This window comes from Balaenoptera ricei, chromosome X, assembly GCF_028023285.1.
Source record: "Balaenoptera ricei isolate mBalRic1 chromosome X, mBalRic1.hap2, whole genome shotgun sequence".
Classification (NCBI taxonomy): Eukaryota; Metazoa; Chordata; class Mammalia; order Artiodactyla; family Balaenopteridae; genus Balaenoptera; species Balaenoptera ricei.
This window is the reverse complement of record NC_082660.1, coordinates 70,816,639-70,888,727: the sequence shown is the minus strand read 5'-3', so window position 1 is coordinate 70,888,727 and position 72,089 is coordinate 70,816,639. Positions and strand designations below refer to the sequence as shown.

The window sequence follows — 72,089 nt, the reverse complement described above, 5'->3', positions numbered from 1 at the left end:
CTATCATAGTTTTTTTATTCTTAAATGCTTTTCCTATATCTTTTGTAATTTTTTTGGTACTGTTAATATAGCATAAAATCCTTCAGTTTTATGTAGAAGCACTCTCATTGATATGGGGATATATGTATATGTATAACTGATTCACTTTGTTATAAAGCAGAAACTAACACACCATTGTAAAGCAATGATACTCCAATAAAGCTGTTAAAAAAAATTAAAAAGACGCACTCTCATTAACTGAAAACTAAACAGTATATTTAGGGCAGAAAGATCAATCATTTTTAACCAATACATTATGCAGATAGATGACTGAATTTTCTCTTTAATATAGCATTTTTAGATTCTTTATTTGTCCCAAGCAAGGAAGTGAATCCATACAATGTTTTAAAGCTTCACGGTTGTGATATATATATATATATATATATATATATATATATATATATATATATTCATTCATATACTGATGGCCAGTGGTACTGTGGTATAAAACATTTCATAAATATTGGTTATTTGAAAATGCCATCTTTAGTGTACTTCTTTTGTCCAATACTGTAATATAGAGAAGACAGATTAAGCACAGTCTGTAAGTGACAAATTCTCAGGATATGCCTGTTGGATCATGTTGTGATGGAAAACCTTGCAAAGGTCAATGAAAACTGAGATGGAAACTCATAAAAAATCAGAAGCAAGTAAAAATAGTGAAGTTATCTGATGGTCTTATCTATATTCATTCAGGACAGCTCCTCCCCTTCTGTCATCCCAGGTAATATTGGTCATGGATTATTTTCTTCATTACAGGAAGAAAATACAGTTTTAATCCCACTGGAAGACGTGCTAGCTGCATATTTGATGTAGTGAGTAGATATGCAGATACCTGATGAACATATACAATTGTTGAATAAATTATAGCATTATGCAAAATCTCACATGAGGAGGCACTTAAGTGTCGTGTTAGAAACTGATCTTTGGTAAAGGCAAGATGGAAAAAAAGCCTCATTTAGTAATAATGAAAATATTTTCACTTACTAACACTGAACGTCTCCACATATTAAGATGTTGGTCAAGTCGGTCATAAAACTGGTAAATGCAATAGCTAAAAACCTCTGCCTGCTTTTTTTTTTTTCTGCCTGCTTTTTGCTGTTTGACATGTAGAGTCTCTTTTTAACAGATGATGATAGAAAACTTTCACATTCAGAGTTGGTCATTTTCATTCTTTTCAACTTGTTTGGGGGGAAATGAAGAAATCTGTATAAGTGGTCACAGCATTGGCTGTCCAGCTGGATGGTACTATTCTTCAGATCCACAAGTCAACTTATTTGATAGTTGATAAATTACTAATGGCCAGTGTTTTCCAGAATCATTTTTTCAGTGTTCCTTCAAACTATAGTAGGATTTTGTATCTAACCCAATTCAATTGGGAAACAAAATATATGCTTGCAAAGTCCAGGGTTTTAATATCGTCTGAATCTGTTGTCTTTGAAATTAGGCATTTTTGTTAGGTATTGAAAATTCATTGATGGTAATATTCACTAGCAAAAAATGAAGTGAAGGTAACAAAGAAATTGACTGAATACAAAAATGTTTGCACTGGTCTTTACTGTACGTCTGGATTTTAAAATATGAGTCTGTTCTTTTATATTTTAATCAAAGATGCAGGCATCTCTAATGTATTTGTCATAGAAAATTTGAAAGTCATAAGTAGTCAGTCAGACTTGAAAATCATTTTAAGTGGTCCACAACGTTAAAAGTTGTTATAGCTAATTGATAACATTTGAAAATCATTTAAAGAGGTCATTTCACAGATGATATTGTATTTACTGTGACGGTTTAAGCTATAATTGATGAAAAATAGTTGGTAACTACATAAAAATAAAAATAGAGCTTAAATTTTATGGAATTTGGAAACTTGCTTTTAAGAGGTGTTTAATTAAAGCAAAGCTTCTACTGTTTTTTTTTTTTTAAAGCCATACCATTTGGCACATGAAAGTGTAGTGGGTGGTATGGCTGAAACAATGTAGGTGGTAGTCCAGATGTTACATAATACGTAGGGGACCCTCCCCCAGCAGCAAAGTATGGAGCAGGCAGATAAACGCAAGTTACCTTGCTTGTATTAGGTAGGATATTCTGTTCTCCAAGTACTTTTAAAGCCATAAGGGTGATCATATTGAGGGTCTGTCTTCTTTCATGACCCAGGAAGCAAACAGTGCTTTCATTCACAACTCCATGCAAGGTCATGAGGTAGTCATACTTTCTCTTTTCTTCACCTATGAAATGGTTGTAGAGGTATGATTCAATCTTCTTTTGCTGTTCTGCTACATCAGGAAAATCAATGAAGAATCTAGAACACATATAACGTTCTTGGGTCTTGATTTCTGCTTCACAAACTGGCTTAAAGTTATGAACCAGCAAGTTACTGTATTTCAGAAGGCCACCACCTCTAATTTCCTCAGGTTTTCGGGTAGATATAAGCTTGTGCTGCAAGTGTGTCATTGCTTCTTGGAAGTCTCCATACATGCTTTCAGCTACCACAACAGGATATAATTCTTTGGTTAGCTTACGACTTTTGTCACTGTAGAAATCTAACATGGGATCCAAGACAATTTGAAAGGAATCTACACTAAATTCAAATTGTCGTCTCAGTGAATTCACAAATTTTAGCTCTACATTCTTGCCAGCGTTATTTGAAAGAGAGATGAGACTCCAACGATCATGCTTATTGCAAACTTTGACCATCTTCTGCACGTAAGCCTCTTTCATAGTCTTTAGGGTGCTCTTTTCCTTTTTTACATATTTTGGTAAAAAGTCGAGCAGGCAACCTAGAACTACATCCTTAACAAGCTGAAATTCTTGATCACTTGGTAGTTCAATACCAAAAATAACATCCAGATCCTTATAGCTCATGCCATTGTGGCTTGCAAGTACGTAACTTGCTGTGGAACCACTCAGTCGGGTATCTTTAACAATAATTCCTTGCTCTATCAGTTGATCTTTCACAACATGAATGATATCTTTTGGTTTTACCTCCAATGTGGGGAAATTCCCCCTTCCATGAATTGGAATTACTTCATCTAACACTTGATGCAGTGTTATAACTTGATCCCAAGTGAGATTGCTGAATCTGATTTCAGACATTATGAAGTCAGTAGGTCAACTAGAAAGTAAGCAAAATATTGAGAAGAAATTTAGCATCTTGAAATCAGTGTTATAGCTAAAGCATATGAAAAGTAAAAAATGGACTTACCTGCAACATAAATCAGACTAATACTAGGCAGTAAATTATCAATGTATCTAATTGTGTTCAAATCTATAAGTGAAATAAAAGCCACTATGATTATGTCAAAATTGTTAGATTGATTGGTGCATGTAAACAGACATTCTCAGGAATTTGTTAGAGTTGTAATTATTTTTGATGTGAAACCGTGGCCTTTCTCAATCTTTCCTCATGTAAATACTATAACAAGTATATTTGTTTGGTGGTATACATTTTGTTCATGAGATAATCAAAGCACATAATTGAGGTTAACTGTCATAAATTTAAAGTGAGATCAGATAGCATGTCTGTGTGTGGTAGACCCAATTGACTGAACAGCATAATGTTTAAAAGCAATATATAGCATCTTTAATACAATAGCATCAGAACATTCTATTATTAAATTTCATATATATTACTGCTCTCATTTTAAAAAATGTTATTGAAGTCCATTATTAGATTATTAATTCCTTGAATTGCTTGAGGATAAAGAGAGTACCTAATGCAACACCTTCTCTATGTTCCTGGTAGCCCTTAAAGAAATGTTGGTTAAAGGAAATAATGAATGTCATTTTAAAATAAAAAACAAATAATATTACTAAATTTGTCTCCAAAATGAGAGCAAGATTATACAAAAGCATAAGATTTCTGATTTTAAAAAAAATGTTTTCTGCAGATGTGTAATATGACATGCTCAGAAAATTTTACAGTTGGGGGAATATTAGGAAACTAAAATGATAGACACTATAAATATGATTAAATATAATTATACTATTATATAATTAGGTACAATTACAGTTATTACATGGATCTTCAAATACTCTTAAGCTATTTAAGCAATAAATCTAGTAAATAAAGTTCATTATGGATGTAGCTTTGGGATTAGGCACTCTTTCCTGAATTCCAGAAATAAAAATTATACAAAGCTTAAGACAGATTTGTATAGATAGTATTCATATTTTGCTTATCTAGAGAGCCATTAGAACAGAATCTAAATATTTAGAATTTGGTGTTGTATATTTCTATATTTCCCCAGTAGAACTAGAGCAAAGAGAATCATCTTATTTCACATCTGTAGAACCAACTTTGACAGCCCAAGCATTTTGCAAAAGGCTAATTAAGCAATGGCAGATCTGTGTCAGTGAGAAGGCTAAACCTATTTTGTTTCTCTATATGAAATCCCCATGTATATGAATTAGAGTATTTATTTTTATTATGTGATGAAATGGCCCACATAATGTGTTGTGTGTTTCATTTTAAGCCACATTAATTGCCAATGTTCATACAGTTTTATTAGCTATGTCAATATCCAAATCAATCCTTAAAGATGAATGAACTGAACTGACTACACATCAGGTTGTTGGATTTTGGTCATTCATCCGTCAAGTGAAATGATCTTTATAGTGTCTTTAGGACAATGGAAAGAACAAAATGCTACATGAAGGATAGAATATGCAATAAGAACTGGCATGCTTATTTTCTAATTAATTTTCCTGGAATTATCACTGAATTATTTGAAGCTAACAAAGTTTGTTATCCTCAAATTCTCCATCTGGAAAAGTAATAGTTAATAACATGGGCTGGCTTCATGTAAGACTTTAGGGAGTTCAATCATTTACCTAATAAATATTTTAGAAATATCACATATAAACTATGCAATTTTAATTGATATAGAAAAAAGTTCCCAAATTCCTTTTTAATATGCAAATTTCTTTTGCAAATGGCAATTTTCTTTTCCTTAATGGCAAATTTCCTGTGTCAATATTAGCTAAAAGTTAAAAATTCAATGACCTAGGGAATTCCCTGGCAGTCCAGTGGTTAGGACTCTATGCTCTCACTGCCAAGGGCACGGGTTCAACCCCTGGTTGGGGAACTAAGATCCCACAAGCCACGTGGTGTGGCCAAAAAACAAAAAAATTCAATGGCCTAATCCCAGGCCTACAATCCCCATTTAATCTATACTTCTAATCACCAATGATCTGAAAATAAAGGAGATCATTTACATTGGCATACTGACATTACTGAAGTTACCAAATTCTTTTCCATACAGAAGTTTCCAGGACCTTTATGTGCAAATAAAACCATCTAAAGAAATGAATAATTTAACTATCTAATTACCAGAATGCAGGAGTTCTTTATCAAAAAGGTACCTTTCAGATCAAGAAATCAGAAGCCTTGCTTTATATGTTGAATCTTCTCATAGATATTAGAGGAAAGGAAGGGACATAATTTTGTTTCCTGAATAGAATCACAGTAAGATCTTGCAAAGATGAGAAAGAGGTCCAGTTTCTCCAAAGAAGACGTACAAATGGCCAAAAGGCACATGAAAAGATGCTCAGCATCACTAATTATTAGAGAAATACAAATCAAAACTACAATGAGGTATCACCTCATACTGGTCAGAATAGCCATGATCAAAAAAGTCTACAAACAATAAATGCTGGAGAAGGTGTGGAGAAAAGGGAACCATCCTACTCTGTGGCGGGAATGTAAACTAGTACAACCGCTATGAAGAACAGTATGGATGTTCCTTAAAAAACTAAAAATAGAACTACCATACGATTCAGCAATCCCACTCCTTGGCATATATCTGGAGAAAACCATAATTTGAAAAGATACATGCACCCCAATGTCCACTGCAGCACTATTTACAATAGCAAAGACATGGAAGCCACCTAAACGTCCATCAACAGAGGAATGGATAAAGATGTTGTACATACATACAACGGAATTTTACTCAGCCATAAAAAAGAATGAAATAATGCCATTTGCAGCAACATGGATGGACCTAGAGATTATCATACTAAGTGAAGTAAGTCAGAGAAAGACAAATGTCATATGATATCATTCATATGTGGAATCTAATTTAAAAAGCGATACAAATGAACTTATTTACAAAAGAGAAACAGACTTACAGATATCGAAAACAAACTTATAGTTACTAAAGGTGAAATGTGGTGGAGAGGGATAAATCAGGAGCTTGGGATGAACATGCACATACTACTATATATAAGATAGATAACCAACAAGGACCTACTGTATAGCACAGGGAACTCTACTCAATACTGTGTGGTAACCTATATGAGAAAAGAATCTGAAAATGAATAAATGTATGTATATGTGTAACTGAATCACTTTGCTGTACACTTGAAACTAATACAACATTGTAAATCAACTATACTCCAGTAAAATTAAAATAAAAAAAGAAAGAGGTCCAAAGTTTAACTTCACTTTATAATAGGAGAGTGGTGTAGGAAAACTGATGATAATTGTGCAACTATCTAGTTGATGCTTAATTACCTATGTTAATGATACCCAAACTTTATGGTCTTCAGAATTATCTAGAGAGCTTTAAAAAATACACATATAGAATATTTCAGATCTAGTATTTCTTGTTAAAAAAGGTAACAGTGAAGACAACTTGCTAGGATGTGGGAAACCTGTGTCCTAGATTGAGCAATATATTACTTAATTGTTCAAAATCAGGGCTTTAAAAACCAGTTAGTATTTTTACCATTCTTTATCTACAACTACATACAATTTTTTAAATCAAGCTTATTTTTCTATTGAATTAATACCTCATTAGCAACCAAAGATTTCTGAGCCACCATCTCACTGAACACCTCTCCAGCTTCATGCACAGGGAATGCAAATTAGAATTTTTAAAAATAGCCTTAGGAAAATAATTATAAAAATACATCTATGATACACACATTATTATCTATGATAACAAATCTGTGATACACACACATACACACAAACACAGACACACATATAGACATATACGAGCACACAAAATATAATGAAATATATGTCAGAATGGAATAAATATGTCACTTATATTGATCTGAAATCTATACACACTTCCACTAATGCTCACTTCTATTAACATGGATAATCAAGATTTGAGAGTAATGTTATGCTTCTTTGGCACGTCTACTATTCATTTTCACATAATGTACAATATCAATTAATGCTATAAGTACAAATTTCAAATATAACATTAAAATAATGATTTATCTTTCATGTGTAGATCATGGCTCAGCATTTAACTGTCACACCTCATATAGCAGAATCAAATACTTAATATCAAAGACAAAAAAGTAACAAAACTTGTCGGGAAATTTGATTTGATTTGATGAACCAGAAAGCATGGCTAAATATAGACTTAGGATGACTATCATATTAGAAGTTTGAAAACTCCAACAAAGCCATCAATATTGCTTATGTTTCTGTCTTGGGTACAGTACAATTCTTAGTTACTGAAACTATATTTATGGAGCATGAGGTATAGTTTCATGGACTAATAACTCAAATTCAAGGCAGAAATTTTTCAATAATTTGCCACATAAGCCCAAACAGAAGCACAAAATCTGAAATTCCTCATTATTCTCCAAATATGAAGATCAGCAGTAGTTCACTATTTTAACAGAGCATATAAATCTTATTCTGACTTTCTGCTTTCTCGCAATTTACTGGTAATGCAAGGCAAAATGAGTGAGTTACCAAGATTTCACAAAGGACTGTGAATAGATACTCGTATAATAAAATATAATTGTTCCCCCTACCACTACTGTATGGGAAATGAAGAACTTAGCCATTGTTTTCATATTTGTATTAATATTAGAATGTTATTTTCAAAGAGAAAAAGACTTAAGATTTACTTTGGAAGGAACACTTTCAAGGATGCACTACAGTTGAATTGATATGATGATTCAGTGGATCCTTCAGTGAAGATAAGAATTTTCATCTTATCACTAAATAAAGTAATGAATCAACCAGGACTGCAGGGAGAAAAAAGCAAGTAATAATAGAGTCATTTAATAATGTTATATCCAAGTAATCTGATGACTCCTGGTCAGTAGTCCTACAAATTACGTATATATATATATATATATATATATATATATATATATATATATATACACATATATCACACGCACACACACACTTAGGACACATCAGGATTACATGGAGGGTCTGTAAACATAGAATTCTGGGTCCCGACTCCAGTGTTTCTTCTTTGGGTCGGAGGTAGGGCCTGAATATTTGCATTTCTACCAACTTCCCAGGTGATGTTGATGCTGCTGGTAAGAGAACCACACTTAATAATCATTAATCTAAAAGAAACTCAGAAAGAAGAGTAAAGGAACAGTAGTCCCAATAGCAATAACTAGTCCCTCATAGAATTTGGCTATTTCTATTTAATTTAAATCATTACATTGAATAATGTAGATAATTCTGATCAAAGTGAATGTTCCTTTAAACATCTAGACTTCCTATTTTTACTTTGTAATAGTCCAATATTATTTTTTCAAATAAACATTAAAGGTAATAGAAAATCTTTATAAAGTTTGTATTACAATTCTAAAATATAAGTCTAACTTGTACCACTATCTATCGTAAATGATGATATATAGAAACGGACTCCTGTGCTTTAGGAACGGTTAAGACATATATACATAGGCCTACATATAGATAAACAGACAAAGAGTTTTTGATCATATATATTTTACCAGTCCAAAGAAGTATTATTTGCTGACTGGAAAAAGGTGTTGGATATTTTACCTAGTATACTGCATTTGTTTCCAAGAAAGAATGTTAATGTCTGTGAGAAATGGTAAGAAATGACAATGCAGTATTTAATTAAGCAATGGTTTACTCACAAACAACCATTATCCCTTTAAATATACAGATACCTATTTCAGAAAAAAGTAGTATTTTTGTATATCAAGAAGAAAACATTATGATTACAAATGATATTACTTTGATGTTTCCATGTGGTATTCAATAAGATGGTAGAATACCCTATCCAACATTCATAGTATAATGCACTAAATTAAAAGAAAATCTATGAAACAAGCATTAATCATCTCACAGAAATGTCTCACATTATTTTCACCCTGTCAAAAGAAAAGAGTGAAGTATTACATTAACCTAAGAGAAAACTCTTATTGATATCCGACTCATTCAAATCTGAGAGAAAATTTAATAAAATACTGACTGGGATAACAATGAACCTATAAGCCATCATGGTCAATACTTTGTGTCTGGCTCTGTGATTTAAAAAATGTAAGATGTCTACTGTTTTGTACTTTTGGCTTTCACAAATATAGTGACGTCAATCGAGTTGTTGGCTACTCAAACCATATTCTTTTGATTTAATAATTGCTGGGGAGTACAGAAGTAATTGTAGAAGGAGTAAAGTACTGCAATAGCTATGTAGAAACAAATAAAATAAACATTTTAACCAAAGTATCTTAAGTAAGGTTTGATGTTTTTAAAAAAATTCCCAAGACTTAAAAAAAAAAAAAAAGAATTCCCAGCAGAAAACATTTTTTCTTGCTTGTTTACGATGCTAACCCAAAGCACATGATACCAGTCAGAGATAATAAAAGCAGTGAAAGGCAAAGTAAGTGAGTTGCTTCAAATGGGATAAAAGTGATCTCTGTAACAATAGAGAGTTCCAGTGATTTCGTTGCCTGATTACAGAGAATGCAAATTAAAAGTGGAAGTCTATTTCTAATAGTCATAATATCTATAGGACTGAGATTTACAATTAATGTACTTTTAACTCACTTTTCCTTGAAAAATGAGTATTTTGCAGTTATCACTACATACCAACAATTTATCTATATATCTCAACTACCTTGAGTCCACAGTAATTATGCATATTTCCTTTTCTGAATGCCTACTACATCCACCTATATAATCTTAAGGCAATGCTTAGAATGACCACCAAATCCAAACAGATATCCCTTCACAGAGACAGAGATAACTCCATAGAATATTTCAGATTACAGGCACTCTTCAGAGACATTGAGGGTTTGGTTCCAGACCACCACAATAGAGCGAATATCGGGAATTCCCTGGTGGTCCAGTAGTTAGGACTCCGTGCTCTCACTGCCAAGGGTCTGGGTTCAATCCCTGGTCGGGGAACTAAGATCCCAAAAGCTGAGTGGTGTGGCCAAAAAAAAGGGCATGGGGGGCGTGAAGAAGCCACTCCTCCTTCACACTGAGGTCTTAGAGGTAGAACAGAGACAACCATGCTGGGAGAAATAAATAAAGACTTCAAGTCAAATGAGAAGCTAGGTCTTATTAAAATAAATAGATAAATAAATAAATAAATAAGTAAATAAATAAAAAGTGAATATTGCAATAAAGTGAGTCACATAATTTTTTGGTTTCCCAGTGCATGTAAAATTTGTGTTTACACTAGTCTGTAGTCTATTAAAGTGTACAATAGCATTGCCTAAAAAAACAATGTACATACATTAATTTAAAACACTTTATTGCTAAAAAAATGCTAACCATCACCTGAACCTACAGTGAATCATAATCTTTTTGCTGGTGGAGGATTTTGCCTCATTGTTGATGGCTGCTGACTGATAAGGGTGGTGACTGCTGAAAGTTGGAGTGCTTGTGGCAATTTCTTAAGACAGTGAAGTTTGCCACATCAATTGATTCTTCCTTTCATGAACGATTTCTCTGTAGCATGCAATGTTGATAGCATTTTACCCACTGCAGAACTTCATTCAAAATTGGAGTCAATCCTCTGAAACCCTGCTACTGCTTTATCAACCAAGTTTATGTAATATTCTAAATTCTTTGTTGTCATTTCAACAACCTTCACAGTATCTTCCTCAGGAGTAGATTCCATCTCAAGAAATCACGTTCTTTGTTCATCCATAAGAAGCACCTCTTTATCCACTGAAGTTTTATCATGAGATTGCAGCAATTCAGTCACATCTCTAGGATCCACTTCTAATTCAAATTCTCTTGCTATTTCCACCACATCTGCAGTTACTTCCTTCACTGAAATCTTGAATCACTCAAAGTCATCCATGAGGGTGGGTTATTCCAAACTCCTTTTAAATATTAATATTGTGACCTTTTCCCATGAATCACTAATGTCTTTAATAGCATCTAGAATGGTGAGTCCTTTGCACAAGGTTTTCTATTTACTTTGACCAGATCCATCAGAGGAACCACTGTCTATGGCAGCTACATCCTTACAAAATGTATTTCTTAAATAACAAGACATGAAAGTCAAAATAAGTTCATGGGCTGCAGAAAGGATGTTGTGTTAACAGGCATGAAAAGACCATTAATCTTGTTGTACATCCCCATCAGAGCTCTTTGGTGACCAGGTGCATTGTAAATGAGTAGTAATATTTTGAAAAGAAACTTTTTTTCTGAATGGTAGGTCTCAACAGTGGGCTTAAGATATTCAGTAAACCATGTTGTAAGCAGATGAGCTGTCATCCTGGCTTTGTTGTTCCATTTATAGAGTGCAAGCAGAATAGATTTAGCATAATTCTTAAGGGTCCAAGGATTTTCAGAATGGTAAATGAGCATTGGCTTCAACTTAAAGTCACCACCTGCATTAGCCCCTAACAAGAGAGTCACCTTGTCCTTTGAACCTTTGAAGCCAGGCACTGACTTCTCTCTAGCTACGGAAGTCCTAGATGGCATCTTCTTCCATTAGAAAGCCTGCTTCATCTACATTGAAAATCTGTTGTTTAATGTATTCAGACCACTAAAACTTTCTCCATATCAGCAATAAGGCTGTTTTGCTTTCTTATCGTTCACTTCTTCACTGGGGCAGCATTTTACATTTCAATAACTTTCCCTTTGCATTCACAAATTGGCTGTTTGGTGTAAGAAGCCAGGCTTTCAACCTATCTGGGCTTTCTACCTGCCTTCCTCACTAAGCTTACTCATTTCTAGCTTTTGATTTAAAGTCAGAGATGTGCGACTCTTTCATTTGAACACTTAGAGGCTATTGTAGGGTTATTAATTGGCCTAATTTCAATATTGTTGTGTCTCAGGGAATAGGAAGGTCCGAGGACAGGGAGAGATATGGGGGAAAGGCAGGTCTGTGGAGCAGTCAGAACACACACAACATTTATCAATTAAGTTCACAACCTTATATGGGCATGGTTCTTGATGCCACAAGACAATTACAATAGTAACATCAAAGATCACCGATCACGGCTCACCAAAACAAATATAATAATGAAAAAGTTTGAAATATTGTGAGAATTACCAAAATGTGACAGGGACCCAAAGTGAGAAACTGCTGTTCGAAAAATGATGCCAACAGACATGCTTGAAGCACGGTTGCCACAAACCTTCAATTTGTAATAAAACAAACACAGTATCTTTGAAGTGCAATAAAGCAAAGTACAGTAAAATGAGATATGCCTGTATATGACAGGTGAAATTAGTATCGGGATGTGAGAAAATATACGTAGATATACTTAGAGTTGACCTCATGTAGTCTAATCTATCTTTAAATAAAAATTCTTAGTTGCAACACCTTGAGGTGGACACTTTCTCTATGACTGTCATACTAATTTTTATGCCTGTGATAACTGAAGTTTTTAAAATGTGATGGCCGAAGTTTTAAAAATGTGTATAAAGTAAAACTGAAGTTAAACAATTCTAAAGAACCCGTTTTTCCTTTCAATGAGATTCATTAGCTATTTGTTCCACTAAAATTGGAGTAGGTTTTGCTTATAAGGAAACATAGAAATAAGCTTGTGGTTTGAGTCTAACTATGGATGAATAACATTTTAAAGGAAATTCATTCTCTATAAAAACTAGTATGACATTAAGCTCTGTGGACAACATATGAAATTCTTTTTATAAGCACCATAATCACAATGTGTTTATCAGTTGTTCTAAATAGGCAGTCATTTTATAATCTGTTCAAAATAAATATCTTAACTAAAAGTTGTTGATTATAAAAGTATTTTTCCTCCTTGTGGACTTTTCTGTTAGCCAATTACATTAAAAAGATTAATTACAATGCAATCTTAAAACATATTTCAGGTTAAAATGTGGCAATGGATGTATGTTTTAAGTGAAAAAGTATAAACATTTAAAAGGGAAGCTGCACATTTCCAAGTTTTTAATATAGATAAAATTCCCATATTTATGATTGTTGAATTTAGAATTTTAATATTGATCTGTGCTATTGTAACAGATTTGAGAAAGCATGAGGAAGTCATAGTAAGATTAAGCTATGTAAATGCCTATATGCTTTTATTATTGTGTCCATATAATTTTTATGTGATTGACCTCAGTGCTTGAGTCCTACAACACTGTATCACTTATGCCATGATACATTATTGATGTTACAAGTTTATAGCATTTAAAGATTCAGGAGGGAGTTCTCAATACCAGTTCACTTTTAGCATTAGTAATTTTCAAATTTGGTTCTGAAGAATGAGTCACATTACTCCTGATGCTAAAACAGTTACATTTCAGGTCAATTCACAGAACTATTACATCTGCAAAGGTTCACTTTCATTTTCCAAATTTATAACCTCTTACAAATGCACCTCAGATGATTATGAAGCTTGAGAAAAACGTTTTTATTTTTTAATTTTCTTAATTTAAAAAATAACATTTTAAATCATTTTAAAAATGTGTGTAATAACTTAATTTTCAACTACTAGAAGTGACAAAGTGCTCAGAGATGTTGTTGCATTTATAATTAGGCTTGGCCCATGGAGGGAGAGAAAAGAGAACCTCAATTTCTCCTTTACCAAAAGATGGTGGAAGTGTTCAAGGTTTCTAGCTTCCATTCAGACCCACAACAAGGTATGCATATAGTTTCCATTTTAGTATTATTCATATCCTGATCTGTAATTCTCTCCCTTTTATGACCATCTCTTTTCAAATATTATGCTTAGCTCCATTTCCCATTCTAAAAGTCAGTGCTCTTACTGACTGAGAATTTACATGAATTCTCAGTTTCCTGCCATTGATGAATAGAGAAATAACTTGTTCATGAAATTCTTATATATGGGTAGCACCATGCTAAAAGAATGTCTTTTGAGTGGAAAAGCTCAGGTGAAAAGTGCATTGGGACAATAAAGATAAACATGACAGGCACCTACAGAAAAGAACACAAAGGTCCCAAAGAGGAGCAGCTCTGAATTTAAAGGCATGATGCTCAGAAGCTTAAAAGGAACTGCCTTCCCACCAACAGTGCAAGAGTGTTGCAAGCCCAGGACAGTGCAAGCCTGGGACACCATAGAAACAAGGTGTCATTGTTGAGTGGCGTGCAAGGGATGGGGTCACCACTGCAACCCTCTTCACCACCCGCTGGCTTCAGCCTCCGTGGGTACTGGGAGGGGCACCCATCTGAGCAGGCTCACCCACCCCTCAAGCCAAGGCCTCCTCTGCCCGTGTAGGCTCCAAGGTCCTGAGTGCTGCCCATCACAAAGCCTCCTCCAGAATCAGCCCTGGGCGCCCCTGCTTGAGATGGGAATCTGCCAATGTTGGCAGGGGCTGAGTGCTAAAGTATGGGGTTAAGAGAGTGGAAGCAACCAAAATGTCCATTGACAGATGAATGGATAAAGAAGATGTGGCACATATATATAATGGAATATTACTCAGCCACGAAAAGAAAAGAAATTGAGTTATTTATAGTGAGGTGGATGGACCTAGAGTCTGTCAAACAGAGTGAAGTACATCAGAAAGAGAAAAACAAATACTGTATGCTAACACATATATATGGAATCTAATAACAAATGGTTCTGATGAACCTAGTGGCAGGACAGGAATAAAGATGCAGACGTAGAGAATGGACTTGAGGACATGGGGGTGGTGGGGAAGGGGAAGCTGGGATGAAATGAGAGAGTAGCATTGACATATATACACCATCAAATGTAAAATAGATAGCTAGTGGGAAGCAGCTGCATAGCACAGGGAGATCAGCTCAGTGGTTTGTGTCCACCGAGATGGGTGGGATAGGGAGGGTGGGAGGGAGGCTCAAGAGGGAGGGGATATGGGGATATATGTATACATATAGCTGATTCACTTTGTTATACAGCAGAAACTAACACAACATTGTAAGGCAATTATACTCCAATAAAGATGTAAAAAAAAAAAAGAGAGAGAGAGCGGATCTGGGGAGAGGACCACTGTTGCCTGCACAGATACAACAGAGGGAACAGGAGTGAGGGGCTCCATGGCCGGGAATGCCTTAGATGAAACATGGTCTGCCTAGGAAACGAGGTGTCATTGTTGAGTGGTGCGTAAGAGGTGGGGCCGCTACCACCCCCCCACATTAGTCCATGCCTCTGCGAGCACTGGGAGGGACTCCCACCAGAGTGAGCATGCCCCAGTCTGTTGCAACTGTCTGCTGGTCACTGCTGCCACAGGCACTTTGTGCACACCCCAGTTGTGGCCAACGTAGCCCTCCGTGGCCTGAGTAAGCGTGCCCCAATCAGCTACTGCTTTCACTCACTCTCTCCTGGGCAGGGAACAGATGCCTAAGGGTGGCAAACATGCAGACTTGGGGCCAAAATCAAAGCTGAGCCCCAGGGGTGGTGCGACTAAGGAAGAGGAACCGAAATATCTCTGTGCAGCTGCATAGCCACAGATTAAATCAACATGATTGGCTTGATAAATCCTACATCTCTGAAATACCTGAACAGACAACAAGTGTTCCTAAAACTGAGACCGGTCTAGCAATAAAAGCAGTGGACTTTGGGGGCAAGTACATGCGAGAGTTGGGCCAGGTCAGATTATGAACTGGCCCCACAGTGCCCACAGCAGGTACAAAGACCTACCTAGAGGTATCGTAGGGCCCCCTGGGGAGGTGGAGGATGGCTGTGGCTCACTGTGGGAGCAAGGACACTGACAGAGGAGGCCCCAGGAAAACATTCTTATTACTATTATTCCTTTGTTGCTTGTTTCATTTTGTTCAGTTGATGTTTTTATTATTTTTTTTATTTTTTAAAATATATTTTTTTCTATTTTTATTTACTTTTTTGTTGTTTTGTGTTTTTTCTTGTCTTTGTTCTTTTTTAGATTGTTTCTATGTGTTTTATTTATTTATTATTTTTAAAAATAAATTTATTTATTTATTTTTAAAATTTTTGGCTGCCTTGAGTCTTTGATGCTGCATGCGGGCTTTTTTCTCTAGTTGTGGCGAGTGAGGGCTACTCTTCATTGCAGTGCATGGGTTTCTCATTGGGTAACTTCTCTTGTTGCAGAGCACGGGCTCTAGGTGTTCAGGCTTCAGTAGTTGTGGCACTCAGGCTCAGTAGTTGTGGCTCACGGGCTCTAGAGCGCAGGCTCAGTAGTTGTGGCGCACGGGCTTAGTTGCTCCGCGGCATGTGGGATCTTCCAGGTGCAGGGCTTGAACCCGTGTCCCCTGTGTTGGCAGGCAGATTCTTAACCACTGCACCACTAGGGAAGCCCTGTTTTATGGGTTTTTATGCCTTTTTAGTCCATTTCTTTGTTTCTGTTTGTTTGGTTTTCTTTTTATCACTTATCTTGGGTTTGGTTTGTCTGTTTTCTTTCTTCCTTTTTATTGTGTTGTTGCTGCTGTTTGGTTTTGATTTTGCTATTTGTCTTGGGTTTTTGTTTCATTTTTTTTTCCTTTGTTCTTCTTTCTTCTATGGCTGCACTGTGTAGCTTGCAGGTTCTTGGTTCCCCAGCCAGGGGTCAACCCTGGGCCTCCAGGGTGGAAGTGCTGAATCCAGGATGCTGTACCACCAGAGAATTCCCAGACCCAGGGAATATTAATTGGCATGTGCTTTCCTCGAGTATCCATCTCAACACCAAGACCCGGCTCCACCCAACTGCCTGCAGGCACCAGTGCTGGACACCTAATGCCAAACTACCAGCAAGACAGGAATACAGCCCCAGCCATAAGCAGACAGGCTGCCTAAAGTCGTACTAAGCTCACAGACAGCCCAAAACACACCACATGACGAGATCCTGCCCATCAGAGGGAAAAGACTAAGCTCCACCCACAGGAGTGCAGGAACCAGTCCCTCCTCCCAGGAAGCCTACAAAAGACCCTGGACCAACCTCATCCACCAGGGACCAGAAAACAGAAGCAAGAGGAACTACGACCCTGCAGCCTGCAGAAAGGAGATCACAAATGCAGAAAGTTAGAAAAAATGAGACAACAGAGAAGTACATTGTAGATGAAGGGGCAAGGTAAAAACCCACAAGACCAAATAAATGAAGAGTAAATAGGTAATCTACCTGAAAAAGAATTCACAGTAATGATAGTAAAGATGATTCAAGATCTCAGGAACAGAATAGAGGCATGGATCGAGAAGATATAAGAAATGTTTAAAAAGGACCTAGAAGAATTAAGAACAAGCAATCAGTGATGAACAGCACATTAAATGAAATGAAAAATACACTAGAAAGAATCCATAGCAGAATAACTGAGGCAGAAAAACAGATAAGTGAGCTGGATGATAGAAGGGTGGAAATAACTGCTATGGAGGAGAATAAGGAAAATAATGAGACGAAATGAGGACAGTCTCAGAGATCTCTGGGACAACATTAAATGCACCAACACTCGAATAACAGGGATCGCAGAAGAAGAAGAGAAAGGGTCTGAGAAAATATCTGAAGAGATTATAGTTGAAAACTTCCCTAACAGGGGAAAGGAAATAGTCACCCAAGTCCAGGAAGCACAGAGAGTCCCATACAGATTAAACCCAAGGAGAAACATGCTGAGACATATATTAATCAAACTAACAAAAGTTAAATTCAAAGAAAAAATATTAAAAGCAGCAAGTGAAAAGCCAAAAATAATATACAAAGGAATCCCCATAAGGATATCAGCTGATTTTTCAACAGAAACTCTGCAGGTCAGAAGGGAATGGCAGGATATATTTAAAGTGATGAAAGGGAAAAACCTACAGCCAAAATTACTCTACCCAGAAAGGCACTCATTCAGATTCGATGGAGAAATCAAAAGCTATACAGACAAGCCAAAGCTTAGAGAATTCGGCACCACCAACCCAGCTTTACAACAAATGCTCAAGGAACTTCTCTAGGCGGGAAACACAAGAAAAGAAAAAGACCTACAAAAACAAACCCAAAACAATTAAGAAAATGGCAAAAGTAACATATGTATCAATAATTTCCTTAAATGTAAATGAATTAAATGCTCCAACCAAAAGACACAGACTGGCTGAATGGACACAAAAACAAGAACCAAATACATGCTGTCTACAAGAGATGTGCTTCAGACCTAGGGACATATACAGACTGAAAGTAGAGAGGCTGGAAAAAGATATACCATGCAAATGGAAATCAAAAGAAATCTGGAGTAGCAATACTCATATCAGACAAAATAGACTTTAAAATAAAGACTGTTACAAGAGACAAGGAAGGACAATACACAATGATCAAGGGATCATTCCAAGAAGAAGATATAAAAATTGTAAATATTTATGCACCCAACATAGAAGCACCTCAATTCACAAGGCAAATGCTAACAGCCATAAAAGGGAAATTGACAGTAACACAGTTAGAGTAGGAGAATTTAACACTCTGCTTACACCAATGGATAGATCATCAAGACAGAAAATTAATAAGGAAACACAAGCCTTAAATGACACATTAGACCAGATAGACTTAATTGATATTTATTGGGCATTCCGTCCAAAAACAGCAGAATACACTTTCTTTTGAGGTGTGTATGGAACGTTCTCCAGGATAGATCACATTTTGGGTTACAAATCAATCCTCTGTAAATTAAAGAAAATTGAAATCGTATCAAGCATTTTTTCCAACCACAACGTTATGAGATTAGAAATCAATTACAGGGAAAACAAACTGTAAAAAACACAAACACAAGGAGGCTAAACAATATGCTACTAAATAACCAAAAGATCACTGAAGAAATCAAAGAGGAAATCAAAAAATATCTATAAACAAATGACAACGAAAAAACAATGACCCAAAACCTATAGGATGCAGCAAAAGCAATTCTAAGAGGGGAGTTTATAGCAATACAATCTTACCTCAAAACAACAGAAAATCTCAAATAAACAACCTAACTTTACATGTAAAGCAACTAGAGAAAGAAGAACAAACAAAATCCAAAGTTAGTAGAAGGAAAGAAACATAAAGATCAGAGCAGAAATAAATGAAATAGAAGTGAAGAAAACAATAGCAAAGATCAATGAAACTAAAAGCTGGTTCTTTGAGAAGATAAACAAAATTCATAAACCTTTAGCCAGACACATCAAGAAAAAAAGGAAGATAACTCAAATCAGTAAAATTAGAAATAAAAAAGAAGTAACTGACACCACAGAAATACAAAGGATCATAAGAGACTACTACAAGCAACTATATACTAATAAAATGGACAACCTGGAAGAAATGGAAAAATTTTAAGAACAGGACAACCTTCCAAGATTGAACAAGGAAGAAATAGAAAATATGAACAGACCAATCACAAGCAATGAAATTGAAAATGTGATTAAAAATCTTCCAACAAACAAAAGTCCAGGACCAGATGGCTTCACAGGTTAATTCTATCAAACATTTAGAGAAGAGCTAACACCTATCCTTCTCAAACTCTTCCAAAAAATTTCAGAGGGAGGAACACTCCCATGCTCATTCTACGAGGCCACCATCACCCTGATATCAAAACCAGACAAAGTTATCACAAAAACAAAAAATTACTGGCTAACATTACTGATGAGCATAAACACAAAAATCCTCAACAAAATGCTAGCAAACAGAATCCAACAGCACATTTAAAGGATCATACACTATGATAAAGTGGGATTTATCCCAGGGATGCAAGGATTCTTCAACATATGCAAATCAAACAAAGTGATACACAATAGTAACGAACTGAAGAATCAAAATCATATGATCATCTCAATATATGCAGAAAATGCTTTAGACAAAATTCAACTGCCATTGACGATAAAAACTCTCCAGAAAGTGGGCATAGAGGGAACCTACCTCAAAATAATAAAGGCCATATATGATAAACCCACAGCAAACATTATTCTTAATGGTGAAAAACTGAAAGCATCTCCTCTAAGATCAGGGACAAGACAAGGGTGTCCACTCTCACCACTATTCACTATTATTCAACATAGTTTAGGAAGTCCTAGCACGGTTATCAAAGAAGAAAAAAGAAATATAAGGAATCCAAATTGGAAAAGATGAAGTAAAACTGTCACTTTTGCAGATGACATGATACTATACATAGAAAATCCTAACGATGCCACCAGAAAACTACTAGAGCTAATCAATGAATTTGGTAAAGTTGCAGGATATAAAATTAATACACCAAAATGTCTTGCATTCCTATACACTAACAATAAAAGATAAGAAAGAGAATTTGAGGAAACAATCCCATTTACTATTGCATCAAAAAGAATAAAATACCTAGGAATAAACCTACCTAAGGAGGCAAAAGACTTGTACACAGAAAACTATAAGATACTGATGAAAGAAATCAAAGATGACACAGACAGAGGGACAGATATACCATGTTTTTGGACTGGAAGAATCAACACTGTGAAAATGACTATACTACCCAAAGCAATCTACAGATTCAATACAATCCCTATTAAATAACCAATGACATTTTTCACGGAATTAGAACAAAGGTTTTACAATTTGTACAGAAACACAAAAGACCCTGAATAGCCAAAGCAAGCTTAAGAAAGAAAAATGGAGCTAGAGCTAGAGGTATCAGGCTCCCTGACTTGTATAGTCAAGTCTACTTGACTATATAGTCTACTATATAGTAGTATAGTCTACTATAGTGTATATAGTCTATATATAGTCTACTATAGTATATAGTCTACTATAGTCTACTATAGTGTAGTATAGTCTACTTCTTTGTAGACTATACTACAAAGCTACAGTCATCAAGACACTATGGTACCAGCACAAAAACAGAAATATAGGTCAATGGAACAGGATCGAAAGCCCAAAGATAAACCTATGGTCAACTAATCTATGACAAAGGAGGCCAGAATATACAATGGAGGAAAGACAGTCTCTTCAATAAGTGGTGCTAGGAAAAATGGACAGCTGCATGCAAAGGAATGAAATTAGAACACTCCCTAATACCATATACAAAAATAAACTCAAGATGATTTAAAGATATAAATGTAAGTCCAGATACTATAACACATAGACAGATAACTCTTTGACATAAACCGCAGCAAGATCTTTTTTGACTCACCTCCAAAAGTAATGAAAATAAAAACAAAAATAAACAAATGGGACCTAATTAAACTCAAAACTGTTTGCACAGCAAAGGAAACCTAAACAAGACAAAAAGACACCCCTCAGAATTGGCGAAAATATTTGCAAATGAAGCAACTGACAAAGGATTAATCTCCAAAATATACAAACAGCTCTTGCAGCTCAATATCAACAAAACAAACAATCCAATCAAAAAATGGGTGGAAGATCTAAATAGACATTTCTCCAAAGAAGACATACACATGGCCAACAAATACATGGAAAGATGTTCAACATCACTAATTATTAGAGAAATGTAAATCAAAACTACAATAAGGTATCACCTCACACCAATCAGAATGGACATCAACAAAAATATCTACAAACAGTAAATGCTAGAGAGGGTGTGGAGAAAGGGAACCCTCTTACACTGTCAGTGGGAATGTAAATTGATACAGCCACTATGGAGAACAGTAGGGAGGTTCCTTAAAAAACTAAAAATAGTAATACCATATGACCCAGCAATCCCACTACTGGGCATATACCCTGAGAGGACCATAATTCAAAGAGTCATGTACCACAATGTTCATTGCAGCACTATTTACAATAGCCAGGACATGGAAGCAACCTAAGTGTCCATCAACAGACGAATGGATAAAGAAGATGTGGCACATATATACAATGGAATATTACTCAGCCATAAAAAGGAATGAAATTGAGTCATTTCTTGAGACGTGGATGGATCTAGAGACTGTCATACAGAGTGAGGTAAGTCAGAAAGAGAAAAACAAATATCGTATATTAACGCATGTATGTGGAACCTAGAAAAATGGTACAGACAATCCGGTTTGCAGGGCAGAAGTTGAGACACAGATGTAGAGAACAAACATATGGACACCAAGCGGGGAAAACCGCGCGTGGGGGGTGGGGATGGTGGTGTGCTGAATTGGGCGATTGGTACTGACATGTATACACTGATGTGCATCAAACTGATGACTAATAAGAACCTGCTGTATAAAGAATAATAATAAATAAAAAAAGAAAGAAATGTAACTGGATATGAAGTCAGCTCTCTGAATGAATGAATAATTCTATTTTAAAAAGTAATAATAAAACCTCATCAACATTAAAAGTGTACTAAGTTTCAACTATATGCAAGTAAATCAGTTGGTTCCAGGGGTCAAAATCATATAAGGAATAAAATAACCTGGCCCTAAAGAAGATTATAAATTAATAGAAGAGGTAAGGCATACATAAAAAAAGATAATAACAATTTATGTAAGTAACCAAAGTTGTTTACCAGTGTGATTACCACAGTGATTGTATCACTCTGAATATTTGATACCACATTTTTAAGGGGCATCTTTTTAGAAGTTGATAGGCTTCTAGGACACTTATACACTCATGCACCTGGCATAAGACTATTAACTAAATCTTCATCTTAACTGCAATGCATCCTATGAATTCCAGTAGACCTCTTTGGATATAAAGTATAGAAATCTAGGATGAGCTTGAGATTCCTTGGTCAAGCATAATTTTTAAATTATCCAAAAGAGTTGTACTGAGGATGAATGTGAGAATTAGTAAAAAAAAAAAAATTAGAGAAAGTTTAATAACAAAGTAGAGAGGAACACTAATAGAGTAATACAACTTTAAACAAACAAAAGAAATGTAAAAGAATAATATATTGGAGCATAGGCTTGTCAAATGTATATCTATAATCTTTTTTCTTTTATCCAAAGCTGAACAACTGTTTATGAAAATCATACTTTATTTATTAATATAATTATTAAAGGGAATTTTCAAGACGATCCTTTCTACCCTGTTCATAAGTACACCTTAAATGATGGGTTATCTGAAGGCTGAAATAAAGAATGAAAGGCTTAATTCACACCAAACTGATAAATGGTCTTTATCAAGTTATATAACCCCTCTTTTTTCCTCTAATTTATACATTTGTATCTCTTTAAACTTTATATCTTACCTCCAAATAGTGAACTTCAGTTAGATAGATGTGAAATATTGGATGATTTCTTTTTGACAAAGAATTAAATCTGAAAAACAGAAATAGAAGGTTATTACTTTTTCTGTCTGGATAATTGCCTAGTTCTGATTAAGCTTCAGCTTCGGACCTGACTTAAAAATAAATTCTTATTTTTCTTTACATTCTTATCAGAATTTGTCTTTTAACTGGTTGCCTCTTTTATTCTAGTTTTATCATGGATCAAGTGATACATAAGTATATTTCCCTCTATATCTTCACATGCCTTACCCAATACCCATTTTAGGAAAGTACTATATACATGGAAATGTAAAGTTTTAGTATATCTCAGCAACAACTGACTAACAATTGTCTTTAAAACCGTGAGGTTCAGAGAGGATGGAAGTATACGACAAACCTTCTAGACCAGAGCTATGCAAATCAAATAGGCACTTAACCTGATATACTTATCCTTTGTAGACTTTTGCCTGATACATTCATCTTGTCCTGTAGATAGTCTTTCCTTCTGACTGAATAAGAGCATAATAAAAGCCATTCTGGATCAGACTCAGAGTCCATCCAGCTCAGTATTCTGCTACTGATAATGTCAGTTGTGCAGTGCTGAGCACACAGTAGGCAATCTATTTCATTGAATTGTTCTTGAAATAAGCAGGTATGTCTGGCTTCTAAGGCACCAGTTCCCAAATAAAAGCCAGCTCTTCCACAAAATGCATGCAAATTTAACTCCTTTTTGAATCTTCATTTCTCAGTACATAAAACCTTTTAACATATAAAATAGTACTTCTTTTATTTATTTTAAAATAGCTATTTCTATCCTATGTCCCAGTAATTCCACTTCCAGTATATACCTTAGAGAACTCTTGCAAATGTGTACAGTGAGACACAGTGAGTCACAGCAGCATTGCCTATAATTGAAAAAAAAATGAAAGCAGTCTATTAATGTCCATCACGAGGGGAAAAGATAAATAAAATGTGGCATATTAATATGATGGGTTATTATATATACAAATGTAGATACATCAACACAGATAGATCTCAAAAACAATGCTGAGTAAAAAGTATGGAAGCTGGACATATACTATATGTAATATTTATGTAAATTTAAAAAAATATACAAAATATTGTATATTATCCATGAATGTATATTTATGCATGTAAAAGGATACACCATACCTCATAAAACAGTTGTCTTCAGGAGGGAGTATAAAGAATAAGATTAGTAAGTGTGGTCAAGGGAGACTTCAACTTCATCTATATTGTTTATTTTATTTTAAAAAGGACTTGAAAGAATTGTGACAAAATCTTGACTGCTGTACAATCTTGGAGGAGGTGGAAACATAGGTGTTTACTATATTATTCTTTATATTTTTTAATTTTAAAAATTTCTAATAAAAATAAAATTTCTAAAACTATAAAAAGAATCATATAATATTAGAAGCATGTTTACTGTTATTTAACTTATTAAAAATAGAAAACAATGACTACTTCCTTCTAACACTGAGTTGGATGAGTCATAGAAAGATCACCTCTTCTTATTTGCTGAAGATTCTAGAAGCAAATTCATATTTATCCATACACTCTATGATTGTATACACTGACTCAATCAACATTTACCCATTGTTTCTATACAGAAGAATATTAAAAAGTATATTCTGATCAAAGCCCCTCTGGCACTTGTAACTGTCTTTCTCTAGCCCTTCTCTTGACATTAATTCTTTCTCAAGGAATGGTTAACATAAATGCCTAAATTTTTCCAAGCACCAAAGGCATGCTTTTAAATCAATCAGTATGGTTTTCTCTTTTGTTTCAGATACTTTTCTTGATGATGTTTACCTCTTTGTTGAAGGGGGGGGTTGTTTAGTTTTGTTTTCTGGTTTTTGTTTGTTTGTTTTTTGGCTAGAGAGGACATTACTTAGCTACCATGTCTAACTGTCTGAGAGCCTCTATTCTAACTATTCTAACATTCAAGATAATCTCACAATAAACCTAGGAAATAAATACTATTATCCCTGTTTTTGCAACTGAGGAAATTGACACATAAAGAGGTTAAATAACTTGTCCAAGATAAGCAGCTATTCAGTATAAGATCCAGAAAGTCAAACCCAGCTCTGAATGATTCCAAATGCCTTGCTCTTTCCGCTGCCTCCAAAGTGAAAAATTTTGCAATGATATAAAAATCCTTTCCTGGGTATAAATTTTACTAATTATAGTAAAATGGTTTGAAACTTAGAGATGTTATATTGCTTTGATCTTGCTATGGTTATTCCTGAAAAAGAGTTAGCTTAAAGATGTTTTTGTTGCTGTCATTGTGTGTCTATCAGTTTAATATAAAGGCAGTTCTAGATCATTCTAGAGCTAGAGCGGTGGTTCTTTTTTTTTAACATCTTTATTGGAGTATAATTGCTTTACAATGGTGTGTTAGTTTCTGCTTTATAACAAAGTGAATCAGTTATACATATACATATGTTCCCATATCTCTTCCCTCTTGTGTCTCCCTCCCTCTCACCCTCCCTACCCACCCCTCTAGGTGGTCACAAGGCACGGAGCTGATCTTCCTGTGCTATGTGGCTGCTTCCCACTAGCTATCTATTTTACATTTGGTAGTGTATATATGTCCATGCCACTCTCTCACTTTGTCCCAGCTTACCCTTCCCCCTCCCCATATCCTCAAGTCCATTCTCTAGTAGGTCTGTGTCTTTATTCCCATCTTGCCCCTAGGTTCTTCATGACCATTTTTTTTTTTTTTTTTAGATTCCATATATATGTGTTAGTATTCGGTATTTGTTTTTCTCTTTCTGGCTTACTTCACTCTGTATGACAGTCTCTAGGTCCATCCACCTCACTACAAATAACTCAGTTTTGTTCCTTTTTATGGTTGAGTAATATTCCATTGTATATATGTACCAAATCTTCTTTATCCATTTATCTCTTGATGGACACTTAGGTTGCTTCCGTGTCCTGGCTATTGTAAATAGAGCTGCAATGAACATTGTGGTACATGACTCTTTTTGAATTATGGTTTTCTCAGGGTATATGCCCAGTAGTAGGATTGCTGGGTCATATGGTAGTTCTTAACTGGAAGTGATTTTTATCCTCTAGAGGATATTTGGCAATCTCTGGAGACATTTTTGTTGTCACAAGTTGAGGGGCAGGGGCTTACTGGTATCTAAGGAGTAGAGGCCAGGGATACTACTAAACATCCTACAACATGTAGGACAGCCTCTAAAACCAAATAATTGACCAGATCAAAATGTTTATAGTGCTGGTTGAGAATCCTTGATCTAGAGGTAAGAACAGTGGACCACACTATAGCTGATTTTGAAGAAAATAAAATTCAAAAATCAAAGAATATAAGTACTAAAATATAGAGGACTTGAAAAATGTACAAAGCATGCTAACTCTGTTTTAAACAATCACTAGATAAAGTTCTAAAACCAGGGGAAGGACTTTGACAGAATTTTAACTTGAGATTCCAAAATTGATCTGGGATGAAAAGTAGTAAGAAAGTAATACTAAATAAAAGTAGTATCTGGAGCTAAGTATATAGGTTCTGTGGCCAGTAAAATGGGGTACAGGAGTAGAGGATAGTCTTTTAAGAGAGCTAGTATTTTGTTTGTTTGCTTTTTACCTTGCATTCACCTGCTCTTCTGATAAAAGTCTCTTATTTTTGCTTTTTCTTCTTTTAAGAGTTTTCTTCAAACAGCTCCTGGATGGTAAAATAATAGAGATAAGGAAAAGCTTTATTAAAAATGAGTTTCTCATCTTTTCTTCTAAAATCAGGAACAAGACAAGGATGCCCACTCTTGCCACTTCTAGTTAACATAGTACTGGAAGTCCTAGTCATAGAAATCAGAAAAGAAAAAGAAAAGAAAGGCATCCAAAATGGAAGGGAATAAGTAAAACTGTCACTATTTGCAGATGACATAATACTATATATAGAAAACCCTAAAATCTCCACCAAGAAACTACCAGAACTAATAAGTGAATTCAGTAAAGTTGCAGGATACAAGATTATTATACAGAAATCCGTTGCTTTTTTATACACTAATAATGAACTATCAGAAAGAGGAAGCAAGAAAACAATCCCACTTAAAATTGCATCAAAAAGAAAAAAAAATACCTAGGAATAAACTTAACCAAGGAGGTGAAAGACTTACACTCTAAAAACTATAAGACATTGAAGGAACTTGAAGATGATACAAAGAAATGGAAAGATATCCTGTATTCATGGATTGGAAGAATTATTGTTATTAAAATGTCCATACTACCCAAAGCAATTTACAGATTTAAGGCAAGTCCTTTCAAAATACCCATGACATTGTATCACAGAATTAGAACAGATAATCCTAAAATTCATATAGAACCACAAAGGACCCTGAATAGCCAAAGCAATCTTGAGAAAAAAGCACAAAACTGGAAGTATCATGCTCCCTGAATTCATTCTATACAACAAAGCTACAGCAGTCAAAACAGCATGGTACTGGCACAAAAGCAAACACATAGATCAATGGAACAAAATAGCCCAGAAATAAACCCAGGCACTTTTGGTCAATTATTTACAACAAAGGAGGCAAGAATATACAATGGAGAAAAGACAATCTCTTCAATAAGTGGTGCTGGGAGAAGTGGACAGCTATATGTAAAACACTGAAATTAGAAAATTTTCTCAAACCATATAAAAATAAACTCAAAATGAATTTAAGACCTAAATATAAGACCAGAAACCATAAAATTCCTAGAAGAAAACATAGGCAGTACACTCTTTGACATAATTCTTAGGAATATTTTTTTGGATCTGTCACCTAAGGAAAGGGACACAAAAGCAAAAATAAACAAATAGGACCTAATTAAACTTAAAAGCTATTGCACAGCAAAGGAAACCATCAAGAAAATGAAACAACAGCTTACTGAATGGGAGAAAATATTTGCAATTGATATGTCTGATAAAGGATTTATTTCCAAAATATATAAAAAGCTCATACAACTCAACATCAAAAAAAAATTAAAGGGGCTTACCTGGTGGTGCAGTGGTTGAGAATCTGCCTGCCAATGCAGGGGACACAGGCTCGAGCCCTGGTCTGGGAAGATCCCAAATGCCGCGGAGCAACTAGGCCCGTGAGCCACAACTACTGAGCCTGCGCATCTGGAGCCTGTGCTCCGCAACAAGAGAGGCCGCGATAGTGAGATGCCTGTGCACCATGATGAAGAGTGGCCCCCGCTTGCCACAACTAGAGAAAGCCCTCACACAGAAACGAAGACCCAACACAGCCAAAAATTAATTAATTAATTAATTTTAAAAAACTAAAAATAGGCAGAAGAATTAAATAGACATTTTTCCCAAAAAACTCATACAGATGTCCAACAGGCACAAGAAAAGATATTCAACAACTCTAATCATCAGGGAAATGAAAGTCAAAAAAACCAATGAAATAGAATGTAAATTGCTTATAGCCACTATGGAAAACAGTATGGAGGCTCCTCAAACAACTAAAAATAGAACTACCATATGATCCAGCAATTCCACTCCAGAGTAAATATTTGAAGAAAAGGAAAACACTAATTCAAAAAGATATATGTACACCAATGTTCACAGCAGCATTATTTACAATAGCCATGATATGGAAGCAACATAAGTGTCCATCAACAAATGGATAAAGAAGATATATATATATATATGTATATATGGAGTGGAATCTTCAAAACATAAAAAGACTCACAGATACGCAGAACAAAGTAGTGGTTAACACTGGGTAGAGGGATGGGGGAAGGGGATTAAGAGGTACAAACTACTGTGTATGAAATAAATAAGCTACAAGGCTGTAATGTATAGAACAGGGAATATAGCCAATATTTTATAGTAACATTAATGGAGTATAATATATAAAATGTTGAATCACTTATGTTGTATTTCTGAAACTAATATAAATCAACTATACTTCAATTAAAAAATAAAAAGTTAATTTCTCTGTGAACACTTACACCTATATTAAAGAATTTCTGAATCATTCAACTCTCAAAACTATTTTGGAATCATCTGAAATGGAAAGATCTCTAATAACAGCAAATGCTTTGTTCTTTCTCACAATATCACCCTTTAAGAATCAACTCACTGATTATTCAAGTTTAAAAAGATTTCCTGGCAAAGAGAAATTTTAGTGTTGAGTGCTCTGTTACAATAAAAGTTTCTATAGAATGTTCTTTCTGATAACTATACATTGCAGTCACCAAATATTACCATTTCTTATTAAAATAACAATGAAATATTAGAAATTATCACATACAGAAATGGTAAATATGTGGAGGGATTTTTCCTAATTACCCAAGACTATTTTTTCATTATTTTTCTGTTCACTTAAACCTTACATTCAGATTCTCATCTTGTCTCCTTTTGCTCATCTCTCACTTCCTAATTATAAAATGGATGACTTTTCAGGTCACCTATGGCAGCCACTCAAACCAATTCCTCTTGTCTTTAAACTTCTATTCCCACCTCATCTTCTATTTGCCTCAGCTAAAAGAGCTTTACCTCGTCTATAGCTCTAATCTCTTTCACCTGCCACTTGAAGAGTGCTAGACCATGAAATTTTGAAAATCAAATAAAAAAGAGGAGAACAATGAAACCAGCAAGGTGTTCTTTGTCTGCCTAGGAAAATAGTTTTTCCATTATGAACAGGAAAGACCCTCCTTTACACCTTGCTAGGATTTCCAAGAAACTGAATACTCTGCTTATAGAAATTAGAAAGACTGCCAGCCAGCTGGAATAATTCTTCATTTTACTCTTATGCTAAATGGGTACTTGAGCTATAGAAAGCAAGGAGAAGTGGTCTTATTTATGATTCCTCCTTGCCAATCTGCTACGTGCATTCAGAAGTACTGGATTAGGAATCAAAGGGTCCTGAATTGAATACAGACTCCATTTGCTCAAAACTTGCTTAGGTAAATCATATAATCTCTCTGAGCTTTGTTTTTCTCTCTTTTTTTTTAATTGGTAAAAAGGATAATAATGCCTGCCAGTTTGCCTCAGGTTACTTTAAGTATCAAACGAAATGATGTATAAGAAGCACTTTGTAAACCATGAAGTTCCATCCAAATTGAGTTATTTTAGGCAGTATAATAAGATTTATATTTCTCTATATTAGAATTTTCATTTCCAGTACACAAACAGACACAAAATATAGACTTCTGAGCCCTGCTCCAAACTTATTCTATCAGAATCTATAGAGGTGAAGCCCAACCATCTGTATTTTTAACAAGAACACTAAAGTTTGAGAGGTACTATATAATGCACCATTCTCTTTTCTGATGTATTCCTTTCTTTCTACTTCAAGGAAAGTTTAACTGTCATGTACCATTTAATTTTCTAATCATCTTGAAATTGTTTGCTAAAATATAACAAAAACGTTGTTGTGTTGTCACAAAACAACCTAAATTAAATTTTAAAAATTAAGTAATTTAAATTTCAACTGCAATTGTTTTATAAATGTTTTTAACTTTAAAAAGGAGAGCATGTTCTTTGTAATACAATGGATTGCAAAATATTTAGAGAACTAAGAATGAAGAATCATGAAAATAACTCAATTTCCTGGGGGAATTATAATTACCACATTAGCTTTATTCATGCTAAAGTTTAACACATTCAATAGCTGCTGAGTTAAGACACTATATTGGTTCTTTACATCTCAATTATCTCAGTAAAAATTCAAGATCTCTTAAAACACACCTAAGTTTCAATAGGTGAATTTTACCATATCTGAGTTTATCAATATGTGACTTATGTTGTTTCAGTTAAACCTTCTTATGTAGAGTTAACTAAGTCCCAAAAGAACAGTTTGGGAGGTCCTATACCTATCATTTTTATCACTATAGCCCTGTTCTAAGAGTGAAAGAAGAAAAAGGTAGTTGCCTATCTAGGTTAGACAGGGTAGGTGGTATTACTAAATCTGGTAGAGTGGAAGAAACAAAGCCAATATCTAAGATAACCTAAAACAACAGGAAATATGACTAAATACAATGAACAATGAATGAATAATTGTGCCTAGGGTGAGAGAGTAAAATTATAGTTTTAAAGACCACATCTGGCTTTAAAAACACTAACCTTAATCATCACTATGATAAACTAAACATTTCCATATTTCATACTAACATGTTTAGGAGACTAAAATAAGTTATTGATCTTAGTGTTTAATCAGAGTATGTGTTAATATAACACCAATATATTCTTAGAGGATATATTAATGTGGAAACAACCCAAATAACCATCATCAGGAGAATAGATGAATAAATTATGATATATTCATACAGTGGAATACTCTATTTCAGTGAAAATGAATGAACTATGGTTACATGTAGTAACACAAATAAGGAACATTATGATGAGTTACAAAAGCAAGTCAAAGAAGAAAGAAAAACAGTTACAATTTCATTTACACAAAGTTCAAAAACATGCAACGCTAAAGAACATATTGTTTAGGAATGCAAATACTATTGGTAAAACTATTAAAAAAACAGAGAAATTATATATAAATTCGAGACAGTAGTTGCCTCGAAAGAGGGAAGGAAAGGAATGTGATTAGGAAAGGAGTACATAAGGGAATTTATAGGGAATGGTAATTTTCTTTTCTCATAATGGGTGATAAGTCACAGGAGGTTGTTGTATTGCTTTTGTTTATTCTGTACTCATGTTTTACAAATATTATTTTATAGGCATTCAATGTTTAATAAAAACAATTAAAATTTGATGTATTTCCTTTCTCTGTAATATATTTGCTCTGCCATAAAACAAGTTTATGATTTTAACAGATTTCAATTCCTTGCTTTCAACAGCAGCAGTTACAACTGAATATGCATATACATTAAATAGTTCTATTATTGTGCCTAAGATCAAAAAAATTACTAAATCTAACTTTAAGAAATAAGATGTCCAAGGAATAATATGAGGGCAATTTTTGGGTAAAAATTAGTTTAGAACTCATAAAAATAAAAACAACTTCTTAATCTTCTAACTGGTTAGTAAATCAAAGATATAGGCTATGTATTTTTTTTTTTTTACTTTAGATGGACAGCAATAACAAATTTCCTAACTGAACAAATCTCTTCAGATTTTAACTTTACTAAAAACCTGATCCCAATCTAAGAAGTTCTACAATATGCAAAAACACTTTAAAAACACTTTTAAAAAAGGCTTATTCTTTTAAAAAAAGAATATAACTAAAATACATAAAACTTGGAAATGCTTAAGCTTTAGTGGATTGTTCTGTCAACATGTGGATTTATTGAAAGAGCTGTGTTAGCACATGTTAAAAACCTAGGGACGAACTTTTTAAAACATTTTTTTTTTACCTTTTTACCAAAAACAGAATTCTCAAACTGTGAAATACAGTTAGTGGTTTACCTAGTATGGAAAGTGATGAAACAATAATGAAATCTGTCAACTTTTGTCTGTCTCCATAAAAGTACATCTTGTGTCCCAAATATATACATATGGAGAGATATAAATAAAAATCTTTATACAGTTTCACCTATGGAAGTGGTTTACAGATTGTTCTTCCCCAGAACTATACTCAAAAAGGTTTTTCCAGCATTAAGTGTTTATAATTCGATAAGTCTGAAGCCTACCAGTAGTCAACACAAAAGAGTAAAACACTAGCTTTTTGAACCATTTTAGTTTTCAATAGGAAATGATCCTAAAGATAAAAAGAGGCTTAGCCAATTATTTACTCATTATTTTCCCCACATATTTAAATATTAACGATAAGAAAAATTTTAACGCCAAGCTTATAAAATTCCTTCATAAGGGTATAATTATTCTAGCTATTTTTTTCCCCCAAAGTAGTATCTCTTAGCTCTTTCCTGGAATGTCTAAGAGTTTTGAATTGAAATGCAGCGACACCAACGCCAAAGATCCCCTTCCTTCCCATAAATCTAGAGATTCAGCATCTAATAAATTACCTTTGGATATATTAATAACTCACATATAAATGCTAACCGCTATTTAGCATTTCTATTAACCTCCCGTCCATTAAAGATTTGGTAGTAATTTTCATATTTTACACCATCTATTATATAATAATAATAAACTATTTATTACGAATATATATTTCACAGCAACCTCACCTCTTAAACCTAGGCTTACTTTTTTCGTCCTCCCCATCTAACCTAAAACTTTAGGATCATGATCCTTTTTAACACTTCAATTGAACCTCACAACTCAAAACTACCAACCCCGCTAATCCCTTATTTCATACGATTATAACGTTTTTTTTAAGTACTTTAAAAGCCCTATACCTTTTTCCTTCATCCGTAAGACAAGCTCTGAGAACAAAAGTGAGGGGTCAAGGATAGTGTGAAATCTGAGGGAAGAGGTGGGGCAGAAGGTTAAAAAGAGTTTGGAGGAGGACAAAAGAAATAACTAGAAGGTCAGCTGGGTGACGAAAACCTTTAGGCGCCGGTTAGGCTAGGGTGCAGCTAAGGACACGAGGGGGAGGGGCTTAACCGCTTGCCCTCTAACCCCCAACGCCCGGAAGCGACTGCAACACGCCCTAACCACCCCTCAGAGCGGCAGCCATTTTGGCTTTGCTCCAGCCCCGCCCCTCGGACGCAGACGGCTCCATCCCCCCACCCCCACCCCACCCCCACCCCACCCCCGCCTTCCTCGCGCAGAAACTGGAAGTGGGATTGCGGACGTAGGAGCCAGGCAGGCAGCAGCTCAGGACTGGAGTCGCGCTCCAAGCGCACTGCCGTCAAATCCTTGCCGCTGCCCCTGGCTGTCGCCTCCCAAGAAAAGTCGTGGGACCATGTCGAATATGGAGAGTATCCTTTCCTTCTGAAAAGCTGCTGTTAGGGCTTAAAGAGGTGGGGGAGAGGAGGGCCTGGGGCCCTGGAAGGTGCCTGGTGGTGACCTTTTAGGTCTAGTTGAGGAGGGGTGAGGGTTCTGACTCGGATTGGTAGGCGCTGGCAGCTTGTTTTGTTTTGTTTGTTGTTGTTTTCCTGGTAGCCGCAACCATCCTGAATCAGGGGACGTGGGGCTGCTTTGAGAAGATTACTGAACACGAACCCTCCCTTGCTGAAGGCTACTGTCACCTGTTCTTCCAGTGAATTTATCCACTTCTGAAAAATCGAAGGAGAGTGGTGTGGAAACAGGCGACAGTTTGCCAGAGGTTTGGGGCAGAGGTATAGGTTTTGAATGGGTAACGAGGGCAAATAGTTTTTGTGGAACATCTTCCTTTTTCTGGATGGAGGTGACTGGTAATGAGTTCTTAATACCAGCCCTCCGAACTAAGTTGATCGCTTGCTTGCTAATAATCTGATTTAGCACGTGAGGAAACTCATAGTTTCCTAAAGCCACAAAAATCCATCAGTTGCACCTGTTACCACTTAAGCAATGAGTTCGAGGTTAGGAACCAAGCTGTGCGAAGCTCTGAATTGAAGAAGGATGAGATTGTTTTTCACAAGTGAAATACCATCACAGGATTTCCATGTCGCTGTCCTTCTTCCAGAAATTGGCATTACAGAAATAGAGTAGTTTGATATCTTGCTATTGAATGAAACATGGCAAAATAACAAAATGTGGGTCATAGAAATTCTTTGATAGCTCATATTGAAACTATTTTCATTCATTAATTTGTAAGTCTGAAATATAGAAAGACATTTGGTGAGAGGATTAAATTATGTAAACTGTACTGAGAATATTGGTAACATATTTGGTGCTGAACTGGCCAAGTTAAACCAAGAATAAAATGTGAACCTTTGTGGAGGTGCAGAAATAGGTCATTTCATGAACAGAGTAGATGACTAAAAGGCCCAGTTTAAAGGATATAATTTATAGAAGTGTAGTTGTGTTAGATGATTTTTATTAAAGCACCATCATAAAAGAAAGAGCACTGGATTATGAGTCAGAAGATCAATTTCCAATCCCAGTTCTGCCTTTTAAGAAACATGTGAGTTAGAACAACTCATATAGCCTCTGTCATGCAATGTTTACTCATCTGTAAACATACTAACTGACCTGCCAGCCTTATAAAGCTCTTGTGAAGATAAAATGAAATGTAAGGGCTTACTAAATTATGAAGTTTTGAACATGTTAAGTATTAAGAAGTAGAGTACAAATTGCTATCTTTTTCGCCAGATCTTTTGGAAGGGTTTGAGGTAATAGCTCTAAAACTGCTTTTATTTCCTACTTTAATAATGCAAGTTACTTTTGCTCACCTAAAAACCTACTTTATGTGATTTCCAATAATAAGATAGTTACTAATTTTCTTTCACTGAAAAGTATGTATGCCTGACTATAATTAAAAATAATGGTACTATTATCAGTAGTTTAATACATAACAAAAATGAACTGTAACTACTCTTAAGTCCATCAAAGGAAGTGAGGACTTCATTCATACCGTCTGGCAGTGATTAGTTCTCTTGGTCCTTTTTTTAGAATCCAGACCTTTTCCTTTGAGTATAGAGGAAGAAAATGACATATGGACTCAGACCTGTCTTTCATAAATAAATAACTTGAACTGAAACTTGAGTAACATTTATTTGTCACCTATTTGAAATGCAGAAATCTCATTGTTACAGTATGTAAGAAGAATAAATGTGCCAACACAATTGAATTAGCATGGTAATTGTGACTTCTGTCTTTGGGCAGTTAGATACACTGAAGTTATGTTGGATTAGATCCAATATCATTTTAAACAACTTGATGGAATAGCCAAACTATTTATTTTTTTAAATTTTAATTACAGTATGGTTGCTTTACAATATCATGTTAGTTTATGCTGTATGGCAATGTGCCTTTTCCTGGGGAAAATATTTGTCGCTGACATCTCTTTCTCTAGGAGATTCTAACCTGAAAAAGGTTGAGAAGCAACGAAGTAGATAATAGGTACTGTAGACATAAGAGTAAAGAAAGGGATGTTGTGAAGTGGACTGGTATCATTGTCTCCTTTTGTAGTCACCTAGACAAATGAGACTATGTTATAGGCAAAAATTGCCAGCAACCTTAAAAATGCTCTCCATTGTGAATGGCTTTACATCCTAAAGCAGAATTACAGATCAGAGTCTCTGAGGCTTTGCTAGTGTTGACAAATGTATTGTGATTTTTTAACCAAGATATTAATAATAGTTCAAATTTTGTTTTTTAGATATTGTCACCTGACAGTAGTCTTATAATGTATGTCCTGGCTTGCTAGTAGTATGTTGTCTTACAAGAAGTATTTTATGTAAGGAATGCTTATCGTTCATCATTTGATGCTATTTGAGGATCAGTTCTGAGCAATTCACTATGAAAGTTAAAATGCAAAAAGAGAAATAAGAGTTGAGCTGGCTTTGAATTCCTTCTTGTTCTTCTATTCACAGTTAATTACCCATCTCTAGGCTTCAGTTTTCACATCTGTAAAATGAGGGAAGTTGACAAGCGATCTCTAAGGTTTCTTTCAATTCTGAAGATCTCCCTGAGTTTCTGTGTTCCCAAACTCTACCACCCAGACATACACAAGGGATGATTAAGATGCTGGGAGCTGAAAAAGAGGAAATTTGGGTATATAATGCCACTTTTTCTCATCAAATGTATGAATAACCATCTATGGTATGGCACCACTGCTTTATTCTGGAGCAGGCAGGTGCTAGTAGAACATTCTTATTCCTTCCTCTTACCTTCTTTGTTTTCAACCTTTACTTCTATGTAAAGGATTGTAAAATCCTACTGTTGGCACTTGGAATCAAATAGCTTTCTGCCCTACTATGTTGGGATAACTTACTTTCCCTTTGTGTTGCTCCACCCACTTCAGAGAGGTAGGCAGGACGTAAGAGTTCTACGATGAATTTCTGCTAGTAAACTGACTAACCATTTTTCTTGAGGAAGCAGATTGAAATCTTAGAGCAAGGTTTCCTTCTGTATGCATAATAAATATGTGGAACCCTAATAATTGTTATTTATTTAAATTTTAAAGCAATAATCTATTAAGGCATAGCTGATTTCTCCCCTTTGCCTGTCAGCAGTGTAATTGCTATTGAAAGAAATCACACAGAATGTTTTTTTTTCTTTTTAAATTTATTTATTTATTTATTTTTGGCTGTGTTGGGTCTTCATTGCTGCGCGTGGGCTTTCCCTAGTTGTGGAGAGAGGGGGCTACTCTTTGTTACGGTGTGCGGGCTTCTCATTGCAGTGGCTTCTCTTGTTGCGGAGCACGGGCTCTAGGCATGTGGGCTTCAGTAGTTGTGATGTGCGGGCTCAGTAGTTGTGGCTCACGGGCTCTAGAGTGCAGGCTCAGTAGTCGTGGTGCACTGGCTTAGTTGCTCTGCAGCATGTGGGATCTTCCTGGACCATGGCTCAAACCCGTGTCCCCTGCATTGGCAGGCAGATTCTTAACCACTGCACCACCAGGGAAGCCCAACATAGAATGTTTTAAAGACACATTGGGATTTTTTTATTCCCTGACTAGCCGTATTGCCCAGTTAAGATAGGTGACTTATCTAAATCATGAGGTGGTAATGACAATTTATTGAACATCTACTATGTACCAAACTTTGTGCTGGGGATTTTATATATCATCTCAGAACCTCAAAACAACCCTGGAAGATGGGTGGTATTGTCCTCATTTTATAGAACAGGCAATTAAAGCTAAGAAAGCTACAGAGCTTGTAAGTGTAAAGAATCTGGGCTCGGCTCCAAAGTCTCTGGTGTGTTCACGTTTCCATAGTGCCTCCAGAACTTACAGTGTACTTCAGTTATATTTGATCAAGTCCTAGGGTTATGCAGAGCTACTCTTTCTATATATTGACATTCCATTTGAGATTTTTGCTTTTAAAAGAGTTTGGAAAACCATGAATCAACACAATCACTTTAAGGAGGACCTAGCTTAGATTTTCTCGAAGACAAGTCTAGTTCATAGATATATTTCCTATTAAGAGGTACACCTGTATGATGTAATGTTTTAAATTTTAATTTTATAGAGTTAGAAGGTAGGGAATACTACTTTCTGAAAATTTGAAATAATTGTTCAGATGATTCATTGATTTTCTTATTTATCAATCCCAAGGGCTAAGTGAGTTAGTGTTTTGCTTTTGCATGGATTTTGGCAGGAGGAGGGAAACCTATTGCCATTAATGGAGATCTTTGAGACCAATTTTTCAGAGTCAGTGTTTATGTTAGCAAAAAAGCAAGCATGGTGGTGTGTGATAAACCTCATAGTGGTTAAGAGGAAGATGGTAGGGAGGGGAGGAAGAAGGGTACAGTGGGCAAAGGAACTGTATGTGAAGACACAGAGTCAGGTAACTGGTGGAGGCCATCATCACTGAAGCACAAGTTGCTGGAGCCTGGGATTACCCAAGATCTAGTTTAGGGCCTTATGCATTATTCTGTACATGTTAATATGTATTACTGTTCAGCCTTTCTAAACCTTCAATCCATCAAAAATAAAGTATTTCAGTCATTGTCTTTTCAGCTGGCAAAGAAAAAGAAATACTGTCTTAATAGCAACCACTTTGCCAAATTGAATTTATGATTAGTCAGTGAAGGAGATTATTCTGCCAGTGTTATTTTTTCCAAATAGAAAAATACTCCAAGGATTTACAGCCAACTAAAATATCTAAAATATTTCACAGTATATCAACTCTGGTTCATAGTTCAATTTAGTGGGTGAATCAATGCCATTATTTTCCACATTAGCAATAGAGGATATTCACTTATTGTAGTGTATACAGAAGGTGATTATTTGAATAGCAGGCACCTGAATTTAAGAATCGCATACCTTGGTTGTAGAAGGTACCCGAGAGTTAGAGGCAATGTTTTAGACCCAGGAGTGTTTTGATTTCTGGCCTAGGACAAAAGATACATCATCAGAAAAACACTGGTTTTACAGGTTGCCTGGGCTACATAGACACATATGAATATATTTGGCAGAGGTGGTAGTCTAAGATATGTAGTCCTCCTCTATGGAATCATGTGCTTTACACTATATTTATGAGTCAAAATGAGAAAAATAAGAAGAGACCATGTAAAAAGTATTTTCCAAAGCCAAATGTATTCAATTTTAAAAGCCATCCTTTACTGTGAGACTCTCCTTCCTACATTTTTGGTGTTGCTCTATTCTTTCTGTTAATTATACCAGTCCAAGGATTTTTTAAAAAGTCTGGGATCTGCTATGACATTGGTTTTCTCACTCTTAGCCGCAGAGCCCTTTTTTTTCCTGAATGGAATCATGTAGAATCCTAATATACAATAGAAATAAACATCACTGTATTAGTATAAACTTATTCATAAGCTTATATGTGTAATTGAGTCCTCTTGCCCAACATCAGTGATGCTTTTTCCCCAGTATATCAGGTACCATTGCAAAACATTTTTTCTACTATTCATTTACTTAAAACTTTTGAGTACTTCTGTTAATCACTGCACTAAGCTGATGGTATAAGGATAATTAGGATTCATCCTTATTCTCAGGGTGTCCATAGTCTAGTTAAAGAAGTAGACATGTAAACAAAGAATTATAATGAAATACAGAAAAGTACATCAAATATAAAGTAACATGGGAATACAGAGTAAGTAGCTACTGACACTGTAAATTTCAAATTAGTGTTTCCACAGAGTATACTTAAAATTTAGGACCAGAATGTATGAAAACAGCCTTGGAGACCAGCTATTTTATATTAAATTTATATCAAGCACAAAGAGGTTCAACGTATCCAAGTTATAATACTACTACACATTCCTAACAGCATTGTCCATATACCAGTATTATTATTATTATTTTTTAACATCTTTATTGGAGTATAATTGCTTTACAATGGTGTGTTAATTTCTGCTTTATAACAAAGTGAATCAGTTATACATATACATATGTTCCCATATCTCTTCCCTCTTGCATCTCCCTCCCTCCCACCCTCCCTATCCCACCCCTCTAGGTGGTCACAAAGACACAGACCTACTAGAGAATGGACTTGAGGATATGGGGAGGGGGAAGGATAAGCTGTGACAAAGTGAGAGAGTGGCATGGACATATATACACTACCAAACGTAAATAGATAACTAGTGGGAAGCAACCGCATAGCACAGGGAGATCAGCTCTGTGCTTTGTGACCAGTATTATTTAATACATGCTTTTGGGTTTTTTCTTTTAATTTTCAAGCAACCCTCTTTTTTAAATTGCAAAGATACCATCTCATGGAACAGGACTATAAACTCTTAATCTAACCTTTTATTTGAAATGAATTTTTTACAAAAATCATGTAACTTTAACCCTCACCCCCCCCAAGAGCAAGTACAAAAAAGAATAAAAGACCAGTTACCTGCCACTGGGCTTAAGAAATAAAACATTACCAACTCATATCCCTTATTTCCCCACCAAAGGCAACCACTGTCTAAAAGTTCATATTTATCATTTCCATGCATTTGTTTATATTTGACCACATACATGTACATTCTTAGGATATAATTAATGTCTTGCATATTTTCCAATTTTATGTGTGTGGTATACTGTTTTCTTTTTTATTCAAGATGATTCTTCAAATTCATTCATTATGTCATTTTCACTTTCACCTCTATGTAGTTTTTTTTTTTTAACATCTGTACTTTTTTTTTTAACATCTTTATTGGAGTATAATTGCTTTATTGTAGAAATATCACACAATTTATCTATTCTATTTAGTGATGAATATTTAGGTAGGTTGTTTCCATGGTTTTCTGTCATTATAAACAATACTGCTATGATCATTCTTGTACATATTTCCTGTGTCAGCTGGGGACAGTTTCTCTATGGTATATACCTAGGAGTGGGATTGCTGGGTTGGAGACTATGGGTATTTTCAAGTAATGATTCTTTGATGATTTCCATTGTAATCTATATACCTTTTATTTTTCTTATCATGCTTGGTAGGACTCCAGAACAATGCTTAATTTATATATATATATATATATATATATATATATATATATATATATATATATATAAAATGATCACTTTCTTGTTACAGTCATCCCTGGGTATCTGCAGGGGATTGGTTCTAACACCCCCCCCCACCGCAGATACGCAAATCTGCAGATATGCAAATCTCTTAGTTGGCCCTCTATTTGCAGATGCAAACCCATGGATACAGAGGGATGACTGTACTGATTTTAAAAGAAATTCTAATTATTCACTGTTATGGATGATGATTGCTCTAGTTTTTGATAGATATATTTTCAGGTTAAGGCATTTTTTGTGTGTTTTTTTTCCATTCCTAGTTTAGTAGAAGTTTGGTCATGAAATATTCATCTGAAAGTTGGTTTGATGAATACATCAAATATTGGATTTTATTTAATGTTTTTTCTTTATATGCTGAGATTATCATCTGTGTTTTCTTCTTTGACCTCCTAATGTGGTTAAAATACACAGATGGATTTTTTTAATGTTAAACCATCCTTGTATTTCTAGGCTAAGTCCATCATGAGTATGAGGTATCTTTAATACATTGCTTGAATAAAAATTTTGTTCTTGGTCCCCACATTTTGATTCTGAATGATGAAAGTAACTGTTTTCAGAACATTGTTACATGATGTTTTTAAAGTCTTGGCAGCTACAATTCAGAGTAATTAATTGAAGTGATAGTCTTATGTTCATTCATTAAAACTGCATGCAAAAATTCCACGGGGGTGAGAGGGAATATTGCTTCATCGCTAATATTTTGTTTAGTATTTTTGCCTCTCTGTTCATAAGTGAGTTTAGTCTATGTGTCCATTAATATATAGTATCCTTTTTTTGATTTAGGTATCAAAAGTTAGGGAGTGTTCTTTATATTTTCTATTCTTTGGAAGAGTTTGTATAAGATAGGAATTGCTTTTTTCTCAAATGATTGATGCAGTGCACCAGTAAAACCATTTGGACCTGTGACTGTTGTTAATTAGTTACTTTGTTTATATGTTAAAATATTTTAGCATATTGAATCAAGAATTTAGAATTCTATTTATTTGTTTTTAGTTCATTTCGGAAATATTGTTATATGATGGTCCATTCTGTCTAATTCCAATTTTTTGGCATAGTGTTCATAATTTATTATTTTAAAGTAACTTTATCTGCAGTTATTTCTCCATTTTTATTTCTACACTTTGTTTATGCCTTGTCTTTTTCCTTAATCGCTTTCTGTAGAGGTAAGTAAATATTATTATTTACAGAGAACTCAATTTTAAACTTTTTGATCCTTTCTATTATATATCTGTTTCTATTTTTTCCCTCTGAGTTTTTTTCTTATACTTCCTTCGGATTTATTCTTGTTTTCCTGACTTTGTGAGATGAACGCTTATCGAGTTAATTTTTAGACTACCTTCCTTTCTATTGTGAGTTTTTAATGGTAGAAATTTCCATCTGAGTATGGCATTAGCTTTACATTCCACAAGCCACATTCCACTCATTTCATTGTCATTCAAGTCTATTTTTAAATTAAAAAAATAAATTCTTAAATCCATATATATAGTCTTTTCCAAATACAGTAAGTCCCCTACATACGAGTGAGTTCTGTTCCAAGATCAAGTTCCTAAGTACAATTTGTTCGTAAGTCCAACAAAGTTATCCTAGGTCCCCAGCTAACACAATTGGCTATATAATACTGTACTGTAATAGGTTTATAATACTTTTCACACAAATAATACATAAAAAACAAGCACAAAAAATAAAACATTTTTAATCTTACAGTACAGTACCTTGAAAAGTACAGTAGTACAGTACAACAGCTGGCATACAGGGGCTGGCATCGAGTGAACAGGCAAGAAGAGTGACTGGAGGTGGGAGATGGTAGAGCTGAAGGATCATCAGCAATAGGAGATGGAGGGCAAGCTGCAATTTCACTCACGCCTGACGTTGATGGCACAGGTTCTGGTTCCTTGTTGGATTCAATTCTATCTACCCTCTTGAAAAAACGATCCAGTGATGTCTGGGTAGTAGCTCTTTTTTTCTCGTCATAGATGACACAGTAGCACCGGATTGCATTCTGAACGGCTGCTGCAACCTTCGTGTACCATTCTGCGTTCGGGTTCTGTGCCTCAAAAACTAACAGTGACTCCTCAAATAAAGAAATCCCCTTGCCATTACCTGCGTCGTGAATCTCTTCGGTTCTTCAGTTACTTCTTCTTCCTCTTGTCTCTCTTTGCCCTTTCTCTGGGCCTCCAATTCCATAAAGTCTTCATTAGTAAGCTCCTCTTGTTGCACAGCAAGGAGTTCAATGAAGTCGTCCTCTTGCAGATCTAGCTTGAAATAAAGATATTGTACTACTGTACTCTATATAATACTGTAAAGTACACAAAGCACAACCACTTGTAGAGGATGCATGCACGTGAGAATGTACACCAGAGACATGAACTAACGTGATTGGACATGCAAACGCACGTTCGCATCTTTGAAAGTTTGCAACTTGAAGGTTAGTATGTAGGGGACTTACTGTAGATATAGATATAGATATATGCGTATTTAAAATAAACTTTTAGGTGACTTCCCTGGTGGTCCAGTGGTTAAGACTCCGCACTCCCAATGCAAGGGGCCTGGGTTCAATCCCTGGTCAGGGAACTAAGATCCCATATACTGCAACTAAGCCCATGTGATGCAACTACTGAGCCCGCGTGCCACAATGAAGACCCAGCACAGTCAAAATAAATAAATAAAAAGAATAATAAACTTTTAATCTTAAAAGAGTTTTAGATTCTTACAGAAAAATTGTGAAGTAAATTCCCATATTAATTAATTCATTATTGAGTTGTGGTTAGACAGTAGGTTTGTCTGATATCTATTATTTCATATTTGCTTTATGGCCCAGGGTATGATCAGTTTTCATGTGTCATATGCTTGTAAATGATGTGTATTCTCAAATTATTGGGCACAGGTTTCACTATAATTCTCTATATGTTAATTTTTAAATTAAGCTTCTTAATCGGGTCTTTTGTAACTTCTATATTCTTAGTTTTGTCAGTTACTGAGAGAATTTTATTAAAATCTACCAAGATTAATAATTTTATCTGCCAGTTTTATATATATACATACAAACACACTTTGAGGCTATGTAGAGGAACGTGGAAATCTAGAATTATTTCATCAATTTGTGAATTTACTTTCTATCATTTTATAGTGATCCCTACTTTTAAAAACTTTCTAATGCTGCTTTTAGGTAGTCTGTTTTGATTGATACTAATAAAGCTACAACTGTTTTTTTAGGTTAGTATTTGTCTGGTATAATTTTTTTCTGTCTTTTTACATCCAGCCTTTCTGTTTAAGTGATTTAAAGTCCTGTTTAAAGCACATATTTATAATTTGTTTCATTATTTTTTAATCCATCCTGACATTTTGGGGATGTTTCTTTTTATTGATATTTTATGATTTCTGTGTATCCTGTTTTCTCTGTGATTCACTTCTCTTTTGCTACTTTCTTCTGGATTTATTAAGTGGTTTACCCCATTTTTCCCTTTATTATTTTAGAAGGTACATGCTATTTCCTTAGCAGTACCCTTCACATTTTTACATGCATAGTTAATTTAATTTCTAAATAATTAGAAACTTTTTTCTTGGATTTTTAAACATATAATTTTTCACCCCATCCTCTGTTGTACATGTTTTTATTGTCTATGTTTGTTCTGCCTGTCTAATCTCCAAAATTAGACATTATGATTATCTTATAGTCAGTATTTCTCTGGATTTATCTGTGTTTACCAGTCTCTGTGCTCACTAAACCTTTCATTATGTCAGACATAATTTTGTTTTTTGTGAAGTACATTCAGTCATCCTTATTTAGTCATCATTATTCTCAGATTCTGTGTTTGCAAATTTACTACTCACTATAATTTTTTTTTAACCTGAAATCATTCCTTGCTATGCTTTCAAGGTTATTCATGGACATGCTCAGGCAGTGAAAAATTTGAGTGGACAAAGGGGCATGTTCCCAGTTAAGGGTGAACAATACGATGCTCTGCCTTTTTACTTCAGCTCTCATACTTTAAAGGAGTGTCTTTTTCACTTTGTCAAGTGCCACTTTTTTTTTTTTGCATTTTTTGTACTTTTTGTTGGTGATTTCACTAATCTCTAAGTGTAGTGTTTAAGTGCTGTATAGTGTTCTGAAGTGCAAGACTGTGATGTGCCTTATGGAGAGTATATGTGTGTTAGGTAAGCTTCTTTCAGGCATGAGTTATAATGCTGTTTGCCATGAATTCAATGTTACAGAGTCAGCAAGATATATTAAGTAAGATGTGTTAAAACAAAAATATGCATAAAACAAGGTTATGTATTCATAGGTTGACAAAAATGTTTTGACCAGAGACTCGCAGGAACCTAATCCTGCATTTTCCTTAGGAGAAATGTTTCTGTACTCATTAATTCCCTATTTGCAGTGATTTCATGAAACATAACTAACATGAAGAATGAGAATCTGCTGTACATCCTTTGGAAGTTACATTAGCATTTTATTTGAAATCCTACTCAGTCTGATCTTTAGTTATTTTATAAATAATCTGAATTTCCACTATGGCTGTTTTAAATATTTTAGTATTTGGTATTCTGAGGTGTGCTATGATATATCTAAGTCTGGATTGATTTTTTTTTTTTAGGATTTATTTTTTATTTTTTAATAGCTCTTTATTGGAGTATAATTGCTTCACAATACTGTGTTAGTTTCTGTTATACAACAAAGCAAATCATCCATATGCATACACATGTCCCCATATCCCCTCCCTCTTTAGCCTCCCTCCCATCCTCCCTATCCCACCCCTCTAGGTCATTGCAAAGCACCGAGCCAATCTCCCTGTGCTATGCTTATGCTTCCCACCAGCCAACTATTTTACATTCGGTAGTGTGTATATGTCGATGCTACTCTCACTTCGCCCTAGCTTCACCCTCCCACCCCATGTGCTCAAGTCCATTCTCTATGTCTGCCTCTTTATTCCTGCCCTGCAACTAGGTTCATCAGTAACATTTTTTTTTAAGATTCCATATATATGCTTTAGCATACAGTATTTGTTTTTCTCTTTCTGGCTTACTTCACTCTGTATGACAGACTCTAGGTCCATCCACCTCACTACAAATAACTCAGTTTCGTCTCTTTTTATGGCCGAGTAATATTCCATTGTATATATGTGCCACATCTTCTTTATCCATTCATCTGTCGATGGACATTTAAGTTGCTTCCATGTCCTGGCTATTGTAAATAGTGCTGCAATGAACATTGGGGTGCATGTCTCTTTTTGAATTATGGTTTTCTCAGGGTATATGCCCAGTAGTGGGATTGCTGAGTCATATGGTAGTTCTATTTTTAGTTTTTTAAGGAGCCTCCATACTGTTTTCTGTAGTGGCTGTATCAGTGTACATTCACACCAACAGTGTAGGAGGGTTCCCTCTTCACCACACCCTTTGTAGCATTTATTGTTTCTAGCTTCTTTAATAATGGTCATTCTGACTGGTGTGAGGTGATACCTCACAGTAGTTTTGATTTGCATTACTCTAATAATTAGTGATGTTGAGCATCTTTTCATGTGCCTCTTGGCCATCTGTATGTCTTCCTTGGTGAAATGTCTATTTAGGTCTTCCACCCATTTTTTAACTGGATTGTATGATATTTTGATATTGAGCTCCATGAGTAGTTTGTATAGTTTGGAGATTATTCCTTTGTTGTTTCATTTGCAAATATTTTCTCCCATTCTGAGGGTTGTCTTTTTGTCTTATGTATGGTTTCCTTTGCTGTGCAAAAGCTTTTAAGTTTAATTAAGTCCCCTTTGTTTATTTTTGTTTTTCTTTCCATTACTCTAGGAGGTGGGTCAAAAACGATCTTGCTGTGGTTTATGTCAAAGAGTGTTTTTCCTATGTTTTCCTCTAAAAGTTTTATAGTGTCTGGTCTTACATTTAAGTCTTTAATCCATTTGGAGTTTATTTTTGTGTATGGTGTTTGGTAGTGTTCTAATTTCATTCTTTTACATGTAGCTGTCCTGTTTTCCCAGCACCACTTATTGAAGAGGCTGTCTTTTCTCCTTTGTATATTCTTGCCTCCTTTATTAAAAATAAGGTGATCATATGTGAGTGGGTTAATCTCTGGGCTTTCTATCCTGTTCCATTGATCTATATTTCTGTTTTTGTGCCAGTACCATACTGTCTTGATTACTGTAGCTTTGTAGTATAGTCAGAAGTCTGGGAGCCTGATTCCTTCAACTCTGTTTTTCTTTCTTAAGATTGCTTTGGCTATTCGGGTTCTTTTGTGTTTCCATATGAATTGTAAGATATTTTATTCTAATTCTGTGAAGAATGCCATAAGTAATTTGATAGGTATTGCATTGAATTTGTAGATTGCTTTGTGTAGTATAGTCATTTTCAAAATATTGATTCTTCCAATCCAAGAACGTGGTATATTTCTCCATCTGTTTATGTCATCTTTGATTACTTTCATCAGTGCTTTATAGTTTTCTGAGTACCAGTCTTCCGCCTCCTTAGGCAGGTTTTTTTCCTAGGTATTTTATTCTTTTTGTTGCAGTGGTAAATGGGAGTGCTTCCTTAATTTCTCTATGTGTTTTTTCATTGTTGGTGTATAGGAATGCCAGAGATTTCTGTGCATTAATTTTGTATCCTGCAATCTTACCAAATTCATTGATTAGATCTAGTAGTTTTCTGGCGGCATCTTTAGGATTTTCTATGCATAGTATCATGTCATTGGCAAACAGTGACAGTTGTACTTCTTCTTTTCCAATTTGTATTCATTTTATTTCTTTTTCTTCCCTGATTGCTGTGCCAGGACTTCCAAAACTATGTTGAATAAGAGTGGTGAGAGTGGACATCTTTGTCTTGTTCCTGATCTTAGTGGAAATGCTTTCAATTTTTCACCATTGTGTTTGATGCTTGATGTGGGTTTGTCATATATGGCCTTTATTATGTTGAGGTATGTTCCCTCTATGCCCATTTTCTGGAGAGTTTTTATCATAAATGGCTGTTGAATTTTGTCAAAAGCTGTTTTACATCTATTGAGAAGATCCTATGGTTTTTATTCCTTAATTTATTAATGTGGTGTATCACATTGTTTGATTTGTGTATATTGAAGAATCCTTGCATCCCTGGAATAAATCCCACTTGATCATGGTTTATGATCCTTTTAATGTGCTGTTGGATTCTGTTTGCTAGTGTTATGTTGAGGATTTTTGCATCTATGTTCATCAGTGATATTGGTCTATAATTTTCTTTTTTTGTGGTATCTTTTTCTGGTTGTGGTATCAGGGTAATGGGGACTTTGTAGAATGAATTTGAGAGTGTTTCTCCCTCTGCAGTTTTTTGGAAGAGTTTCAGAAGGATCGGTGTTAGCTCTTCTCTAAATGTTTCATAGAATTCACCTGTGAAGCCATTTGGTCCTGGACTTTTGTTTGTTGGAAGATTTTTAATTACAGTTTCAATTTCATTACTTGTGATAGGTCTGTTTATATTATCTAATTCTTCCTTGTTCAGTCTTGGAAAATTGTACCTTTCCAAGAATGTGTCCATTTCTTCGTGGTTGTCCATTTTATTGGCATATAGTTGTTTGTAGTAGTCTCTTATAATCCTTTGTATTTCTGCAGTGTCAGTTGTGATTTCTCCTTTTTCATTTCTAATTTTATTGATTTGCACCCCTCTCTTTTTTTCTTGATCAGTCTGGCTAAGGGTTTATCAATTTTGTTTATCTTCTCAAAGAACCAGCTTTTAGTTTCATTGATCTTTGCTATTGTTTTCTTCATTTCTATTTCATATATTTCTGCTCTGTTCTTTATTATTTCTTTCCTTCTACTGTTTTTGGGTTTTCTTTGTTCTTCTTTCTCTAGCTGGTTTAAATGTAGGGTTAGATTGTTTATTTGAGATTTTTCTTGTTTCTTGAGGTGAGATTGAATTGCTATAAACTTCCCTCCTAGAAGTGCTTTTACTGCATCCCATAGGTTTGGGGTCATCATGTTTTCGTTGTCAATTTTTTCTATGTATTTTTTTAAATTTCTTCTTTGGTTTCTTCAGTGATCTCTTGGTTATTTAGTAGTGCACTGTTTAGCCTCCTTGTATTTGTGTTTTTTACAATTTTTTTTCCTGTAATTGTTTTCCAATCTCATAGCATTGTGGTCAGAAAACATGCTTGATACGATTTCAATTTTCTTAAATTTTTTGAGGCTTGATTTGTGACCCAAGATGTGATCTATCCTGGAGAATGTTTCATGTGCACTTGAGAAGAAAGTGTATTCTGCCACTTTGGGGTGGAATGTTCTATAAATATCAATTAGATCTATCTTGTCTATTGTGTCATTTAAACTTGAGTTTCCTTATTTATTTTCTGTTTGGATGATCTGTCCGTTGGTTTAAGTGGGGTGTTAAAGTCCCCTACTCTTATTGTGTTACTGTCAATTTCTCCTTTCATGGTTGTTAGCATTTGCCTTATGTATTGAGGTGCTCCTATGTTGGGTGCATTAACATTTATAATTGTTTTATCTTCTTCTTGGATTGTTCCTTTGATCATTATGTACTGTCCCTCCTTATCTTTTTTAACAGTCTTTATTTTAAAGTCTATTTTATCTGATATGAGTATAGCTACTCCAGCTTTCTTTTGATTTCCATTTGCATGGAATATCTTTTTCCATCCCTTCACTTTCAGTCTGTATGTGTCCCTAGGTCTGAAATGGGTCTCTTGTAGACAACATATATATGGGTCTTGTTTTTGTATCCATTCAGCCAGTCTGTGTCTTTTGGCTGGGGCATTTAATCCCTTTACATTCAAGGTTATTATTGATGTATATGTTCCTATTATCATTTTCTTAATTGTTTTGGGTTTGTTTTTGTGAGTCTTTTTCTTCTCTTGTGTTTCCTGCTTCGAGAAGTTTCTTTAGCATTTGTTGTAAAGCTGGTTTGGTGGTGCTGAATTCTCTTAGCTTTTGCTTGTCTGAAAAGCTTTTGACTTCTCTATTGAATCTGAATGAGATCCTTGCTGGGTAGAGTAATCTTGGTTGTAGGTTTTTCTCTTTCATCACTTTAAGTATATCCTGCCACCCCCTTCTGGCCTGCAGAGTTTCCACTGAAAAATCAGCTGATAACCTTATGGGGATTCCTTTATAGGTTATTTTTTGTTTTTCCCTTGGTGCTTTTAATATTTTTTCTTTGAATTTAATTTTTGTTAGTTTGATTAATATGTGTCTTGGTGTGTTTTTCCTTGGGTTCATCCTGTATGGGACTCTCTGTGCTTCCTGGACTTGGGTGACTATTTCCTTTCCCATGTTAGGGACGTTTTCAACTATAATCTCTTCAAATATTTTCTCAGACCTTTTCGTTTTCTCTTTGCCTTCTGGGACCCCTATAATTCAAATGTTGTTGCGTTTAGTGTTGTCCCAGAGGTGTCTGAGCTTGTTCTGAATTATTTTCATTCTTTTTTCTTTATTCTGCTCCTCAGCAGTTATTTCCACCATTTTGTCTTCCAGCTCACTTATTCATCCTTCTGCCTCAGTTATTCTGTTATTGATTCCATCTAGTGTATTTTTCATTTCAGTTATTGTGTTGTTCATCTCTGTTTGTTTGTTCTTTAGTTCTTCTAGATCTTTGTTAAACATTTCTTGAATTTTCTCAATCTGTGCTTCCATTCTACTACTGAGATTCTGGATCGTTTTTACTATCATTACTCTGAATTGTTTTTCAGGTAGATTGCCCATTTCCTCTTCATTTATTTGGTCTTGTAGATTTTTACCTTGCTCCTTTACCTGTGGCATACTTTTTGCCATCTTATTTTATTTTACCTTTTTTTTTTTTGAGTGAAATTGTGCTCCTGTTTTACTGGTTGTTTGGCCTGAGGCTTCCAACACTGGAGTTTGTAGGCTACTGGGTAGAGCTGAGATGGGTCTTGGTGCTGAGATGGGGAGCTCTGTGAGACCTCACTCCTATGAATATTCCCTGGGGTCTGAGGTTCTCTGTTAGTCCAGTGGTTCAGAATCAGAGCTCCCACTGCAGTAGCTTCCGCCCAACCCCAGGCTTGCGAACCAAGATCCTGCAAGCTGGTTCACTCTGGGGTTCCTCCCATATCCTTGGGCATTAGAATCCCCCACCAGCGGCCGGCAGGCTCCCTAGTTGTGGGGAGACGCTAACTCCACGTCTTCCCACACCACCATCTTGACTCCGCCTCTCTGGATTGATTTTTATATGTCCTGCTTGGGATTGTTTTTTTGTTTGTTTGATTTTTTGTTTGTTTGTGCTTCTTGAGTCTAAAGATTTTATTCTCATCAGTTATGGAAGATTCTCAAGTATTATCTCTTTGAATGTAACATTTTGCATATTGTCTTTATTATGTCTTTGTGGTATTGCAGATATTAGACCTTTTTATTCTGTTTTCTTTATTTCTTGTCCTCTCTTTCATATTAACCTTATTTTTTCACTGTAATCTTAATTCAGATCTAAAGTCGGTTTGCTAATTTTCTCCTCAGCTTTGTCTAATTTTCTTTTATCTAGTTTGCTCCACCCCCAGCTGTGAGCCAAGGCCCATAATGACAGTTAACCTTGTCATCTCTTCTTCCTTTGCCAGCTGATAAGACTTCTTTCTATCTCACCCTTATGCTAATGTTGTAGCTTTCAAGGTTCTAGGTTTATTCAGAAAATTCATTTCCAGCGTCTCATCTAGTGGGCTCCATAGGGGGCTTTGTCTTCAGGGGCTTCAGTGCTTACCTACTACTGATATTTACTTCTTCCTCCTTGTTTCTGTCTCCTGAGGATTTTCCTTCCATTTTTACAACCTAAGCTCTGTATTTAAAAGGGCATTTGTTGTAGTTTATCCAGTATTTCAAGGTGTTTTTATAAATGTGTAGGCCTCCATATTAATGGAAGTGGTTCACGTCTTTTTAGGATGAAGGGGGAAAAGCTTTATGGTATTAAATGGACTTTTGCAATGGATCTCCTATTAATATTTTTGGCTAGTATTTTATATCATGATCATTCTTAACCATTAATATTAAATTAGAGTTGGCTATAGTAGGCATTCAGTAGTCAGTCCTCAGTATTTGCAGTTTGTAGTAAATTTCAGGTTTAAGGGAAACTGAAATCATTCTTTAAAAACAACAATGAATATATAAATTATATGAATTCATCTAAAATAGTTGGCTTCTTAATTCAGCTTTTAACAATAGTGACTTTTTCTACAGAGACAGCAATTCTATTTGGGAGATGATTTGAAAAATAAAAAATTCATTACTTTTTCCTTTATTTCCATCTATCTCAGTGATTCAGATTCTCTGCAGGGTTCGATTTTGCCCCCCTCCCCAGGTAGCATTTGACAATGTCTGGAGACATTTTTGTTGTTGTAATTCGGGGAACAGAGGGGTTGCTAGTGTCATCTAGTGGGTAAAGGCCAGGAATGCTGATAAACTTCATAAAATACATAGGACATCCCCCACAACAAAGTATTATCTAGCCCAAAATATCAGTAGTGCTTAGGTTAAAAACCCTATTTATAAAAGGAGCTATAATTTTCTCAGTTACCTAGCTGAAATTGATAAATCTTACTTTAAAATGTAACATATATGACACATTAAAACTACCCAGAAATTCATACACATATACTTATTTTCTTAACAATTCTAGTTATATCTGTTGTTGATGAAAAATACTCATGGTAGCAAGTTATCCCTCTCATTATCCATAAATATAAGGTGTTAAATTAGAACCATGAAGCCTTTGAGAGATGAACAGGTTAATTTATGGTTTAGCTTTGGTAAATAATCGAATAATACTTATTTTCTGATAGTGATATAATCAAACCAACAGTTAGCTCTTTAAACTATATAGTGTATGTGTGCCTTTCAAAAAAATGAACCCTGCATCCTTTATAAATGTCCCAAAGAAATATAGAATCAGGGTTTAAAAAAAAATAGATTTTACCTTTTTCTAAAGGGCAGAAAACACATAGAATCATTCTTAATAGTGATTTAATCATGATACAAAGCAGTTGGTTTTGAAATAATCCACATTGCTTTGTCAGATTCATGTGCATTACTTCATATTTGTTTTTGCTTGTGTCATGAAAATGGAAGATTTGTGGTATTGCTTATTTGGGTCTTATTCCCATTATATTTTTGTCGTTTTTAATTAAAAATGTTTAATCTTAAAATAGTTTTAGACTTAAAGAGAAATTGCAAAAATAGTACAGAGATTTCTTTTATTCCCTTTACCAAGCTTCTCCTAATGTTAACACCTTACATGAACATAATCATCAACCAAAGGAAATCCACATTGCTACAATATTAACTAAACTACAGACCTTACTTGGATTTCACCAGTTTTTCCCCTAATGTCCTTTTTCTGTTTCAGAATCCAATCACGCATTGCATTTAGTTGGCATGGCTCCTTCGTCTTCTCCATTCTGTAACAGTTCTTCAGTCTTTCTTTGCTTTTCACGAACTTGACGCTTGACAAGAACACTGGTCAGTTATATCTTACATAGAATGTCTCTCTCAGTTCAGGATTGCCTGACGGTTTCTCTGGAGTAAATTGAGGTTATGTTTTTGACAACACCACCATATAAGTATGCTGTACTCTTTCCAGTTCATCATTTCAGAAGGTAAATGGTGTTGAAATGTTTTATTACTGGTGATATTATCCTTGGTAAGGTGGTATCTGCCAGATTTCTCTACTGTAAAGTTGCTCTTTTTCCCTTTGTAATTAATCTTTCTTGCCATTACTTTAATTTTTAAAATTTTAATTTTATATTGGAGTATGGTTGATTTACAGTGTTGTGTTAGTTTCAGGTGTACAGCCAAGTGATTTAGTTATACATATACATATATTCTTTTTCAGATTCTTTTCCCATATAGGTTATTACAGAGTATTGAGTAGAGTTCCCTGTGCTATACAGTAGGTCCTTGTTGATTATCTATTTTATATATAGTAGTCTGTATGTTAATCTCAAACTCCTAATTTATCCCTCCCCCCACCTTTCCCCTTTGATAACCATAAGTTTGTTTTAATAGAAATAATTAAGTTTCTTAAAATTTTTAAGTTTTATTTATTTCTTTTTCTTATTTTCTTCTAAAATTATTTCTTAAAATAATTAATTTTAACAGAAAACAAATGTGGAAGAGATAAAAATTGTTCTGTTTCCTCAAATACTTTGTGAATATTTGGTTTAAATAGCATAATCTTATAAGTTTTATAATTTTAACATCTTGTTTTCAGGTAGTTAGGTTGGGAAATGACTTTTTTTTTAAAACCTTAACATATAATTTCAGAACACCTATTTAACTTGAAGTTTGCTGCAAAAGAACTTAATAGGAATGCCAAGAAATGTGATAAAGAAGAAAAGGCTGAAAAGGCCAAGATTAAAAAGGTAAGTAATTTTTAATCTTTTTACTTTTTTTAAACTCATGAAATGAGCACAGTTATATGATGGAAGAGTGGTTGTTTTAGTTTATTTTACATTGAAGAAAGATTACTGGCTTTAGCATTTTAAGCCAAATATCTATTTAAGTAAATTATTTATTATCTGACATAATTAATAATGGCTTTTTTGTTTATTTCTACTTATGTGTACAAGTATGGCTCATAACACAGAGTATAACTGTACTGTTATCTAACTGTTCTATTGCCTACATCTAATGACTGTCCTTTGGTTTGTAGCCAGAACCACTGTTACTGAGAAGTATAAAGCCTGTATGTAAGAATAATATTTCACATTTTTAGGCTCATTTGAATTTCTGTAGTCTCTAAAGTTTTTTTTTTTTTAACATCTTTATTGGAGTATAATTGCTTTACAATCATGTGTTAGTTTCTGCTGTATAATGAAGTGAATCAGCTATATGTATACATATATCCCCATATCCTCTCCCTCTTGCGTCTCCCTCCCACCCTCCCTATCCCACCCCTCTAGGTGGTCACAGAGCACCCAGCTGATCTCCCTGTGCTATGCGGCTGCTTCTTACTAGCTACTTTACGTTTGATAGTGTATATATGTCAATGCTACTCTCTCACTTCGTTCCAGCTTACCCTTCCCCTCCCCGTGTCCTCAAGTCCATTCTCTACATCTGCATCTTTATTCCTGTCCTGCCCCTAGGTTCATTAGAATCTTTTTTTTTTTTTTAGATTCCATATATATGTGTTAGCATACAGTATTTGTTTTTCTCTTTCTGACTGACTTCATTCTGTATGACAGACTCTAGGTCCATCCCCCTGACTACAAATAACTCAATTTCATTTCTTTTTATGGCTGAGTAATATTCCATTGAATATAAGTTTTATATATACATAGTACATAGCATTAATGTATATTGTGACTTGTGTATTGTGTATTTGCTAGGATTCATAGGACTCAGCATATAGTTGGACTCATGGCTATGACATATTACACTAAAGGAAACAAAGGGAAAACACATGGGGCGATGTCTGAAGGAATCCAGGCTTCAGCTTCCAAGAGTCCTCAGTGGAATCACCCAGGACAAGCTTAATTCCTGCAGCAACAAATTGTGACAACATGTGTTATATGTTGTCTACCAAGGAAGTTCTCCTGTGACTAGGAGTCCAAGGCTTTTATTGGTAGTCATGCAGGGATCCTCTTCCTAGCACACACCAAAATTCCAGTCTCCCAGAAGGAAATCCAGTGTTTGGCATAAACCACATTGTTTGTATAGAGAGTTTAGGCACAGTGAGCCACTCTTAACTGTTCTGGGAAAGATGGAAACCTTCCCCAAATCCAAGTTCCTAGATGCTAGTTACATGCCAAACTTGCAAATAGACCTTTTGAAGGACAGCAGACTCAGGCTTGCTGTGTTAACTCTTATCTGCACATGTGTATTTATATATCTATTTTTAATATTTTATTAACTTACTCTGATCTTTGGTAATAGCGTATATCCTACCCTTGAGTCACTTTGGGTATTTTGTCTATGCTCTTAATAGAGAAAACTTTATGGGAAGAAAACTTTCAGGAAAGGAGATAGAAATAGGCTGAGTTAGAAGAAAAAATACTTAAAATTGATGTATTAGCATCATCCTTTTCTAAAAGTATAAGCCCAACTATTGCAAGGAAAGAGAAAGCATAAAAAAGATTTTGGTCTAACATTTTTGTATATTGAGGAAACTAGAAATAATCTAAAAATAATTTTTGAATTTATAAATCCCAGGCAAGTACAGCAGTATTAAAATATGCATATTCCCAACAAACAAAGTCCAGGCCCAGATGGTTTTACTGGTGAATTATACCAGACATTTAAAGAATTAAAGTACACCTTTGAACAACACAGGTTTGAACTTCACAGGTCCACTTGTACACAAATTTTTTTCAACAAAGACGTACTATAGTACTACACTATTCATGGTCAGTTGAATCCGCAGATGCAGAACTGTAGATACAGAAGGCCAACTGTAAAGTTATACATGGATTTTTGACTGAGTGGGGGTTGGCACTCCTAGCCCCATGTTGTTCAAGGGTCAACTGTAATACCAATCAACCTCAAACTCACTCATCCAAAAAATTAAAGAGGAGGGGACACATCCAAACTCACTTTATGAGGCCAGCATTACCCTGATACCAAAACCAGACAAGGAAACTACAAGAAAAGAACATTATAGGCCAATATCCCTGATGAACATAGATGTAAAAATCCTCAACAATATAGTAGCAAACCAAATTCAACAATGCATTAAAAGGGTCATACACCATGATTAAATGGAATTTATTCCAGGGATGTGGGGATGGTTCACCATCCACAAGTCAATCAGGGTGATACACCACATTAACAAAATGAAGGATAAAAATCATATAATCATCTCAGTAGATGCAGAAAAGGCATGTGACAAAATTCAACATTCATTCATGATAACAGCTCTCAACAAAGTGGATATAGGGGGAATGTACCTCAACATAATGAAAGCCGTAGATGACAAGCCCACAGCTAACATCATACTAAAGGGAGAAAAGCTAAAAGGTTTTCCTCTAAGATCAAGATAAGGATGCTGACTTTTACCACTTCTATTCCACATACTGCTGGAAGTCCTAGCCAGAGCAATTAGGCAAGAAAAAGAAATAAAAGACATCCAAATCAGAAAGGAAGAAGTAAAACTGTCTCTATTAGCAGATAACATGATATTACATATAAAAAACCCATGGCATTATATATAGAAGAATCCACCAAAAAACCATTAGAATAAACAGATGCAGTAAAGTTGCAGGGTACAAAATCAATATACAAAAATCAGTTGTGTTTCTATAACTAATAATGAACTAGCAGAGAAATTAAGAAAACAATCCTATTTACAATTTCATTAAAAATAAAATACCTAGGGAAACTTAACCAAGGACGTGAAAGACTACACTGAAAACTATAAGACATTGATGAAAGAAATTGAAGAAGACACAAATAAATGGAAAGATATTGCATTCTCATGGGTTGGAACAATTAATATTGTTAGAATGTCCATACTGCTCAAAGCAATCTACAAATTCAGTGCAATCCCTATCAAGATGCCAATGGCATTTTTCACAGAAATAGAACAAATAGTCCTAAAATTTGTATGGAACCACAGAAGACTCTGAATATCCAAGGCCATCTTGAGAAAGAAGTCTCAAACATCATGCTTCCTGATTTCAAACTATATTACCAAGCTGTAGTAAATGAAACAGTGTGATATTGACATAAAAACAGACACATAGATCAATGAAACAGAATAGAGAAATCAGAAATAAACCCACACATTTATGGTAATTTATTTGCAACAAAGGACCCAAGAATATACAATGGGGAAAGGACAGTCTCTTCAGTAAATAGTGTTGGGAAAGCTGGACAGCCACATGCAAAAGAATAAAACTGGGCCACTGTCTTACAACATATACAGCAGTTATCTCAAAATGGATTAAAGACTTGAACTTTAAACGTGAAGTCATAAAACTCTAGAAGAAAATGTAGATGGTAAACTCCTTGACACTGGTCTTGGCAGTGATTTTTTGGAATTGACACCAAAAACAGAGGCAACAAAAGCAAAAATAAACAAGTGGGACTACATCAAACAAAAAAGCTTCTGCACAGCAAAGGAAGCCATGAAAAAATTTAAAAGGCAACTTACTGAGTGGGAGAAAATATTTGAAAACCATACAGCTGATAAGGGGTTTATATCTGAAATATGTAAATAATTTATACAAGTCAAAAGGAAAATACCAAACAATCTGATTTAAAAATGTGTAGAGGATCTGAACATACATCTTTCATAAAAAGACATACCAATTTGCCAACAGGTACATGAAAATGTTCTCAATATCACTCATCATCAGAGAAATGCAAATCAAAACACAATAAGATATCACTTCACACCTGTTAGAATGACTGTCATCAAAAAGACAAAAAGCAAAAAGTGTTGGAGAGGTTGTGGAGCAAAGGGAACCCTTGTGCACTGTTGGTGGGAATATAAATTGGTGCAGCCACTATGGAAAACAGTATGGAGGTTCCTTGAAAAATGAAAATTAGAACCCACCATATAGTCCAGCAATTCCACTTCTGGGTATTTATCTGAAGGAAACAAAAACACTAACTCAAAAATATATATGCACCCCCATGTTCATCGCAGCATTATTTACAATAACCAAGACATGAGGGGCTTCCCTGGTGGCGCAGTGCTTAAGAATCCACCGGCAAATGCAGGGGGCATGGGTTCAAGCCCTGGTCCGGGAAGATCCCACATGCTACGGAGCAACTAAGCCAATGTGCCGCAAGTACCAAGCCTGTGCTCTAGAGCCCGTGAGCCACAACTACTGAGCCCACATACCACAACTGCTGAAGCCTGCATGCCTAGAGCCCATGCTCCACAACAAGACAAGCCACCACAATGAGAAGCCCGCACACCGCAACGAAGACCCAATGCAGCCAAAAATAAATTAATTTTTTAAAAAAGACATGAAAACAACCTAAGTGTCCATCAATGGATGAATGGAAAAAGAAAATTTGGAATATATATATATATATAAAGTCGAATATTATTCACCCATAAACAAGAAGGAAATCCTGCCATTTGCAACAACATGGATGGACCTTGAGCATATTATGCTAAGTGAAATAAGTCAGAGAGAGAAAGGCAAATTCCATGTGATCTAACTTATGTGGAATCCTAAAAAAAAACTCACGGATAAAGAGAATAGATTTGTGGTTGCCAGAGGAAGGAGGTGGGGGGTGTGTGTGAAATGGGTGAAGATGGCTGAAAGGTACAAGCTATCAGTTATAAAATAAGTCCTGGGGATATAATGTGCAGCGTGGTGACTACAGTTAATAATACTTTATTGTATATTTGAAAGTTGCTAAGAGATCTGAAAAGTTCTCATCACAAGAAAAAAATTGTAGCTATATGTGGTTATGGATGTTAACTAGGAAAAAAATCTTGGAAAGTGTTTGAGGTTGCATATACTAATGTATTTATCACATTGGTGTTTATATTATTGAAGAATTGGAAACAAACTAAATACCCAGCAATCAGGGATCTTAATTGAACCATGTGCTCTAATTTCAGTCACTTATGTACTCTATCGATTTTGCTATACTGGGGTACCATCTGAGCTATTTAACATTTTTCTTTAAATTGACTTTTAACTTCACACCTGGCCATAGCTATTACAGTATAGCAGAAAGCATGGATCTGTGCTAGTTATATCCATTTCAGATACACATTTAAATAAATGCATGCTTAAAATGAAGATACTTATGTCTGTGTAACATCTAAAATCATTTTATGTACTATCAGTAGTGTTTGTACCACATACGAGGAAAGCCCTGATTAATGGTACATCCATACAACACAGTCTTTTTTTTTTCTTTCAACACAGTCTTTAGAGTGATGATGTAGTTATATATTTATTGACTTAAAAATTTTTAATTAGGTGAGAAAACAGTATGCTCTGATGCATGTACTCTTGTAATTTATATTGTAATATTTCAATAAATAGGTTTATGTACTTTGAATACTTTATACTGAAATATTAATAGTGGTAATGGCTGAGTGATTATGGGAAAATTTTTAAACTTTATATTTTAATTTCTTAAAATGTTAATGAGTATATATCTTTTAATCATAAATAAAAAATTAAAGGACTATAAATTCTCCTTTTATTTCCTAAAAATACTAATTGTAAAAGCTCTTAAATATTAAAAATATGTTAGTTGGGCATTGTTTTCCTCTTTCTAAAATATCTGTACTTAAGCTCCCTATATTTACTTTTGGTGTTTATCTTCACTGTCTACTTTTGCTCTGTTTAAAACAGGCCATTCAGAAAGGCAATACAGAAGTTGCAAGAATACATGCTGAAAATGCAATCCGCCAGAAGAACCAAACAATTAATTTCTTGAGAATGAGTGTTAGGGTTGATGCTGTGGCAGCCAGAGTTCAAACTGCAGTAACAATGGGCAAGGTAAGCCTTAATATCTGTAAATAATAGGAACTCTTGATTTAAGTTATTGGAGGTATTAAGAATTGTCAGAAATCTAAATCTACTGCAAAGTGCTACAAGGGTACTGGCCTTCCTGGGCAGGAGAAAGATAGTCAAAATGCTTAGTGAGGAAAATTATTTTGGCAGTGACTTTTCAGCTAAGGTCTAAATAGTTGTCTTCCAATGAATAGTCAAAGATAAAAGATAGTCGATGCCTAGACCAGAAATACATAGCGTACTTTTACTGTTAAGGAAGCGGTAGATAAATTTTATAAGATGATCTACAAGTAATATAAGAAACTACATAAATTTTGAGGTTGTTTATATTATAGGATTCTCAGTCTTTTTTTTTATACTCCCAATAGGTAACCAAGTCCATGGCAGGTGTAGTTAAGTCTATGGATGCTACATTGAGGAGTATGAACCTTGAAAAGGTAAAATAAATAAATAAATAAATTGATGTTCAGATAGTATCTTTTCAGAGTAAGTTTTTTCTTATGACCATATTTCTTTTTGCAGATTTCTGCCCTGATGGACAAATTTGAACAGCAGTTTGAAACACTGGATGTTCAAACGCAACAAATGGAAGACACAATGAGTAGTACTACAACCCTAACAACACCACAAGTAAGAATAGTTTCTCTACTTACACTAACTTTTAAAAATTACCCAACTTCAAAATATAATGGCTTTGTGAACCTAAATCATCTCTAGAATGTGAAGTAACCATCGTATATCCCCAAAATGCAAGTAGGAAGTTATGCTCTGACCCTGGATTCCTAAGGACATGTTAGAAGATGACATTTCCTATCTTGTTTTGAAGTTCTAAGAATTATTATAGGTCACATGTCTAGAGAGTATGGAACTTGGTTCTGCCCTGCTGCCAGTGGTCCTTATTGATAAAAGCATTGAACTAGAGACTCACTGAGGCCAGTGGGTATTAGGTATTATCCTAACGCCAGTTAAGTCATCTCATTGCAGATATTCTGCTTCCTGCCTACTCTTTAAGTATGTTATTAGGCACAGATCACAGATGAACAAATAGTAAATTACAAGATCAATTATTTTTCAGAAAACTAGGATGTTTTCTAGGATGTTGTTGAATCTGCAACTTAGAGATGTGCTACAGAGAAAATTAAATTTGAAACTAGTTTGGATGTCACGTAAGCCAGAAATAAAGTTTTTGTGAAACTTGAATATTAAAAGAGAAGATTTATATCGTTATCACTCTTCTTTTTGATCCCAGCACCTATCACATGGTTCATCAAATAAACAAAATCTTGTTATCACTACATAAGATGATAATATGGATAATTTACAAAATAGGTTAGGAGAAAAATCAATAGCCATCCATCAAAATTTTACTGAAGGTGATGCCTTTCACTAAGAGGTAAGTAATAAGAGAACAAGCTTATATTCAGGTTTTAGAGTTAAGAAGAAAGTATTCATGTGTATGTCTTATAGAGAGCATATATTTAGCCATTACTTTTATACCTCCTCCAGAGCCTTGCTTCCCCAAAGTGTGGTGCAAAAATCAGGAACATCTGTATCATCTGGGAGTTTATTAGGAATGCAGAAACTCAGACCCTATCCACAGATATATTGACTTGGAATCATTTTAATAAGATTTACAGGTGATATTTATGCCCTGATTTTGAGAAGCACTGTCCTAGAGTTTCTGATTCTTATTCAGGCACCTTAGGTGATTTCCAGGTGATTTTATGGTCAAGATTAGGAAAACAAGGGGACTGGAAAAATGACTTTAAGTCAGGACACTTGGATTTCTAATCCCTACTCTGCCACTAATTAAGTTTGGGACCTTAAGATACTCACTACCTTGGGCCTCAGTATTCATAGCTGTAAAATGTAGGGTTGGATTTGATGATATCTAAATGCCTTTTAGCTCTGAAAAATCTTGAGATTCATTCACCTAACATTTGTTAAGCACCTTCTCCGGTTTCAGGTATTGTGCTAGGTGCTGGGGATATTCAAGTATATACAAAACATTTTTCATAAAGAGTCAACCAAAATTTACAACAGAAATGGACATGCTAGATGCCCAAATTCTCATACCTTGCTATTGAGTAATTAGAATTTAAATTGGCATATTCACTTTGGAAAAGCAATGCAGTAATATCTACAGTCCATTCTTAACATAGCAGCCAGAGCAATCCTGATAAAACAAGTCAGATCATGTCATTCTTCTGCTCAGAACCCTTCAGTGGCTCTACATGTCTCTCAAAATAAAAGCCAAATTCTTTATGGTGGGCTATAGTGCCCTCTAGGATCTGCCTCATCCTGCTTCTCTGACCTTATCTCCTATTATTGCTCATCACTCTACTAAGATATTGGCCTCTTTGTTATTTCTCAAACACACCATGTACATTTGTTCCTCAAAGCCATTCACTTGCAGGTTCCTCTCCCTGAATATTCTTCATCTGTCTTGCACTCATCCTCATTGCCCACTCCCCCATCTCCTTCAGTTCTTTGTTCAAATGTCATTTTCTCAGTGAGCTCTTTTATGATCATCTTACTTAGAAGTACACCAGTGGCACATCCACCGTGTGCTGTACTCCCTATCTACCATCCCTGCTTTATTTTTCTTCATTGTACATATCACCTTCTAATAAACCACATAATTTAAAAAGTTTTTATTTGCCCCTCCCTTTCATGTGCACACACTAGAATGTAAGCTTAATGAAGGCAGAGATATTTTTAATTATTTTTGTTTACTGATGTATCCCTAGCACTTAAAATGATATCTGGCATAAAGTAGGTGCTCAGTTAATATTTGTTGAATAAATCAGAGTATATGAAAATGCATGTGACCTATAACCTAGTACTTCTATTTTTAAATTTATACACAAAAAACCTACATGTGTATAAACATACTTCTACATAAGAATGTTCATTGCACTATTGTCTATAATCAGGAGAAATTAGGGGAAAATGTCTAAATGTCCAGAAATAAAATGGATAAATACAATTGAGAGTATTTTATATTACAGTACTATACAGGAGTGAAAGTTAATGAACTAGAGCTCTAGATCTCAATATAATTAGATCTTATAAGGTTGAATTAAAAAAACAAGTTGCAGAATAGTATACTTAGTATAATGCCATTTAAGTAAATTTTAAAAACACAATGATATTTTAGATATGAAGTAAAAACAACACAATCTAAATGCACAGAAGTATTTGATCTATTATTTTCTGAACTTCTTTATATTTTGAAGGTGAATGAAAGACAAGAGAGACTAAGGCCCAACAGCATTATTAGAGGTTTGCTTAAAATGTGGTACCTTGTGGTAGAGCTGTAACTACATCTTAGAGCTCCTACCTGTATGTTCAAAATATTTTAAATAAGTTAAAAACAAGTTTTTTTTAATTAATTGGACTCTATTCCCTGAGAACTCCTGTACTGTTGTAAATATCTCAATACTTATATTTTATTCATCTCTAGATACTTTGAAAAGCTTAATATCAAATTTGCATCAACTAGCAGAAAGGACAGTTATGATTAATCTAAAATTTAAATCTATTACATTTTAAATACGAGCAAAGTTGGTTTGCTCCATTAGAGAGCTACATTACTCAGACTCAAATTATATGTGAATATCACTGTGAATATTTTTCACATAACCTCATAGTTTAAGGCTTTATAATTTAACATTATTCATAAATAAATCATTTTATGAGATAATTCAGCTCCCTCTGGTGGTAAAAAAAAAATTTTTTAACTTTCTTTTAAAAACTGTAGGTCAGTTCCCCCTTTTTAAACCTAGGTCAGAAACAAAATCTACCCAAAAAGCAAATACCATTCAAATACAAATTCTCATTTTTTTATTCTAGAACCAGGTGGATATGCTGCTTCAAGAAATGGCAGATGAAGCTGGGTAAGAAATTATTCAGATGCTTTTGAATAATCTTGATTTAATATCTACAAGTCCTACAATTATGTGATGTGGATAAAAATATTTGTCTTTACCACCAATGGTCAGAGTTAGGTTTTTGATCCTAGAATTTAGTGCTTCAAGGACCTTTGGAACATCCAGCTCTTTGTCATGCACATAAAAATGTGACTTTGTTCCAATCATCTTAGTATTTTCTTAAAAATCTCTGGAGATAGATTCGGTTAGTGTGTGATAAGAAATGAAGGTGACTGAGGGAGGCAGGAGTGTTTAAAAAGTTTCCTCTGTACCGTCTGTGTTCAGCATATATCAAATGTTTAATTTTTTTTAATAGGATCTTCCAAAAGAATTCTACTATGATCAGGCCATTAAGTCTTAAACCCAGTTTGAGTCCTGCAAACTGAGCAATATGTGCAAAACGTCCAAGGAGTTCAAAAGATGGCAACATTTCATTGTTGCAGATGGTTATTTGTTGTTTAAAAAAGTAAATAATTAACACCCTTTCTGGCACAGCTATTAGAAATAGGGTATCTGTTAGGCTATTTATTTTAGGCTCTTCATGTTTGAGGGGAATGACTTGACTGTAATATTATCTGTGCTACAGAAGTCTTGTTATATCAGTATTCTCTGGTATTTTACTTAGTTCAAGAGAACATTATAGTAAATAATTAAAAATATTTTTTTCAAAGATAAGGATTACAACTGGGTGATACTAAAGTTTTATGCTTTATCTTCAAAGGTAGAGTAATAGGTTGAAATAAGGTTCTTGAAGACACCTGGAAAATAGAGTTGATGAATATTATTCTAGTGTCGAAACTAATGCTTAATTAGAAAGAACTTAATTAGTTATCAGCTCTTTAGTTCACTGATGTATCTCTCATTAGTGAATTAAAACCTAGGTTAATAAATCAGGTTTGCAATATTTGAGAACAGGGCCGGAGGGTAGGTGGTATACTATTTTGCTTTGTTAGTATCCTAATATAGCCCATATACCAACAAGGAGTTAGTAAGAAGGATGATTTTTAAGTATTATAGGAGAGACTAAGGCATGTGTAAGAAGACTCCATTTTATTAATATGAGGCTAAGAACTTGTTTCTGTTTGTACCAAAGACGAAATAAGAAGATTGGGCTTGAAAATAGAGCAAGGGAGGTCTTGTAAAACGAATATTGCCGTATCACAGCCTTACTGACTCTCAGTGGAAATCAAGTTCAGAAGACAACTTTTTTATAAGATTTAGAATAGGATTTCTCAAACTTGACACTGTTGACATTTTGGGCTAATAATCCTAGGGGCTGTCCTATGTATGTAGGATGTTTAGTAGTGTCCCTGGCATCTACCCACAAGTAATATCACCCCTCCCCCCAGGTGTGACAGCCAAAAATGTCTCCATACATTGACAAATGTTCCTTGAGTGTAGGGAGCCAAAATCGAGTGATTATTTCTGTCAATAATGGGTGGTGACTGGAGCAGTAGAAATAAGTAGAACCATTGATGTCGAAATACCCATCCTTATAGATGTTTAAGTATAGCAAAATTCTGTTTTAGTATAGCAAAATTTTAGTATACCATATCTTTACCTTTTAAATAACAGTCTGTCTCTAGAATCTCCTAATGATGAAGTTACTGTATTCACTGTAGTGTTTTCAAACTGGAGTTGGCATACACTCATCTAGAGACAGGCAGAAAGAGTAGTTTGTATCCTACAGGAGTAGTTATAATGGAGATTAAAATCGTGGACTTGGAAGGAGACAAACCTGGATTTGAATCCTATCTGTCACTAGAGTGATCTTGGGCAAGCATACTTAACTTTTCTAAACTTCAGTTATGTGGGTAGATGCAAGTAATGATTTCTAGCAAGGGTAGCTCAGGATCTAAACACTGAACTTGAAGTTAGCTCAAATGTTAGATATGGATATTGATCCTGAGGCTACATATGTCTAGCCTGTTTTATCTTTTTTTGGCACATTAATTTTCTTTACAGTAGAAGACATATAGTAATCTCCAGTAAATTCAGTACATTGGATAACCATTGTTTTGGTCTTTCTTTTTGTTCAGATGACCAGATCATTATCCTATATTTTATTCACTTTTCTATCATAAGATTATCATCCACATGGGGTTGCCACTAGGGCTCAACAAAAACTCTTTAAAATTAGTAATTAATTTATCCTAAGGTGGACATTCAGAATATGTATTTTTTTAATTAATTCATTTATTTATTTTTGGCTGCATTGGGTCTTTGTGCTGTGCACGGGCTTTCTGTAGTTGTGGCGTGGGGGGGGGCTACTCTTCATTGCAGTGCGAGGGCTTCTCATTGCGGTGGCTTCTCTTGTTGTGGAGCACCGGCTCTGGGCACGTGGGCTCTAGAGCGCAGGCTCAGTAGTTGTGTCACACGGGCTTAGTTGCTCCGCTGCATGTGGGATATTCCAGGACCAGGGATCGAACCCATGTCCCCTGCACTGGTGGGCGGATTCTTAACCACTGCACCACCAGGGAAGTCCCCAGAATATTTTTAAGTTCTATTTGCATCTATAAAATTGAACCGGTATTATGTTTATTTAAATTAAGGTAAAATGCTAGGTAGAATATTCAAATTTGCAATAAGCATGTTTTTGTAATTTTTGTTTTGTTATTTATAATAACAATTATAAGCTTGTTATAATTAGATAAGGAGCAAAATGCTTATATTAACATTCATTTATGTTAATTATTTTAAAATTGTAGCCTTGATCTCAGTATGGAACTACCACAAGGTCAAACAGGTTCTTTTGGCACAAGTGTTACTTCCATGGAACAGGTAGAAGTTGGATTTTATCTTGATTTGTATGAACTTGATGAATGAATTAAATATATGTGTATTTATATTTATATATAAGCAAATATATTCTGCTTTTATCTATTATATAAAGTATTTTTCTACTATAGTATGACATCATCGTAAATAAGCAAAGTGTAATTAGCCTTTAACTCCTTAATGATGGACATTGCATGCATATTTCATTTAGCGATTGAATTTGTTCCCCTTCATAGCCTTCTGCTCTATTAAGTTCTCCATTTATTTTGAAATGTTTAAGAAAAGTAAATTCTTAATATTTTTGTGTGAATTTTTGAGACAAGATTTTAAATCTTATTTGAATATGAGCTTTTTAAAATATTAGTGATTTATATTTGTCACAGCCCTGTGACTTTTAATCTTTGCTTTCTCCAGGATGAACTATCACAGAGACTTGCTCGTCTACGTGATCAAGTGTAACTTAAAGAACTGGCGCTTTTGTTTACTTCACTGGCTTCTGAAATATTTTGTGTGTATGTATAGATAAGTTTCACTCCAATTACACTAAGAATGCCATACATTACAGAATGCTTAACACTATTTGTATATAATGCTTTCTTTTACCTTGCTGTACTTTCCAGTACTTTAATTCCAGAGAGTTTCCACCTTGACAGATTTTACAGTTTTGTATATTATGTTGAAAAGTGCGAGAGACGGTTTTTTGTAGGTGTTTTAGGCTGAGCTAGCATTAACTTGTTGTATATGAAATATCTTCCTCAAAAATTACATTAAAAAATCTAGGACCAAAGTACTACAGAATAAAGTACTTTATACAGAATAAAGTATAGAATAAAAGTTTTGATTTTTTTTTAACTCAAGGTAGTTTTAAATCTCTGTCTACATTCACATGTGATGCATAAAAATAAAAGCAGGGAAAATATGTTTACTTAATATGTTTACATAACCAAAAACACCTCATTTAGCGTCATACAATGGACAATGCTACTTTTTGTGTTTTATGTTTGTTTGTTTTTGCTATTCAAGCAGAAATTCAGTTGACTTTTAATCTGTATTCATCAGCTTTTAAATTTAGATTACTATGAGAATCTTTACCTAGTAATTTAATGACTATTAATTGAATTCCTTAAATAAAAAATTTTTTCATTGATAAAAAATCTGCAAAATTAAATCAAAGAAATTAAGGTTTGCTCATTAAATATTTTCTCTTTGTTAAGTATCACTGTTAAGACTCTCTGAGAAATTCAACGTTTCATACTTTTAAATGAAAGTGAAACACATTTTAATGATTCCCCAATTTGCACTCAACCCTTGTTAGGTTGTATTTTAAAAGGAGATTAATTTGCATGGCCTTAATGTCATTTACATTTCTCACAGAATTGTTGATTGGTTTTCAAAAATCTTGGCCTGTGTTTTTAAACCAACCAACAAAAAATAACAAAACGAAATTGAACCAACTCAAGTTACAACTATTGTTGATCCTTGAACAACGTAGAGGTTATGGGTTTCAAGCCCCCTTTGCAGTTGAAAATCTGTGTATAACTTTATAGTTGGCCCTCTGTATCTGTGGTTCCACATTCGCAGATTCAACAAAACACAGGTTGTGTAGTACTATAGTATTTATTGAAAAAAATCTGTGTATAAATGGACCCACACAATTCAAACCTGTGTTGTTCAGGGGTCAACTGTACTATAAGTCCTGGTTGAATGTGTTCATTCTTTTATCTTAAACAACTCTCATAACTGGAGGAAATGAAGTGGAAAATAAATAAATTGGAATCAAATGTTTTGCCTAGCTAAGCAAATAACTTCCAGCCTAATGGAGGTTGGGAGCATAACATACAGGGTGGGCAGAAAACTCATAAGATTGTAAAGAAGACTAGACTCTGGAAGGCCAGGATTCTTGGGAGAAAGTATTTGATGACCAGCTGTACTACTTGCCATCTCCCCAGGAATATCTATATTTTACCCAACTAAAATGAACAAATTAACATGTGCCTGCACTTTTCTGATGTAGCAGTCTCAAATGTGGAGAAGTGACCAAGTTACATTTTAGAAAGTGTACTACTAATCTAGGTTAAGTAGGTAAGGTGTTTTTCCTTACTTAATGTATGATTGATCCATGAAAGAATGCCAATATTTCATGAAATTCTATTAAGAGCACATGTGAAAAAAAAAAAAGAGCACATCTGTTTAGGTAATCTTCATTCAAAGTGCAATTATGGAGGCTCTTTTTTTTCAATTTTTTAATTTAATTTTATTTACTTTTTTATACAGCAGGTTCTTATTAGTTATCCATTTTATACATATTAGTGTATATATGTCAATCCCAATCTCCCAATTCATCACACTGCCACCCCCACCCCCTGCCGCTTTCCCCCCTTCGTGTCCATACGTTTGTTCTCTACATCTGTGTCTCTATTTCTGCCCTGCAAACCGGTTCATCTGTACCATTTTTCTAGGTTCCACATATACGCGTTAATATACGATATTTGTTTTTTCTCTTTCTGACTTACTTCACTCTGTATGACAGTCTCTAGATCCATCCATGTCTCTACAAATGACCCAGTTTTGTTCCTTTTTATGGCTGAGTAATATTCCATTGTATATATGTACCACATCTTCTTTATCCATTCGTCTGTTGATGGGCATTTAGGTTGCTTCCATGACCTGGCTATTGTAAATAGTGCTGCAATGAACATTGGGGTGCATGTGTCTTTTTGAATTATGGTTTTCTCTGGGTATATGCCCAGTAGTGGGATTGCTGGGTCATATGGTAATTCTATTTTTAGTTTTTTAAGGAACCTCCATACTGTTCTCCATAGTGGCTGTATCAATTTACATTCCCACCAACAGTGCAAGAGGGTTCCCTTTTCTCCACACCCTCTCAAGCATTTGTTGTTTGTAGATTTTCTGATGATGCCCATTCTAACTGGTGTGAGGTGATACCTCACTGTAGTTTTGATTTGCATTTCTCTAATAATTAGTGATGTTGAGCAGCTTTTCATGTGCTTCTTGGCCATCTGTATGTCTTCTTTGGAGAAATGTCTATTTAGGTCTTCTGCTCAGTTTTGGATTGGGTTGTTTGTTTTTTTTAATATTGAGCTGAATGAGCTGTTTATATATTTTGGAGATTAATCCTTTTTCTGTCGATTCGTTTTTTTGCTAAGTACTCACCATTCATATATGATGTTTCCTATTGTAAAAGAGAGCATGTATAAATGAAGATTATTTTCACTGGTTAATGAAATGAGAAATTACTCTTTTGCTATGTTTGGGTTAAACCTATTTAACTTTCTTGGTAATTCATAATTTGACTATATGATGTGACTTCAATGTGGTAGTCTTCCATTTTGTTTATCATTGATGCTTTGTCTTTTCTACTTAAAGGGTAAGTTTATTTATTTACATTTGGAACATCCCAGAGAAGCATAGAAGAGATTATTACAGACTAAACTATCTATGAAATAGAGTTTTCTTATTTTCCATTGGTGGGAATTGTAGCTTTTTTTTGTTTGTTTTGACTTGAATGCAAATTGTTAAATTGCAAATATGGCTTACTTACATCTAGAAATATAAATGACTCTGATCTAAAGATAACTGCTCATAGTTTTATTTAACAGCCGAATCAGATTTGTCTTTTAAAACTATTCTCTGATAGACACAAAGTTTTGCTTTTGGATTCATCTATTATCTTATAATAAATTTTTCTTTCTTACAGTTTGTTCTTAGACCAACAGCCCCACAACCTGTGAACTCTTTCTTACCTTGTTAGTACAAATTATATTTCTACCTTGATAAGTGACTCAATCATTGAAAAGTAACACATCAAACTATACTATCATGAAAAGTAGACATCACAGCACCTTTCATTTACCTTCAGTTTTAGTCCCCTATCAATCTACTTTTCTCCAGATTTTTTTCCTCAGTATTTGATTATATCATTTGGTAAAATGTATAAGGTTAAAAGCTCAGAAACATTTTGCTGCACCTTCACCCTTTAGACGATGTAGCTATTATTTAAAGCAATCTTAAAAAGGACCCCTGACAAAAATTATATCCCTGCTCCTATATGTCTCAATGCCTAAAATTTTCCGCTTTCTTGTGTAAGCATTGTGGGCTGGATTATTTTACCTGCTAATTTATTACCAATCATTGCTATAAAGAAACAAATAGGAGAACAGGTAAATTATGATGAGAGATGAGTTTGCTTTACAATTTAGAAAGTTATGGGAAAGGAACATCTGGATGGACTATCTGAAGAGAGTCTTAAGGGTACTAGTTATCTATAAAGAAAATAAGAACAAAATGATTGATAGGTTGCCAAAGACAAACCTAGCCTAATTTTTGGTGGATTTGCTCAAGTTAGTAAATAACTGTTAGTAAATAACTGTTCCAAGAGAGTCTTAAATTGGCTCTAGTGTAGACTATAGAGGAAAAAGCCCCAGATCTGATCTACAGTGATTGATTTGGATTTCTAGCTCTAGCTCTGATACCGACTTCTAACTTAGATAATTCTCTTACCCCTTTCTGGGCCTTATATTCCCTTTCTACAAATCTTTTAGAGTACATTGGTTGCATAAACTGAAGTGAGTTGCTGTAGTACAGTAAATTACCTCCATTCTTTTCTGTTTTCTACTATTCACCCAAAAGATTGCTAAATGCAGTATTAAGATGTTATGAGTCTTAGAGTCTTTTGTCTCAGGAGAGCTAGAGAACATCTAATCCACCCTATAACTCATTTTACAGAAGAGGAGACCAGAGAGGTTCAGATCTACCACATTTG

At 34.7% G+C, this 72,089-nt stretch overlaps 2 protein-coding genes across 2 annotated transcripts; one reads left to right on the top strand and one right to left on the bottom strand.

The window, feature by feature from the left end:
• Positions 1-1,941: 1,941 nt before the first annotated feature.
• On the bottom strand, positions 1,942-3,132 carry TENT5D (terminal nucleotidyltransferase 5D). The gene has a single exon (XM_059910399.1). It carries the CDS (start codon positions 3,130-3,132, stop codon positions 1,942-1,944), a length of 1,191 nt encoding a protein of 396 aa, XP_059766382.1.
• A 30,805-nt stretch (positions 3,133-33,937) lies between these two features.
• On the top strand, positions 33,938-67,952 carry LOC132357408 (charged multivesicular body protein 1B2-like). Its single transcript, XM_059910823.1, has 8 exons — positions 33,938-34,058; positions 54,430-54,527; positions 60,435-60,581; positions 60,965-61,033; positions 61,119-61,226; positions 64,452-64,495; positions 67,237-67,309; positions 67,721-67,952. The coding sequence occupies exons 1-8, from the start codon at positions 34,043-34,045 to the stop codon at positions 67,763-67,765; spliced, it is 600 nt and encodes a 199-aa protein (XP_059766806.1). The 5' UTR covers positions 33,938-34,042; the 3' UTR covers positions 67,766-67,952.
• The last annotated feature ends 4,137 nt before the right edge of the window (positions 67,953-72,089 follow it).

Excerpts from the sequence above, each read along its gene's own strand:
- LOC132357408 (XM_059910823.1), top strand. Across the intron at positions 54,528-60,434 it reads AAAAGGCCAAGATTAAAAAG|GCCATTCAGAAAGGCAATAC; the intron begins GTAAGTAATTTT and ends TGTTTAAAACAG. Across the intron at positions 60,582-60,964 it reads CTGCAGTAACAATGGGCAAG|GTAACCAAGTCCATGGCAGG; the intron begins GTAAGCCTTAAT and ends TACTCCCAATAG.
- TENT5D (XM_059910399.1), bottom strand. The coding sequence starts at position 3,132 with ATGTCTGAAATCAGATTCAGCAATCTCACTTGGGATCAAGTTATAACA.